General features: G+C 47.8%; 1 protein-coding gene across 1 annotated transcript; it reads left to right on the forward strand.

Moving 5' to 3' along the window:
- Positions 1–29,247: 29,247 nt before the first annotated feature.
- Positions 29,248–31,095, forward strand: LOC141462660 (endonuclease domain-containing 1 protein-like). Its single transcript, XM_074144646.1, has 2 exons — positions 29,248–29,532; positions 30,550–31,095. The coding sequence occupies exons 1-2, from the start codon at positions 29,248–29,250 to the stop codon at positions 31,093–31,095; spliced, it is 831 nt and encodes a 276-aa protein (XP_074000747.1).
- The last annotated feature ends 40,721 nt before the right edge of the window (positions 31,096–71,816 follow it).

Here is a 71,816-nt window from a genome sequence, read left to right on the forward strand (position 1 = left end):
TGAGGCTGACTGGCTGTAGTTTCCTGGATCCTCCTTCTTTCCCTTTTTGAAGACTGGATTGATATTAGCTTTCCTCCAGTCCTCAGGCATCTCCCCTGTTCTCCATGACTTTACAAGACGATGGAGGGTGGCTTTACAATAATATCTGCCAGTTCCCTCAGCACTCACTGGTGCATCCCATCAGGTGCCATGGGTTTGTGGGTGCCAAGTTTCCTTAAATGATCTCTAACCTGATCTTCTGCTATTGAGGAAGAGTCTTCCTTACTTCAGGCTCTCTCCCCTACCTCCAGGGTCTGGTGTTCCTGAGGGACAGCTTTAGCAGTGAAGACCGAACCAAAGAACTCATTCAGTATCTCCGCCTTCTCTGCCTCCTCTGTCACCAGGGTACCCACCTTGTTCAGGAGTGGGCCCACATTTTCCCTAGTCTCATTTTTACAGCTGATATACTTGAAGAAGCCTTCTTCTTGTCCTTGACATCCCTTGCCAGGTTTAATTTCAAGCAGGCCTTAGCCTTCCACATTGCATCCCTGCATACACTGACAGCGCTCCTGTACTTCTTCCACATGGCCAGTGCTTTTTTCCATATTCTGTAAGCTTCTTTCTTCCACCTGAGTCTTTCCAGAAGCTCCCTGCTCATCCATGTACGTTTCCTGCCTCCTTTGCCTGATTTCTTGCTCCTCGAGATCTTGAGCTTGGAGGAAGTGGTGCTTAAACATTAGCCAGCTCTCTTGCACCCTGCTTCCTTCTAGAGCTTTAGCCCATGGGATTACTTGAAGTAAGTAACTTCAGAAGAGGCCAAAGTCAGCTCTCCTGAAGTTCAGGGCTGTAATTCTACTTCTTACCCTGCTTCTTCCATGCAGGATCCTGAGCTCCACCACCTCATGGTCATGCCATGAGATAAAAGTCCCACCTTCCAAGCCCGAAAGCTAATAGGCTTTCAGCAATCTACATCAGCAAACAAACACAAGGCAATCAGGTGTTACTTTCCAAAAAACTCAACTGTTTTTAATAGGTGCATTTCACTCCATCCCATCCAGGGCACTCCGAAGATGTCGCAGGGGGAGAAGGAAATGTGCCGAGACGTCTCACTGGGGCCGGGACTTTTCCCGAGGAACCATCATCACTCTGCCCTGCTTTGCAAAAGGGAAAACCGTCCAGGACATTTTCCAGTGGCTTTTGGAGGCAAAGCTGTCCTGCTCAGTATCAGAAACCTCAATACAGGGAAGGAGTGTGTATACTCAGTAGTGTCCAGCTATTGCACGTAGCAAGTGGTGCAAGCCCCAATACAGGGAAGGGGTTTGTGTGCTCGGTAACGTTCAGCTATCACACGTAAGAAGTGGTGCAAGCCTCAACACAGGGAAAGGGTTTCTGTGCTCAATAGTGGTCATTTATCTCATGTGGGAAGTGGTGCAAGGCTTTAACACAGCAGTTACGGAGACCACAGCACCCGGGTTTTGGCTGGGGAACGGCAAGAGCACAGCAAGCCGGCCGTTTTGGATCCTTACCCCACAGCAGAAAAGCTCTTTATCTTTGAACCCAGCTTACCAAAGTCAGCAAGAGTTGAGTTGCAACTGGGTTTCACTGGCAAAACAGGATGGTGTTTGCTTACCTTGCAAATACAGGGGTAATACTCTCTGACAAATATCACGTCTGATCCTCCTTTGACGTGTCTCTGCTGTTATGAACAACACCTCACGGGCTGCAGGAACAGGAGCCAGGATTTCCTGAGCTCCAATCTCAGCTTTGAGAGGGACTACCCAAAGCACTCTGGCAAACTCCTAAATCCCCTGCCACAGCCTCCCTATCTCGGCAGGACCGACATAAGGCACTTGGGAGCTTCTGAGTGTCCCAAACAGGACAGCAGATGGACACAGAAAGGACATTCAGTTCATCACCTGCCTCCAGAAAGGTTTGATCCATAGTACACCATTCCTGGCACCTGCCTGTCCCGTCTACGCACAAAAAACTTACTTATTTTAGACTCTGCCACATGCCTGGGCAATGCATTGTCTATTGCATTGTCTAACTGCATTGGCTGCCCTTCCTGATGGATTTTTAAGATTTTTTTTTTCATATTATAAATCCTAAATGCATTGGTTACTGAAGTTGCTGAAAGGTTGATTTAACCTTCAGTGGCTCAGCACGTTAAAGAGAAGGAGGTCAGCCTTGCTTTAGGTCTCGAACTCTGCTCTTTCCCTTAGTGAATGATTTTATGACTGACCATTATGTCTGTGCTTTAAAAGCGTCTGTTCTGGAAGAATTTGGAAATTCAGATTTGCACGTGCTTGTAGCTGAACACAAGCGTGCCTTTGTGCTTGACTTGTTTCTCAAGTTAACAGAAACCATGCTGAGATTCGGTCACAACAACCCCAGGCAACGCTACAGGCTTGGGGAAGAGTGGCTGGAAAGCTGCCCAGCAGAAAAGGACCTGGGCGTGTTGGTGGACAGCCGGCTTAACATGAGCCAGCAGTGTGCCCAGGTGGCCAAGAAGGCCAACGGCATCCTGGCCTGTATCAGGAATAGCGTGGTCAGCAGGAGTAGGGCAGTGATGGTGCCTCTGTACTGGGCACTGGTGAGGCCTCACCTCGAGTGCTGTGTTCAGTTCTGGGCCCCTCACTACAGGAAGGACATTGAGCTGCTGGAGCGTGTCCAGAGGAGAGCCACCAAGCTGGTGAGGGGTCTAGAGAACAAGTCATATGAGGAGAGGCTGAGGGAACTGGGCATGTTTAGTTTGGAGAAGAGGAGGCTGAGGGAGGACCTCATTGCCCTCTACAACTCCCTGAGAGGAGGGTGTAGAGAGGTGGGTGTTGGCCTCTTCTCCCAAGGGAATAATGACAGGACCAGAGGATATGGTCTGAAGTTGTGGCAGGGGAGATTTAGACTAGATATTAGGAAGAATTTCTTTACCGAGAAGGTGGGCAGGCACTGGAACAGCCTGCCCAGGGAGGTGGTGGAGTCGCCATCCCTGGAGGTATTTAAGAAACGTGTAGACATGGCACTTCAGGGCATGCTCTAGTGCCTGAGATTGGGTCTGTTGGTGGGTGGCGTGGTGTGTGGTTGTGGGTGTTTGGTTTGGTTTTGGTGTTTGGTGTTTTGGGGTTTTTTTGGGTTTTGGTTTTGGTTTTTTTTTTTTTTTTTTTTTTTTTGGTTGGACTCAATGATCTCAAAGGTCCCTTCCAACCAAAAATTATCACTGTTTCTGTGATTCTGTGATCTCAAGTACAAGGTCCTCTAAAGTGAAGAGAAGAAGCATCATTATAGATATGATAAACCTCGAGCTCTTCATTGACCTTAATGTCAGGAGGTGGCCACAGAAAGTAGAAACTAGGTCAGCTTCAAAAAGATGAGCCTCCTTGTATTGGGCACTCTGGGACTAAATCAGAAAGGCCAAAACATAACACGAAAGTGATCTGGGGCAATGGAAAATCCCTTCTTACATGCTCTGACCATCTTAAAATGACCAGGAGCACTTTGATCTGCTGCTCAGTGCAGAGGTTAGGTTACTGACGTGCCATACCTACAGAGCTGGAAGTACCCAGAAGCAGCAGATACCTTCAGCTTGCCTGGCTCTCAGAGACTCTTCCAAGATACTTAACAAATAGCCTCCAGAAGTTGTCTTGGGGAACTGGAGCAAGGTGAGAAGATTCTTTCAGATTAAGAAAGGGGAGATGTCATGCCTATCTTTAAAAAAAAAAGGATTAGGAGAAAAAGAGGGAACCTGCAGGCTGCAAGGATAAATTTCATTTCTCTTCATTCCAGAAGGACTGCTGAGACCAACTTTCTGCAGGCACCTGGAAAGTATCAGGATGAGGGGTAGGTCAAGACCAGTTTTTTTCAAACCAGTCTGCTTTCCTCGTGTGACCTGGGAAGAGACCTTGTGGGTAAGGGAGAGGCCGATGGCTTCATATCGCTTCTCTTCACAAAGGCTTTGGATCATGTCTCCCGTGGCAGTGTTTGAGAGACCGGAGGCTCATGCAATGCGTTGGGATACATGTGGGAAGTGCTGGAGAGCGCTCCCAGGGAGCTGCCTTTAATGGTCCAGAGCAGAGTGGAAGAACACAGCCACGGGTTTCCACAAAGCCTGTCCGAGGTCCTGTTCAACGTCTTCATTGGTAGCTCAGCTGATGGAGGAGACCATATCCTTATTAAATTCACAGATTGCTCCAAGGAGGAAAGGAGCCCAAGGTCATGGGGGAGTGGGGGTCTTACTCAAAGCAATCAAAAGAAATCAGAGAAACATTTTTGGGGAAAAAACCCAATACCTTGACATTCATTGCATAGTAGGAGAGCCTTCAAGACATATTTTGTAATTGTTACACTTCATTCTGCACTGCTATCCCCAGCCCACTATTAGAGTCATAGAATCATGAAATCATAGACTGGTTTGGAAGGGATCTGAAAGATCACTGAATTCCAGCCCCCCTGCCATGGGTAGGGACACCTCCCACTACATCACCAGGTTGTTTAAAGCCCCATCCAGCCTTGCCTTGAACACCTCCAGGGACGGGGCATCCACAGTTTCTCTGGGCAACCTATTCCACTGCCTCACCACCCTCACAGTAAAGAATTTCTCCCTAATATCTAATCTAAATCTACCCTCTTTCAGTTTAAATCTGTTATCCCTCCTCCTATCTCTTTACTCCCGACAAAGAGTCCCTCCCCATCTGTCCTGTAGGGCCCTTTCATTTACAGGAAGGGCCTCTAAGGTCTTCCCAGAGCCTTCACTTCTCCAGGCTGAACAACCCCAACTCTCTCAGCCTGTCCTTGTATCATAGGTGGTCCAGCCCTCTTACCATCTTTGTGGCCCTCTGCCGGACCCATTCCAACAGGTCCACGTCCTTCCTGTGCTGAGGACTCCAGAGCTGGACACAGTCCTCCAGGTGGGGTCTCACCAGAGAGGACTCGAGGTGTAAAATCACCTGCCTTGCCCTGCTGGCTACGCTGCTTGGGATGCAGCCCAGGATGTGGTTGTCTTTCTGTGCTGCCAGCGCACATTGCTGGCTCATGTTGAGCTTCTCATCCACCAATGCCCCCAAGTGCTTCTCCTTAGGACTCACCTCCATCCATTCTCCACCCAACCTGTATTTGTGGCTGGGATTGCCATGTCCCAGCTGCAGGACCTTGCACTTGACCTGGTTGAACTTCATGAGGTTTATACAGGCCCACTTATCAAGCTTGTCCTGGTCCCTCTGGATGGCATCCCTTCCCTCCAGCGTGATGACTGCGCCACATAGTTTGGTGTCATTGGTAAATTTGCTGAGGGTGCACTACTCATGAAGGAAGGTGTTTTCTTTCAGACACCCAACCTTTTCATTGCTGTACCTTCATCTCCTTTGGTCCAGTACAGACATTCTTCTTTCCCATTCTCTGTCTTCTTCTCCTTGAAGTCCATGTACCACGTGGATGATGGTGATGTTTGTAGAAGCCAAATCACAAAATAAAACCATCACAGAATCACAGAATCACAGAATCACAGAATCTTAGTGGTTGGAAGGGACCTTTGAGATCATCGAGTCCAACCACATTAAAAAAAAAAAAAAAAAAAAAAAAAAGAAAAAAAACCACACACAAACCCACACAAAAACAAAACAAAAAAAACCCCAACAACAACAACAACAAAAAAAACCCACACCAGAAAAAAAAAAAAAAAAAAAAGCACCCACCAACTAAACCCCACACCCATAATCTCACACACAACACCCCACCACAAACCAACAATCCCGGGCACTAGAGCATGCCCTGAAGAGCCATGTCTACACGTTTCTTAAATACCTCCAGGGATGGTGACTCCACCACCTCCCTGGGCAGGCCGTTCCAGTGCTTGACCACTCTTTCAGTAAAGTAATTCTTCCTAATATCTAATCTAAACCTCCCTTGCCGCAGCTTCAGACCATTTCCTCTGGTCCTGTCATTATTCCCTTGGGAGAAGAGGCCAACTCCCGCCTCTCTACAGTTTCCTTTCAGGTAGTTGTAGAGGGCAATGAGGTCCCCCCTCAGCCTCCTCTTCTCCAAACTAAACATGCCCAGTTCCCTCAGCCTCTCCTCATAGGACTTGTTCTCCAGACCCCTCACCAGCTTGGTGGCTCTCCTCTGGACACGCTCCAGCAGCTCAATGTCCTTCCTGTAGTGAGGGGCCCAGAACTGAACACAGTACTCGAGGTGAGGCCTCACCAGTGCCCAGTACAGAGGCATGATGACTTCCCTGCTCCTGCTGACCACGCTATTCCTGATACAGGCCAGGATGCCGTTGGCCTTCTTGGCCACCTGGGCACACTGCTGGCTCATGTTAAGCCGGCTGTCCACTAACACTCCCAGGTCCTTTTCTGCTGGGCAGCTTTCCAGCCACTCTTCCCCAAGCCTGTAGCGTTGCTTGGGGTTGTTGTGACCAAAATGCAGGACCCGGCACTTGGCCTTATTAAACCTCATCCCATTGGCCTTGGCCCATTGATCCAACCTGTCCAGATCCCTCTGTAAAGCCTTCCGACCCTCAAGCAGATCAACACTCCCACCTAGCTTGGTGTCATCTGCAAACTTACTGAGGGTGCATTCAATCCCCTTATCTAGATCATCAATGAAGATATTGAACAAGACTGGCCCCAAAACTGAGCCCTGAGGGACACCACTGATGACCGGCTGCCAACCAGATTTTGCTCCGTTAATCACAACTCGCTGGGCACGGCCATCCAGCCAGTTTTTTATCCAGCAGAGGGTACACTTGTCTATGCCATGATTCTCCAGTTTCTCCAGGAGAATGCCGTGAGGGACGGTGTCGAAGGCCTTACCAAAGTCCAGGTAGACAACATCCACAGCCTTCCCCTCATCGAGAAAGCGGGTCACATGGTCATAGAAAGAGATCAAGTTGGTCAGGCAGGACCTCCCTTTCATAAACCCATGCTGGCTGGCCCTGATCCCTTGGCTGCCCTGCACTTGCTGTGAGAGCTCACTCAGGATGATCCTCTCCATGATCTTTCCCTTGGTTCCCAAAGTAGCTCAATAACTGTGATCCTTCCTCAGGCAGTACTGCAAAAGGGGAGTCGTCTCAGGTGGGGCCAATACCCAGTGAAGTTTCCCTTGTGACAGGTAGAAGGAACCACAGGAGCATTGATCTCCCATGTTAAAGTTGTAGCATGGCATATCATGGCACATCAGGCACCACATATGAAGTTCATGAATTTTGACTAGACAGGGGAAAATCAGTGCCCCAAGCAAAAAAAAAAAACCCAAACCCCAATCAAGCTCCAGCAAAGGAGATGTTTCTGCTGCCTGTGACACCATAAATGGTTAAACCTAACATGTTTGAGGCATGTTCTGCTGATCCCACAAGGAAAGAATATCTTCAGCCCCAAATCTGACGTGAGGTCTGACCCCATGCCTGGCTCTGACCTTCTTTAAAACAGCCAAAATCTGCAAAACAGGCAGCTAGAGGGAGAACTACCCACAAATACACTGAACCACTGGTTATCCAGCACCAGCTCTCCCAGTCCCTCTCACATTCAGCTGGTGGGCAGCGTTTGATCCCAGCAGCAACCCTCCAGCTCATGGAGGTTCTTCTGCATTTATATTCTATGGCCAGAAGAATCATAAACCAACACCACATCATCTTCACCTGTTTTACTCCCAGGTGTGCTCACCCCATGCAGCTTTCTCCAGGCTCTGTGGAGCACATGTTTCAAGAGCTCTGTGGGAAGAGATCAGAACAAGGAATGTATGCCCAGATTTTTTTCCTAAATGCCTGGAAACCCTCACCAGCAGGAGAGCTGAGGTGCAGGCAGGAAGGGAAGGGGAGGAAGATGAGCTGGAGAAGAAACAAACAAGCTTTAAACCAAGGCGTAGGGAGACCAAATCAGTGCTTATGGTCCCTATCAAATCTTGAAGTGCCACACAGTGGAAATGTATGCCACATAGGTGGACCTGCTCTGGCAGGGGGGTTGGACTAGGTGATCTCCAGAGGTCCCTTCCAACTCCATATCATTCTGTGATTCTATGATAATGCCATGACAACAGATGCCTCCTCTATCCCGGCTGGCTTCATGTCTCCCTGTAACTGGAGCTCTTGGTAAAGTTTCAACCAGCTTGCAATTGGTCTTAAAGGCCAGGCAGACCAGGTGCCCTCATTGTACACTGGCCATGCCACTGGCCACCTATTTCTACCAGGGTTATGGACCCTGGTTTGGACCAGCAGAGTTGATAAGGACAGTTTTTCAGTCATGTTAATATGCCCACTGCACGAACAAGCTGTGCCTTGCGACTTGTTCTCTACTTTTATGTTGCCAGTGGAGCTGGTCCCCTGTGGCATTGCCCCAGGAATGATGAACCATCTGAAGACCCAGGCATTGGACCAGATGTCCTTCAGAGGTCCTTTCCATCCCCAACCATTCTGTGAGTCTGAGATGCAGATTCACTAGCTGTCCCCTTCAGTTCCTCCATCAACTCATTTCAGTTTGCCACTCGTCTGCTCATCTTGTTTGGTTGACTGCTTGGGTTTTCTTTCTTTAACAAGGTTTCTGGGCTCCCCTTTCGCAGCAGAACTAAACATCCTGCCTTCACATGTTCAGCTCCACTGTTTTGTTTCATTGCTGGGACTCCAACTTGCAGCAGCAGCTCTGAATTGAAGTGTGAGCAGGCTTTAATCCAAGCAATGAAATGTAGGTGAGGCTCCTTTTACAGACAGCTGTAAGAGCTGGCTGCAGAAATGTGTGGTTTTTTGTCCTCTACTCTTTGTCAGGATGCCTGGGCCTTGTTCCTGTCCCTGTCTCCTGTTAGCCAGGGTTGAGCACGAGGATCTTGCAAGGGTGAGAAGATGTGAATATTCAGCCAGAACTGAACTGAACTACCACTAAGTAGACCTAGTGCTAGATGGCTCCACTTGGACACTCAGACATCATTTTTACATGGGTGGAAAAAGCAAGAAAAATTAGTCCTATGGGTCATTTTTCAGGTGAAGTGCTGCAGTTGATGCTCTTTCATGCACAGTGCTCATTTGTGCTGATAACTGCAGTTAAGGTCCTCTGGATCTAAACACATACCATATAGCCTGGCAGAAGCCTACAGACACTCATTCCCATGGACAATCATGGTCAACTAGACCCAGACCTTTCCCCCCACCACCACCCCCAGGCATCCCTTGGTACCTACAGAGGCCACCGTGGGGACCAGAAGGATTCAGTGATGAGAACACTGCAGCTTGCCTGCAACAAAACTCAAGGGCATCCAACCAGCCCTTCTTCTCTGCCAGGTCCTCATTAAAAGAGGTATTTCTGGCCAGAGAGGTGTTTGGAGGGGAGATCTCTCTTTGGGGTTTGTCAGTGGACCTAGCTGGTGTTGCATGGGTTTGCCTATCACTGGCACTGCTGCAGGACAAAGCTGCTACCAGGGAACAATGGAAAACAGCATTTGGCATGCTGGGTGCTGGGTGTGCTGCAGGGCTAATACATGCCTGACAGTTCATCTTCCATCTCCAGGAAATAAAGCTTTTTATCTGCTCCCCCCAGCCCTCCCCACAGTGCCCGCAGGACTTCATCCGCCCTGATAAAATTGAGCAAGGCTTCTTCCTCCCTGCAATGGTATCTCCTCAGAGGGGCAAGCATTGCACTGAGGTTCCTCCTAAGAGTGATTAGGGATCTGGAGCAACCTGGCAAAGCTCTCACCCCATCCCAGGCAAGGCTCTGCCTCACAGGAGGTGGACGGCCACGATGCCTGGGAGCTGCTCGTTCAGTGCCAGCACTGGGCAGATCAGAAGAACTTACCAAGGCCCCGTGCTACTCCCATCCCCTGGCTGCAGCAGAGCATCTGTTTGAAAGGAGAATTTGCTGTTCTTTCACACTCACGGGTGAAAAATGGTCATGTGGCATTCTCGGCATCTGCTTTTCATTTTGTTGTTGTAAGCATCTGTGCTGACAACTCCACATGCTCCCAGTCAGCAAGTTTCCCATGCATGACTGAAGCTCTTTCTAACTCAGAGAACAGGGGAGGGAAAACTTCCCTCTGCTTCCCATCCATGGCCGATATTTGCTCTTGAGAGTTGGGTTGGCCATTGAACATCAACAAGAGTTGAAGTACTCAGAGTCTGAACCCTTCTGCTGCAAAAACAGCGTCTTTGACAAATAGTGCCTATCAAAAGTCACCCTCTTCCTATGTGCACAAGTGAGCATGCCAAGCAAGCCCAGCTGTCACAGACCTTTGTCAGAGCCTGGAGTGAGCAGCTGCCTGCATGTGGGACGTTAGTCATGTCTTTGTGTTTGGCACAGAAACATATTCCCTCCTTTCATGCTGCTAAAAGCCTCTGAAAATTCCCTTGGGCGCTGAGTTGCAACGTGGTGTCCTGTCAGTCAGTCAGTGACTCCTGTGTCTGCTATCACAGAGTCACAGAATTGTAGGGATTGGAAGGGACCTCTGGAGATTATCTTGTCCAACCCCCTGCCAGAGCAGGATCACCCAGAGCACGTTGCACAGCAATGCATTCAGGTGGGTCTGGAATATCTCCAGAGAAGAAGACTCCACACCTTCTCTGGGCAGAGTGTTCCTGTGCTCTGGCACCCTCAAAGGAAAGAAGATTTTCCTCATGTTGAGATGGAATTTCTCTTGTTCCAGCTTGTGGCAGTTTCCTCTTGTCCTGTCACTGAGCACCACTGAGAAGAGCCTGACCCCATCCTCCTGACACCCGCCCTTTAGATATTGATAAGCATTGATGAGATCCCCTCTCAGTCATCTCTTCTCCAGGCTAAACAGACCAAGGTCTCAGTCTTTTCGCATAAGAGAGGTGCTCCATTCCCGTGATCATCTTCATAGGCCTCTGCTGGACTCTTTCCTGTGGTTTCCTGTCCTTGTTGAACTGGGACCCCAGAACTGGACACAGTATTTCGAAATGGTTGTGGTCCTGTAAAAACTGGAGGTGGTCGACTTTATAGTCTATTTTGGGAATGACTGGAGTAAGAGATTTTTTTTTTAATGGCAAACCCCTTGACAAGCCCTGTTTCCATGGGCTCCCACTGCGAAAAGGCACTTGGGGCTCCTGGTGGAGCTTTGAGGACAATTTCTAGGCACATCTGCAGAAAATGAGTGGCTCCAAGGCCATGCTCTGACCTCCTCCGCCCTGGGCAAGATGTGGGCTGTGTGGAGAGGAGTGCCTTTTCCTCAAAAAGACGTGCACAGGCAGTGTCCGTCTCTTGGAAAGAAGAAGAGAGAATAAGCCCTTCTTCCCCTTTATGCTTTCCAGGAATCAGAAAAGGAACAAGTCCCTTTCTTCCTCTCCCACCCCAAAGGTGAGGGATCAGCAGCCTGAATCCCTGTGGCTGGGGCAGTGGGAAAATCCTCCCAGCTGCAGCAGATTAGCCCCAGTGACAGGAGGAACTCTGTGCCACCCCCTGTGAAGAAGATGACTTACTCCCCTTGCCCAGCAAGTGATCTGCAACCGTACGTTTCCCCCACCTCTGAGTCAGAAACTGCCTAATACAGATGCAGTAGTTTCCCTTTCACACACTCCAGCCCCCACAGAGCTTTGTGTGTTCCCTCCCTTCTGCTCCTCCATGAGGCTTTTGTCTTCAAATCTCAGCATCTTCTGAACCTCACCTCCACCACGCATGTGCTCACCCCTACCTCATGGAGCTTTAATCATCATGGAGTGAGGACACCCAGGACTGGAGGTGTCCAACAAGCACTGCTGTCCAGGAAATGCCATTTTTTGCAACCTTTCTGGGTTTGAAGGCCAAATATTAGCAGGAATGCACAGGTCAGGTTGCACTCAAATGCTGCACAGTGTGTCCTACAACGTTATGTTACCTGTTACCCAATTGGAGTCATGGATAATTTAGGGAATACAGGGGTTGAGTGACATCTTGCCTGGACACCCAAGCTATGAGCTTGCCTTCATTTTAATCCACCTTTTCACCATTGCCATTGTTCAATACTTTCAAGTACAGGAGATAAGTGTTGGCCCACACATATCTCCTGTACCATCCCATCCTGCATTCCGGAGGAAAAATTTCTCTCCCATTGGCTCAGTCTTCAGGACCTGCTTTCATTTACAGCATCCACCCCTGTCTCCTCCTCCTAAACCTTCTTTCTGTAGGTCTTCCCCGTGGTTTTTGCACCACCAGTGTTGCTGCTGTCTTTCCTCAAAATGTTGACAAAGCGCAACCGCTTCCCAATCTTCTTCCTCAATAGTGGTCCAAAACCACAGGCGTCCTTCTTCCCATTCATGCCCTCCCTGAACTTTTGTCCTTTGCCTTTCTCATTGCCCCCTTTCATTTAAATGAATTTAAACTGAAACAAGCACTCAGGAAGGGGTTAGAAATTCTGTTGTGCAGTTTAAAGTCTCTTGACTTTTTGGGACTGGCCTCACTCCAGGAAAGCTGGAGCCTAAACCTGCTTAGGCTGGCCCACCACAAAGAGGGCAACCGTGGTCTGCTAATCCCATAGACCTTCCACCTCTAAAAGAGTTAATGCTGCAACTCAAAGGAGAACAGCATGAATAAATCCTGCAGGCCTATCAAGGTAGCTGTTTTGGATTCACAAACTACTCCTAGATTGGATGTCCCCTGAGGTGCTGTTTTGCTCCCAAGAGGTCTACGTTGAAGGGAGTAATTTCTGTAAGGACAGGCAGCTGGATGGGAAAGGAATAACATCTGGGGTGCTGACATGGGGAGAAGACAAGCCCCAAAACACAGCCCTGAAAGTCAGCTGGGAGATATGTAGTGACTGACCCAGGCTGGAGGCCGAGGATGACCCACAGCATCCATGACCTTGTCTCTGCCCAGTGAGCAATGGGGCCCAGAGAAATGGCCTATGCTGGATGTCCCTTTGATCAAAGTGATCAAAGATCAAGATCAAGATCACTTTGATTGCAGCAGAGATTTTCTTCATAGAGAAGAGCCTTCATTTCCCATCCATCTGACAGTACAAAGCTGTGCCTGGTAGGAAACAGGCGGTATAGTGCTTAAAAAATTGCTGTTAACACAAGGAAAACAGGAACGCAGACAGGACCACAAGTACCGGGAGAATAAATATGCAGGTTTTTGAACCTTCTGAATCTGTGGATGATCTATATGATTAAGTCACAGCGATCTGCCTATCATGTATACAATATACTACATGAATGAATACATAGCATATAAAAGTGTCTCTCTATATATTGTCTGCTATATAGAGATTTCTCATATAAAAATATATTTATATTAATAGCATATTTAATATAGGAGTAAACATATGGTGAACTTAAAGATAGCGAAACTGAAGCCAAGGTTGTAGGGATCTAGGACAGGGACTGAGGAAGGGAGGAGGGCAGCACTATGGGGTCCAGGGGAATCGGGAGAAGAGAAGCAGAAGAGTGAGATTCAAAGGGAAGAAGAGAAGGCTGGATGGGGACCAAGGGGGGATTTAAGGACAGATCAAGGTTTGTGTCTCATGGTGCTCCTCTGGCTCCCAGACCTTATGCAAAACCTCAGCCACAGCTGAAGAGGAAGACGGAGGCTGTCTTCCTGTGCTCCTCTGTAGTGCCACTATGGGCACATCAGTGGGGGATGCTAAGCTGGGTTCAGGTGCAGATCATAGAATCATAGAATGGTTTAGGTTGGAAGGGACCCTAAAGATCCTCTTGTCCAACTCTCCTGCCATGGGCAGGGACATCTGCCATGAGGACAGGTTGCTCAGAGCCCTGTCCAACCTGGTCTTGAAATGATTTCCAGATGACACAAGTGTCCAGATTCCCACATCCTAGGGCCTAAAGTCCCCCACATACTTCTTGCCTTGTGATGGTCAGGAAACTGCTATGAGTTTGGTAATTGGCTCTTGGATTGTGACTCTATTTTCAGGGTGTATTTTGACTGTAAGTGTTGCCCCTTCCGCCCAGAGCTACTGAATTAGGTGATTTGACTGTTGACAGCCACATCAAAATGGCCAGCCCCATTTCACTGGATCCTGTTTATTTTCCTCTTTCCCCTTGCAACAAGAGGAACACATTGGAGGCCTCTGGGGTATAAGGATAGTTTTCCCAGAAATTGTCTCCAGCTGAGACCTCTGTTATCTCCAGTAGCAAAGGTGCATCTTTTTAAGGTGTCCTACTCAAATTTTGATGACACTTGAGTAGATGATTGGAAAGGACGACTTTAACAAGAGGCACCTACCCGCAAATGGGAGTGTCTTCCTAACTTCAGAGTGGACACCAAGGTCCACAGTCTTTGGTGTCTGAAGAAAAGAGATATGAAAGTGCCACAGGGACTGGTGTCTCTGGCAGATCCAGACAGTTTAAAAGATTGGGTAAAATGAAAGAAGAAAGGAGCTCTGACTCAGAACTGTCCTTTGCTGCTGAGCATTCCCCAGATGGCTTAGGGACAGCAAAAAATGTCTTCATCACTGCTGTTGGGAGAGATGCAACTGAGCTGAAGGACTTCGGGGGAGACCTCTTCACTTCCCTCAGCTAAAGACCAAATCTACAGGGATGTGGTGGCAGCTGCAAAGACATTAAACTGAAAGAAGCTGCCCTTTTCAACATTTTGGAAGGATGTTGGTCAGAAGCACATCGGATGTTGTTTAATCAGGCAGTTGTGGAGTCTTTCACGCCTTCAGGGCACGTTTTCACTAGTGGCTACTTTTCAGGGTAACTGAGCAAAATTCAGTTTTATGGCTTACTGGTGGGAGGAAAACGTCTCCAAAAAAACTTAGTCATTTGATCTCAGGCACACAGTAAATCAACAGTGAACTCAAGATGGGTTATAAGGCTGATAGAGACATGCAGCTGACCTCAAAGGTCATCCCATACATTTCCCAACCAAACCCCAGCAGTAATTATGCTTGTGGTTTACTTGAAGGACATCCCGTAACGGAGACCCCACTGTCTCTCCAGAGAGCATATTCCAGTCCCTGGAAAGTTAGAGAAACCTTCCTAATGTCTAATCCAAACTGCACTTAGTCTTGCTTAAAATTTAATCCGTGGCTGACTCATCCAGCGTGGGCAAGGAGAGCAGCAGAAACCATGTGTGTAGCTGAATGCTTCTCCCCAGCCCCCCAAAATCTCCTTATAAAAAGTTAAAAACTTTTCAGTTGTTCATCACGACTTGCATTTTTCAGAACATAGATCTCCCACTCCTGCGTTCCTCCTGGTTGACACCTTCTATTGACATGAGGTGCCCAAAACTCATCTGTCACTCTAGGTGGGGCCTCACAGGTGTTTATGTTGGGGATCCTTGGGGAAGCACATGCCAAAATGCCATATCATGATACCATTGCATACTGCACCATGGTGGACTAGAGGATTCACCATTGTCAGAGCCAACATCACATCACCACCAGATGCCAACAGCTTTAGGCACTGTAACTGTCAGATTAGTGCTGATATCTACAATTCCGGTCTTGTGCTCTGCCCTCCAACAGCTGCCCAGGCTGGTCTGACCACACAAAATTTCTGTCTCCATCTGATCCAATCCCCTTCTCAGAACTTTTTTGACTCTTGGGACACTTTATCAGGTATTGTAGTGATAGGATGAGGGCTAACAGATTTAAACTGAAAGAGGGTAGATTTAGATTAGATATTAGGGAGAAATTCTTTACTGTGAGGGTGGTGAGGCAGTGGAATCGGTTGCCCAGAGAAACTGTGTGTCCTGGGTTGAGAGACACAGGACTAACTTTTCTTCTAATGCTGGGGAATATTACACTTTTAGAAGACTCTAGAGTCTGAATTTGTGAAAATATTTATTTTATAGCCAGCCAGGCTCTGTGGGATTCAAGGTTAGTGTTTTCGAGCCTTGCCAGGTGCAGGGACAAGGAGGAGCAAGGCCTGGGCATTTGACCCAGGCTGGCCAACAGGAGTATTTCATACCATGAACGTCACATCCAATATAAATTAGAAAAGTTTGCTGCGTAGCGGGCTCTCTCCCTGATGCTGGCGGTCCGGACAACTCCTTGCCCCAGTGCCGGAGCCCTGAGGCCTTCCCTTTCCTCCTGAAGCCATTGCGCTCGCAGTGTCTGATACTTGCTATCCACTGCTGGGAGTGCACAGCTTCCTACTGATATAGATGGCTGAGTATAATTTCTGTATATCTTATATCAGTATCGGGATTAATACTGATTTTTTAGTATTATTGTTAATTATTTAGTCTTAGTCTATTAAATCTATTTATACTTCAACCTTTGTGTTTTCTTTGTGTTCCCCGATTCCCCTTTCCGGGTGGGGAGGGGTCATCGGGTGATAGAATAATTGTCTAACGACAATAGATTGTTATGGGCTCTCTCAAACCATAACACTGTGGATGCCCCATCCCTGGAGGTATTCAAGGCAAGGCTGGATGGGGCTTTAAACAACCTGGTGTTGTAGTGGGAGGTGTCCCTACCCATGGCAGGGGGGCTGGAATTCAGTGATCTTTCAGATCCCTTCCAAACCAGTCTATGATTTCATGATTCTATGACTCTAATAGTGGGCTGGGGATAGCAGTGCAGAATGAAGTGTAACAATTACAAAATATGTCTTGAAGGCTCTCCTACTATGCAATGAATGTCAAGGTATTGGGTTTTTTCCCCAAAAATGTTTCTCTGATTTCTTTTGATTGCTTTGAGTAAGACCCCCACTCCCCCATGACCTTGGGCTCCTTTCCTCCTTGGAGCAATCTGTGAATTTAATAAGGATATGGTCTCCTCCATCAGCTGAGCTACCAATGAAGACGTTGAACAGGACCTCGGACAGGCTTTGTGGAAACCCGTGGCTGTGTTCTTCCACTCTGCTCTGGACCATTAAAGGCAGCTCCCTGGGAGCGCTCTCCAGCACTTCCCACATGTATCCCAATGCATTGCATGAGCCTCCGGTCTCTCAAACACTGCCACGGGAGACATGATCCAAAGCCTTTGTGAAGAGAAGCGATATGAAGCCATCGGCCTCTCCCTTACCCACAAGGTCTCTTCCCAGGTCAGACGAGGAAAGCAGACTGGTTTGAAAAAAACTGGTCTTGACCTACCCCTCATCCTGTTACTTTCCAGGTGCCTGCAGAAAGTTGGTCTCAGCAGTCCTTCTGGAATGAAGAGAAATGAAATTTATCCTTGCAGCCTGCAGGTTCCCTCTTTTTCTCCTAATCCTTTTTTTTTTAAAGATAGGCATGACATCTCCCCTTTCTTAATCTGAAAGAATCTTCTCACCTTGCTCCAGTTCCCCAAGACAACTTCTGGAGGCTATTTGTTAAGTATCTTGGAAGAGTCTCTGAGAGCCAGGCAAGCTGAAGGTATCTGCTGCTTCTGGGTACTTCCAGCTCTGTAGGTATGGCATATCAGTAACCTAACCTCTGCACTGAGCAGCAGATCAAAGTGCTCCTGGTCATTTTAAGATGGTCAGAGCATGTAAGAAGGGATTTTTCCATTGCCCCAGATCACTTTCGTGTTATGTTTTGGCCTTTCTGATTTAGTCCCAGAGTGCCCAATACAAGGAGGCTCATCTTTTTGAAGCTGACCTAGTTTCTACTTTCTGTGGCCACCTCCTAACATTAAGGTCAATGAAGAGCTTGAGGTTTACCATGCCTATAATGATGCTTCTTCCCTTCACTTTAGAGGACCTTGTACTTGAGATCATAGAATCAAAGAATCACAGAATCAGTGATAATTTTTGGTTGGAAGGGACCTTTGAGATCATTGAGTCCAACCAAAAAAAAAAACCCCAAAAAACCAAAAACAAAACCAAAAAAAACCCTAGAACACCAAACACCAAAACCAAACCAAACCAAACACCCACAACCACCCACAAACAGACACAAACCAACAATCTCAGGCACTAGAGCATGCCCTGAAGTGCCATGTCTACACGTTTCTTAAATACCTCCAGGGATGGCGACTCCACCACCTCCCTGGGCAGGCTGTTCCAGTGCCTGCCCACCTTCTCGGTAAAGAAATTCTTCCTAATATCTAGTCTAAATCTCCCCTGCCACAACTTCAGACCATTTCCTCTGGTCCTGTCATTATTCCCTTGGGAGAAGAGGCCAACACTCACCTCTCTACACCCTCCTCTCAGGGAGTTGTAGAGGGCAATGAGGTCCCCCCTCAGCCTCCTCTTCTCCAAACTAAACATGCCCAGTTTCCTCAGCCTCTCCTCATAGGACTTGTTCTCTAGACCCCTCACCAGCTTGGTGGCTCTCCTCTGGACACGCTCCAGCAGCTCAATGTCCTTCCTGTAGTGAGGGGCCCAGAACTGAACACAGCACTCGAGGTGAGGCCTCACCAGTGCCCAGTAAAGAGGCATGATGACTTCCCTGCTCCTGCTGACCACGCTATTCCTGATACAGACCAGGATGCCGTTGGCCTTCTTGGCCACCTGGGCACACTGCTGGCTCATGTTAAGCCGGCTGTCCACCAACACCCCCAGGTCCTTTTCTGCTGGGCAGCTTTCCAGCCACTCTTCCCCAAGCCTGTAGCGTTGCCTGGGGTTGTTGTGACCGAATCTCAGCATGGTTTCTGTTAACTTGAGAAACAAGTCAAGCACAAAGGCACGCTTGTGTTCAGCTACAAGCACGTGCAAATCTGAATTTCCAAACCCTTCCAGTACAGACACTTTTAAACACAGACATAATGGTCAGTCATAAAATCATTCACTAAGGGAAAGAGCAGAGTTCGAGACCTAAAGCAAAGAGTGAACTCATGCGTTATTTCCCCCTGCTGCCTCTCTCATATAAAAAACCTTTCCAGTTATGGAACTGTGGAGCTGTCCTGAATCGCAGCTTGTACTTCAGGAAGGCTGACCTCCTTCTCTTTAACGTGCTGAGCCACTGAAGGTTAAGTCAACCTTTCAGCAACTTCAGTAACCAATGCATTTAGGATTTACAATATGAAAAAAAAATCTTAAAAATCCATCAGGAAGGGCAGCCAATGCAGTTAGACAATGCAATAGACAATGCATTGCCCAGGCATGTGGCAAAGTCTACAATAGTAAGTTTTTTGTGCGTAGACGGGACAGGCAGGTGCCAGGAATGGTGTACTATGTATTAAACCTTTCTGGAGGCAGGTGATGAACTGAATGTCCTTTCCGTGTCCATCTGCTGTCCTGTTTGGGACACTCAGAAGCTCCCAAGTGCCTTATGTCGGTCCTGCTGAGATAGGGAGGCTGTGGCAGGGGATTTAGGAGTTTGCCAGAGTGCTTTGGGTAGTCCCTCTCAAAGCTGAGATTGGAGCTCAGGAAATCCTGGCTCCTGTTCCTGCAGCCCGTGAGGTGTTGTTCATAACAGCAGAGACACGTCAAAGGAGGATCAGATGTGATATTTGTCAGAGAGTATTACCCCTGTATTTGCAAGGTAAGCAAACACCATCCTGTTTTGCCAGTGAAACCCAGTTGCAACTCAACTCTTGCTGACTTGGGTAAGCTGGGTTCAAAGATAAAGAGCTTTTCTGCTGTGGGGTAAGGATCCAAAACGGCCGGCTTGCTGTACTCATGCCGTTCCCCAGCCAAAACCCGGGTGCTGTGGTCTCCGTAACTGCTGTGTTAAAGCCTTGCACCACTTCCCACATGAGATAAATGACCACTATCGAGCACAGAAACCCCTTCCCTGTGTTGAGGCTTGCACCACTTCTTACGTGTGATAGCTGAACGTTACTGAGCACACAAACCCCTTCCCTGTATTGGGGCTTGCACTACTTGCTACGTGCAATAGCTGGACATTATTGAGTGCACAAACCCCTTCCCTGTATCGGGGTTTCTGACACTGAGCAGGACAGCTTTACTTCTCTGGCTCCTTGGGAAAGCCCCTTCCTCAATGAGACAGCACCATGCAGAGCTGTTTTCCTTCTCCCCCTGCGACATCTTCAGAGTGCCCTGGATGGGATGGAGCATAATGGACTTATTAAAAACAGCTGGGTGTTTTGGTTTTGGCATTGCCTTGTGCTTGTTTGTAGATGTAGATTGCTGAGACCCTGATAGATTTTGGGCTAGGAAGGTGGGACTTTTATCTCATGGTGTGACCATGAGATGGTGGAGCTCAGGATCCTACATGGAAGAAGCAGGGCAAACAGTAGAATTACAGCCCTGAACTTCAGGAAAGGTGACTTTGGCCTCTTCGGAAGTTACCTACTTCAAGTAATCCCATGGGCTAAAGCTCTAGAAGGAAGGAGGATGCAAGAGAGATGGCTAATATTTAAGCACTACTTCCTCCAAGCTCAAGATCTCCCGTGAGTGCTGAGGGAACTGGCAGATATTATTGCGAAGCTGCTCTCCATCCTCTTAAAAAGTTATGGAGAACAGGGGAGGTGCCTGAGGACTGGAGGAAAGCTAATATCATGCCAGTCTTCAAAAAGGGCAAGAAGGAGGATCCAGGAAACTACAGGCCAGTCAGCCTCACCTCCATCCCTGGAAAGGTGATGGAAAAGTTCACCCTAGATGTTATCTCCAAGCATGTAGAATAAAAAGAGGTCATCAGGAGTGGTCGACATGGATTCATCAAAGGGAAATCACACTTGACTAATCTGATGACCTTCTATGATAGGATGACTGGCTGGGTGGATGAGGGGAGAGCAGTGGATGTTGTCTACCTTGACTTTAGTAATGCTTTTGTCACTGTTTCCCATGACATCTTCATAGGTAATCTCAGGAAGCATGGGTTAGATTAGGGGACAGTGAGGTGGATTGAGAACTGGCTGAGTGGCAGAGCTCAGAGGGTTGTGATCTGTGGTGCAGAGTCCAGTTGAATGCCTGCAACTAGCGGTGTTCCCGAGGTGTCAGTACTGGGTCCAGTCCTGTTCAATCTATTCATCAATGACCTGGGTGAGGAAACAGAGTGTACCCTCAACAAGTTTGCTGATGATACAAAACTGAGAGGGGAGACTGACACACTAGAATGTTGTGCTGCCATTAAACGAGACCTGGACAGGCTGGAGAGTTTGGCAGAGAGGAAACTGATGAAATTCAAGAAGGGCAAGTGTAGGGTGCTGTACCTGGGGAGGAATACCCCCCTGCACCAGTACCGGTTGGGGGCTGACCTGCTGGAGACCAGCTCTGTGGAAGAAGACCTGGGAGTCCTGGTGGACAACAGGATGACCATGAAACTGCAATGTGCCTTTGTGACCAAGAAGGCCAATGGCATCCTGGGGTGCATTGAATGTGGTCAGCAGGTCAAGGGAGGTTAGCCTGCCACTCTACTCTACCATCATGAGGTCACATCTGGAGTCCTGCGTCCAGTTCCAGGCTCCCCAGTTCAAGAAAGACAAGAAACTGCTGGAGAGAGTCTGGTGGAAGCCTACAAAGATGATCAAGGGACTCTCTTATGAGGAAAGTCTGAGAGACTTGGGTCTGTTTAGCCTGGAGAAGACTGAGAGGGAATCTTATGAAAGCTTATCAGTATCTAAAGGGCTGGTTTCAAGAGGATGGGGTCAGGCATTTTGCAGTGGTGCCCAGTGATAGGACAAGGGGCAATGGACACAAAATGGAACACAGAAAGTTCTATCTAAATGTGAGGAGGAACTTCTTCACTTAGAGGGTACCAGAGCCTTGGAACAGGCTGCCCAGAGAGGTGGTGGATTCTCCTTCTCTGGAGATATTCAAAACCCACCTGGATGTGTTCCTGTGCAACCTGCTCTGGGTGACTGCTTTAGCGGGGAGGTTGGACTAGATGGTCTCCAGAGGAAACTTCCAACTCCTACAATTCTGTGATTCTGTGACTTACAGGATGGGGTTTGTTCAAACAACGTATTCAGGAAACAAAAAAGTACAGAGTTTCAATACCTTGTGCCTGTGTGTGTTTTACCCTTCAACATCACTGGGCAGAAGGTAGATAAAGAAATCCTCCATACTGGCTTTTTTTTTTTTTTTAAATCAGTAATGTTATCAATGATGTATCATTAACATTATCTAACCTTATTGCAATTAATTGCAATAATGACACTGAAGAAAATTAATTGCAATGTTTGTAACTTGCACTGTAATTCGTCTTCTAATAGAAAGTCAGTCCATGACTAGTAGAGAAACATAAAAACCTATGAGTTTTTACCAGCCATTAATAAATTTTATTTTCTTATCTCTGGGGACAGATTGTTCCTGCAGGCCAATTTCTCTGGATGACTGAGAATAAACAACATGCAGCCTTTTAATGTCTTGGGACCTCGATTTTACATGAGCAACAACGGCGAGGTGTGAGATACTTTCCAGTTCGACCTACTCCCCTGTGATTTCCATTCCTGTCACTGAGACCAGCAGTCAACTGGCGCAGTGCATCAGCTTGGTGCTGCTGCTTTTCTCCAGATAAAGTTTGCACCTTGCTGGAGGTCAGAGACCCACTGTCCATAAAGGTGTTCAAAGCCCGGAGGAGGGGTAGGGGACATGTTCCCAGGTTGCAAGAAAAGTGCATTTCTTTACCAAATCGCCTTAGCAGGCTGTGCTGAAGGCTGGGGTTGACTATTTTGCATATAGCATCAAAGTTGTTGTGTTGCTGATTTGCACGAGCAAGTCCTTTGAGGGAGAAGTAAATGGAGGGATGGAGAAAAGGAGTCTCATGAGCCCCACAAAATGCACAAGGACAAATCCCACATCTATCTCAACCTCCCCTTTGGTGCTCATCTTTCACGACGCAGGCCATGTGAGGAGGCATTGCTAGGAAGGTCTAGTCAGGAGCAATCCATGTTTACTGACACGAATGTGCGTGGTCCCTCCTTTTCCTCTTGCAAGCATACACCTCCTCCATCCCTGAACCCAGCCCTGGCCTCAATGGCACGATTTCCCCATCAATTCGACACTCGTCCTTTCTTGTGCAGCACCATAAAACATTCAAGAATCCTCCCCACCCTGAGTCATGGCGTTGAGTTTCTTGAACATCGAGCAAACATTTTTTTTCTGTGGGGAAACCCATCCATCTGACAAAACGTCAACTGCATCTGCAACCATTTCTAGTCCACAAAAGGTGTTAGGATGCACCTGTTAAGGTGTTAAGTTTTCTACTCATTTTCATGCCACCATGCAAGAAGCAAGCTCCTTCCTGGGTACGTGGGAAAAAGATGCTTTGAAACCTTGAGCCGTGACCCCAGTGATAGCGTGACTTGGTCTGCATTGCTTTTTCAGATGGAAAAGGGACAGGCAACCTGACAGCTCTCAGCTGGTGAGTATTTGTAGCAGAGTGATGCTTCAGTGACAAGAAGGAGACCCCACTGTCCCCAAGTGTTACCCACTCTACACACACAGGGACAGGCTGGTGGAGTTAATAGAACTCAAGTTACCCAAATCATGTGCCAGCTTTCCCAGCTGAGCTGTAATATGTCAAAGCCACTGCTTGATCCTTATGGGGAAAGGATGGGTTGAATACATTTGTCTCCGCAAGGCAAGGATTGGCATAAGTCAGCATTCTGAAGAATAGCCCATCGTAAATTGGTTAAAACTAATAATATCCACCTGTTCTCCTTGGAGGGATTAGGCAACCTAGTCAATCTTTTGCATCATTAGCTATTTTCCTGAATTTTTTCCCATGAATGTGATACTTTTTCCATGGCCATGGACAAGAGTTGTGTTGTTTGCAGGGGTGGTGGGCCATGTTCCTTAACAGAGAGCTGCTTTGAGACCCCTTCTGGGACACTGAGGAGGGGCAGAAGAAGCAGCTGCTGCCTCTGCTGTGCACCTCCAATCTTTGGTCTGGGTCAGCTTTTCAACCTGCATTTGAAGCTCATGCTCCTTCAAACACCTGGCAAGGGGGAACATACTTGGCATAGCAGTAGGGTGAGACATTTGTGTCTCAGCATCCTGCTTGGTGCAAAAGAGTGCGCTGGCCTTGAGGCTTCAACACTCCTCCTCTGCCCTCTCTCCTATCAGCAGCGTACATCCCAAAAGCAGAGGTGACACAGGGGTCAATGAAGGTGGCCTGTCCAGCATGTGGACTTCTTCATGTCCTGCCTGCGGCCCTGGCATACCAAGATCTTTGCTGCCCTCTAAGGAGAACAGCCCAGAACAGCATAGGTCTCCTCAGTTCAGGTTTCCCTTTCTTGCATTTTGTTTTCACGTGCCCATTTGGCTTCTGCTGCTGGGATTTACTCCTTCCTGAAGGCCTCCACTGCTCAATCTAGTGTCTCTCTGGCTACTCGTTTGCTTCTTCCATGGGGACCGAAGACTCAAGAGAAGGCTCTGCTGGCACCTCTTTCTCTGCAGCAGAAAGAGTGCCCTCCTCTGACGTTGCAGGTTCAAAATCCCCTTTTTCCTGCGCTGCAGTCACGAGAGGTATTTGCATTTCCCTGCACTTGGACAGCTACCTCATAGCTTGCCCTGCTTTGAGCAGGAGGTTGGACTGTTGATTGTGAGCATCTGATAGAAAGAAAGCTGAGGTAGCTATTAGGAGAATAGGAGAAAGCCAGATGTGGACTTCAAAACACTTTCCCTCAAAAAGTGCTGCAAGTCCTGTTTCTTTTCAACTGTGACACAGAAAAAAATTTAAATACTTCATCTAGGAATCTGTCGGCTGCCAAATTGGAGAAGACCTGAGGGTCTAATAAGAAAAAGAAAGACCTGAGAGTCCTGGTGGACAACAGGATGACCATGAGCCAGCAATGTGCCCTTGTGGCCATGAAGGCCAATGGCATCCTGGGGCGCATCAAGAACAGTGTGGCCAGCAGGTCGAGGGAGGTCATCCTCCCTCTCTACTCTGCCCTGGTGAGGACACATCTGGAACACTGTGTCCAGTTCTGGGCTTCTTAGTTCAAGAAGGACAGGGAACTAGGGAGAGGGGAGGGGCAGGAAAGCTGGTTGGTATTCAAGGGTCACCTCCTCCAAGCTCAGGAGAGGTGCATCCCAAAAAAGAAATAGTCAGGCAAAATAACCAGAAGGCCTGTGCGGATGAACAAGGAACTGCTGGACAAGCTCAAAAACAAAATGGAGGCCTATAGAGGGTGGAAGTAGGGACGGGTAGACTGGGCAGAATATAGAGAAACTGTCTGAGTGGCCAGGAACCAGATCAGGCAAGCAAAAGCTCAGATAGAACTGAATCTGGCCAGGGACATCAAAGAGAGTAAGAAAAACTTCTATAAATATGTCAGGGATAAAGACAAGACTAGGGAAGTTGTGGGCCCTCTCCAGAAGGAAACAGAAGACCTGGCCACCCAGGGTATGGATAAGGCTGAGCTACCGAACGGCTTTTTTGCCTCAGTCTTCACCGGTAAGGGCTCTAACCACACTGCCCAAGTCACAGAAGGCAGAAACAGGGACTCTGCAAATGAAGAACTGCTCACAGTAGGAGAAGATCAGGTTCGAGACCACCTAAGGAATCTGAAGGTGCATAAGTCCATGGGACGTGATGAAATCCATCCACGGGTCCTGAGGGAGCTGGCAGACTAAGTTGCTAAGCCACTTTCCATCATATTTGAGAAATCGTGGCAATCTGGCAACGTTCCCACTGACTGGAAAAAGGGGAACATAACCCCAATATTCAAAAAAGGAAAAAAAGAAGACCTAGGGAACTATAGGCCAGTCAGCCTCACCTCTGTGCCTGGCAATATCATGGAGCAGATCCTCCTAGAATGTCTGCTAAGGCATACGGAAAATAAAGAGGTGATTGGAGACAGCCAACATGGCTTCACCAAGGGCAAATCGTGACTGACAAATTTGGTGGCCATTTACAATACTGCCACAGACTTGGTGGACAAGGGCAGAGCAACAGACATCATCTACCTGGACTTATGCAAAACGTTTAACACTGTCCCGCATGACATCCTGGTCTCAAAATTGGAAAATCATGGATTTGATGGATGGACCACTCGGTGTATAAGGAACTGGCTGAATGGCTGCACTCAAAGGGTTGTGGTCAATGGTTCATTGTCTAATTGGCGGTCAGTGGTGAGTGGTGTTCCTCAGGGGTCAGTACTGGGACCAGTGCTGTTCAACATCTTTGTCGGAGACATGGACAGTGGGATAGAGTGCACCCTCAGCAAGTTTGCTGACAACACCAAGTTCGGTGGTGTAGTCGACATGCTGGAGGGAAGGGATGCCATCCAGAGGGACCTGGACAGGCTTGAGAGATGGGCTCGTGCAAATCGCATGAAGTTCTCTCTTCACACTCTCTTCAACTACTTGAAAGGACACTGTAGAGAGGTTGGTGCTGGTCTCTTCGCACAGGTAACTAATGACCGAACAAGAGGGAATGGCTTCAAGCTCCAACAGGGTAGGTTTAGACTGAGCATCAGGAAAGAATTTTTCACAGAAAGAGTGGTTGGGCATTGGAATAGGCTGCCCAGGGAGGTGGTTGAATCACCATCCCTGGATGTGTTTGAGACATTTAGATGTGGTGTTGGGGGATATGATATAGGGAAGAACTTTGTAGTGTAGGGTAGATGGTTGGACTCGATGATCCCAAGGGTCTCTTCCAACCTGGACGATTCTATGATGATTCTATGATTCAACCAAGCCAAGTGCAGGGTCCTGCACCTGGAATGTGGCAATCCCAGGCACAAATACAAGTTGGGTGGAGAATGGCTAGAGAGCAGCCCTGAGGAGAAGGACTTGGGAGTGCTCATGGATGAGAAGCTCAACATGAACTGGCAGTGTGCACTGGCAGCCCAGAAAGTCAACCACATCCTGCGCTGCATCAAGAGAAGTGTGGCCAGCAGGTTGCAGGAGGTGATTCTACCCCTCTACTCTGCGCTCGTGAGACCCCACCTGGAATACTGTGTCCAGCTTTGGAGTCCTCAACACAGGAAGGACATGGACCTGTTGGAACGGGTCCAGCGGAGGGCCACAAAGATGATCAGAGGGATGGAGCACCTGCCCTATGAAGACAGGCTGAAAGAGCTGGGGTTGTTCAGCCTGGAGAAGAGAAGGCTCCGGGGAGACCTCATAGCAGCCTTCCAATATCTGAAGGGAGCCTACAGGAGAGCCGGAGAGGGACTCTTTGTCAGGAGATGTAGTGACAGGACAAGGGGTAATGGTTTTAAATTGGAAGAGGGGAGATTTAGATTAGATATCAGGAAAAAAATTCTTTCCTGTGAGGGTGGTGAGACACTGGAACAGGTTGCCCAGAGAAGCTGTGGATGCCCCATCCCTGGAGATGTTCAAGGCCAGGCCAGATGGGGCTTTGGTCAACCTGCTCTAGTAGGAGGAGTCCCTGCCCATGGCAGGGGGGTTGGAACTGGATGATCTTTAAGGTCCCTTCAAACTCTAACCATTCTATGATGCTATGGATTCTATGATTCTAACTCATGGAGAGGGTACAGCAGAGGACTACAAAGATGATTAGTGAACTAGAACATCCCTCTGATGAAAAAAGGCTGAGGGACTTGGGTCTTTTTAGTCTGGAGAAGAGAAGACTGAAGGAGGAACTTACCAGTGCTTTTAAATACTTAAACGCTGGTTGTCAGGAGGATGGGGCCAGTCTTTTTCCAGTGGTGCCCAGTGACAAGACAAGAGGTAATGGGCACAATCTTGACCACAGGAAGTTCCATCTAAATTTGAGGAGGATCTTCTTTACTGTGAGGGTGCCAGAGCCCTGGAACAGGCTGCCCAGAGATGTGGTGGAGTCTCTGTCTCTGGCTGCCCTTGCTGAGCTCTATCATCCCCCCTCCAAAGAGAACATTTGAGCTTATGTATCCACTGTATTTTGCAGCTCTTTACATTTTATATTAGGGAGGGTGAAGACAGAAGGAATGACTTGGGAGAACATGGGAAACATAGAAAATTAAAGATCTGGAGAGTATCAGAGAGACAATTAGAGGCAGAAGAGACTGGAAGAAGGTGGGAAATTGTCACTACACACCCTAATCTCTGCTCTTTGAAAAAATAACATCAGGTGTGCTCTAGGGAAAAAAAATAATCACTTTTGGTGGTGCTCAGATCAAAACCTCACAAAAGAAATGCTATTCCCAAAAGGGTATAAACTACCTCACTTTGAACTGGCACTCCCAGAAGCTGATCTCCCAGGCCCATTAGATCTGGAGCCCTCGGCAGCTCTGGCAATGTCCCCCCCCACATCTGGGGAAGTCACCAAAGCCTGGTGGGACACTCTGAAGTGGTGGCAATATTCCTGCTGCTCACCTGCTGCCCAGGCCAACTGTTGGACCTCTCCAAGGATGCTTTGGGGAAACAATAAGTATGGGAAGCCTTGGGAACAGATGCACAAGCAGATACCTTGCAAAAGGCCTCTCTGGAAAACCACTGGTCCTGGCTGCACCCCTGCACAAACTTCCCCTAAACCCCATTTGAGAAATCTATCAAAACGGAATTACACAATGCTGCCTTCCTGGAGATCATATATAAACCCTCCAAGGTCACAGCCACTTTCAGGCTGTAGCAGAGGCGTTTGAAACTCCTCTACCACTTTGGGGCTGCCAGCGGAGACCTGTGCATAGAAATACTGTTTGTGTGCTGCTCTTTCAGACGGTAGGTTGGTTTCTACATATCTGATATTAAGTTAGCTAGCTATATTTTCAGCTTGTGGAGGGGCTGGTGCAAAAGAAGAACCTTTCAATAACTTTTCTGCCCGAGCTGGGGCAGATTCTGTCACGCTCGGAAGAGTACCGGAATAAGTCACTTCTTGTGGTTCGCTCTTCTCAGGTTTCAGCTTACAGGTCTCCATATTCCTGCTCCAGCATTAGTAAAGAGATAAGGGACCAGATGTCTTGGGTCAGAGCAAGGGAATCTTTACCCTTTTATATCTCAACCCTATTAATAAATGAGGGTCAGGGAAAAGAATAAGAAAAGGGCAAATATGCAAGGTGAGTTTCCAAATCTCTGCTGTGGAAAGGTCCTCACAACAGAAGGGAGCAAGATGATACACTGAAACAGGGGCTTCCAGCCCCTGGGTGCCTTCAGGCTTGTTTCTCCAGTGCCAATGCAAAAAAAAACCAAACCAAACCAAACCAAACCAAACCAAACCAAACCAAAACCAACGCTGTTGCTGCTGGCATTCAAGCCTCTGCCTTCCCACTGAGCTCTCGGCCAACACAAGTAAGCTGGAAAAGGTGGCCCTTTGCCCAACAGCATGCCTCAGGTGCAAGAAAACTTTGCTGTGTGAGCTGATTAGACATGGGATGAGTTTGGATCACTCCTCAGAGGGGCTGATTTCTCCCACTGCTGCTCCTCCTCTAGGCACCTCAGACCTCTGTTATATTTCACCTTTATTCCCCTATTGATTTTACCGTATCCAGGAGGACTGAAGTTGTCCCCTCCTTGATCTCTCATTGTCCCCTCCTTGATCTCTCATTGTCCCCTCCTCTGCTAGCCTTGTCCCACAAGCACAAAAATGACTCCAGGCCATGATGAGCTTCCTCCAAGCTTAGTGTCTCTCTGCATTTGCCCTCCAGGTGAGCAAGAGCCCTTCACTTGAAATCCTCCCCATGATGCTGTTGCTGCTGCTCCTGCAGGTCTTGGCGAGCTGCCTCTGGCTGGGACGCACCGAGGTGGTGACATCCTTTCAAAGTTGCCCTCAGTTTTTCTTCCAGAAAAAACCTCCAAATGATGCCCTGAAGCCAAACAACCCAGCCTGGATCTGCCAGCGTTACAACAACCAGTATCACTATGCCACCCTGTACAACAGAGACCTGCGTATTCCTGTATACTCCGCTTACCTCTACCAGCCTGGACCTGGCAAGAGACCTGGAAGCATCTGGATGGTTGAGCCCCAGGTGAGTGTCCTCTCTTACAGCACATCACCCTCCAGTCATTAAAAGGTGAACTGCAGCCTTTAACCAAACACTTCCTTTTCCTCTGATTTGTCTCTTCTAACTTCAAACACTTTGAGCTTATGATTCCTCTGTTGTGTTTGAGACATCAGCAGGAGGATGAGATGAGTCATGTCCTAAAAGTGCCCATTTATCCGCATTGAACTTAAAAGAACATCACATTAGAGGAAGGCAAACACTGGTGTCTCAGGAGTGTGATACACATATACTTCTTCCTGAGTGAGGGGTGAAGCAGGAGAAGAATCTGAGTCTGAGATCTCCTCCTGGTAGGGCTCCGTGGGGGTTTTCTGCTCAACATCATCCCATCCCATCCACTTTCAAGGATGCCTTAAGACACCCAAACTTCAAAGACAATATCTGTGTGCTTGTTTTCCCTAAGCTTGGAATACATTAGGGTGTTGACAGATTGGATAAAAAAAAGGAATGAAAACCTGTCATGGAGACAGAGAGAGCTCTTGTGGAAATGGGGCTGAAAAGAGCAAAGGCCAGGGCTGATGAGAGCGTGATTTGATGGAGGTGATGGAGGTTGGATGTGCTCAATGGGGGTGGGAGGAACTGGGGAGAGGCCTGGGCAGTTGTGGGATGTGGAGAAGGGAGGAAAGGGAACGAGATGTGGCAGGAGAGGTGTCTCACCAAAGTCACCTTTCAAACCTGAGCGTGGAAAATGCTCCTTGTCTCATGCATCCACCCACATTCCCACCACAGGCTGCAGGCTGGGTTTCAAAGGTCACAAGTCAAAGGAAGAGCAGGCAGATTCTGAGCTTCTTTTTGTTGTTTGTTTTTTAATCTCTTGTGTTCATTGGGGAGGAGCAGCTTTATGATTTCTCTCTGCTTCATGCATTTTTGTAAACTGAGAGGACAAAAAGTGGGTTCTCGGCACTCAGAGACTTCTGCTCCAGGGAAACCTGCTCCCTTACTCCCATCCCCAATACTAACGCCTTTTCCTCTTTATCTCTCAAGTTGATTGGTTCAGATTATTCCAATACTATGCAAACAGAGACTGACCTCATCAATCAGTCAAATGTTACCTTAGAACAAATCAGCAACAGCCAGGCCATCTCCCAAGACTACACGAACCTGAACGGTTTGAACCGCGGCCATTTGAACCCCAGTGGCCATCAACCCAACAACATCAGCAGGAACGCTACCTTCAGCCTCACCAACATAATCCCACAGAATGCGAAACTCAACGGCGGCGCCTGGAACAAGTACGAGCAGAAAATTATGACCGCTAAGACCAAGGGCTGTAAGACCACCTACGTTGTCGTGGGCGCCGTGCCTGGGAACAACTATATTGCTAATAGGAGGGTTAATATACCCAGCTACATCTGGTCCAGTGCCTGCTGCGACACGGGCAAAAACCGGAAGAGGACTTGGGCGGTCATTGCGGAGAACAACAAGAATGCAGTCAAGACCCTCAGGCTGGGGCAACTGGAAAACATGTTGACCCAGTTCTATGGGAAGGGCCAGGTTTCTCTGTTTCACAGCGACTGTCCCCGGAAATAAGCCCCACTTCACATGCCGGCTGTAAAAGGCTTGTCACCCTTCACCACTAGCAGCATCACCACATGTCCCATGCAGTGTCCGTCCTGCTTCCTCCTCTAGTTCCTTTCCAGCTCTGTCCCTCAGAGCACCTTCTCCTCTGATTAAAGGGAGAAAGACGTCAGCAGAGACTCCTGCTGGTTTGCTTTGCTGCCCACCCTAGAAGGGAGTCCTTGCCCTGGTCACTCTGAGGGGCAGGTTGGAAAACAGCCCATGGGCAAGGAAATCAGAGCTTGTCACTGAGACTAGAGCAGCTTTCCTTTTTTTCCCTTTTCTCCATGCCCATATATAGATTGTAGTTCCTTCCTCTACTCCTTAGCTATCCCTGATATTGTGCTGGTGACTTGTCCCTCACCTCCTCAGGAAGGGGGTTGTTCTAGGGTAGCTCAGGTTGCCCAGAGATGTTGTGGAGTCTCCATCTCCAGAGACAGTCAACACCTGACTGGACACAGTCCTGGACAACGTGCTCTAGCTGACCCTCTTTCAGCAGGGGTCTGCTCCAGAGGACCTCAAGAGGTCCCTCCCAACCTCAGCAACTTGGTGACTCTCTGATTTATCCGGGGACCATGAAAACAAAGGGCCCAAGGATTGCTGAGAGTCTGGTAGTATTATCCTAAAAATACTTTCTGACCAATGCAGCCAGTGACCACAGCAAAGGATAAAGGGAGAGAGGAAGGTGGGAAGGGGGAAGACAACTAAGCACAGGAGGAACATCCCAGCTCTCCTGAACTCTGTAGATAGGTAAAGCAAGGAGAAGGAAGGAAATAACATAGATGAATCACTAGGCTCCCTGTCCCTGAATTTACATGATGGCCGTGCTTATATCATTTTATTAGCTTGTTTTGGTTTGCTTGCTTTTGGACCATGCACCTTGAGAGCAGGAGCTGAGGTATCAGACAACCAGGCTCAGGGATCAGATATACAGCAGGCTTTGACCCCTCAAAGGTAAATTTCTGTGATACACTGGTTGGGTTTCATTCTCTGCTCTACTTCTGAACCTGTTCTGCAGATTTATGTATAACTGATTTTGTGAAAGCTATTCCATGGGTGTGAAAGGTCAATGTATGCCATAGAATTTACTTCCTGAGTAGCAGAAAATAAAAATTATATTTGCTGCAGTGCTGGCTTGTGGGGTCACCTTATGTGTAAACCATAATTTGCTTCCCACTGAAAGTTCCACTACCAGTAATGCCCCAGCACCTACAGCACCCACCCTTGCAGGAGGCAGGCTGTCCACAGCCAATCTGCAGGTGCCATAGCACCGACAAAAGTGTCACCATCAGACTCCAGTGACTTTTCATATGGATGTGCATGAATAAAGTGGACCATGGTGCAAAGAGCTCATAGAAACTCTCTCACAGAGATACCAGCTTGAGCCTGAACTTCTTGGCTCAGGAGCTCTTCATCAGCCTACGGGGTTTCATCGCTCACCCCGAGCGATGAGACCTTAAAATAGGTTTGAGGTGCCTAGAGGAGGTAGCGGTGGGAGAAGTCAGCCCTTCTGAGGAGTGATCCAAACTCATCCCATGTCTAATCAGCTCACACAGCAAAGTTTTCTTGCAACTGAGGCATGCTGTTGGGCAAAGGCCCACCTTTTCCAACTTACTTGTGGCTGCTGAGAGCTCAGCGGGAAGGCAGAGTCTTGAATGCCAGCACCAACCGGGCTGGGTTTGGTTTGGTTTTCGTTTTTTGCATTGGCATTGGAGAAAAAAACCTGAAGGCACCCAGGGGCTGGAAGCCCCTGTTTCAGTGTATCATCTTGCTCCCTTCTGTTGTGATGACCTTTCCACAGCAGAGCACCTGCAGCTGGGCACATTCTTTGCCCAATCGCCTGCAATGTTGAGCTAGGCTTAGGCTTGCAGTGGGTTTGGAATGGAAATAGCAGTGACGCTGTGCTTCCTGCCTATCTCTGTCCCCATCCAAGTTCACGCAGACATGCAGCTCTTCCATAAATCCTCTGTGCTTTCAGCAGTATTAATCTCCCCTTAAGCTAGGTCAGATGTTTAACCCAAAGTTGTCAGCCCTAGGTTCCGGCTCTCAGACCACTGACATTTGGAAATGTGTGCCCTGCTGCTCAGCTTGCATTTTCAAAGTGTCGAACCTCAGACAATGAATTACAGAGCGAGAAGAGGCCAAGCAGACAGTAGCAGCAAGCATGAGGGATGATGTCTCTATATCATAGACTCGAACTATAGAATGGTTAGAGTTGGAAGGGACCTTGAAGGTCATCCAGTTTCAACTTCCCTGCCATGGGCAGGGACACCTCCCACTAGACCAAGTTGCTCAAAGCCCCATCCAGCCTGGCCTTGAACACCTCCAGGGATGGGCATCCACAGATTTTCTGGGCAACCTGGGCCCGTTCCTCATCCACCCTCACAGTAAAGAATTTCTTCCTAATATCTAATCTAAATCTCCCCTCTTTCAGTTTAAAACTGTTACCTTGTCTTATCACTACACTCCCTGTTAAAGAGTCCCTCCCCGTTCCCTCCTGGAGCCCCCTTAAGGTACTGGAAGGGGGTCTAAGGTCTCCTCGGAGCCTTCTCTTCTCCAGGCTGAGCAACCCCAACTCTCTCAGCCTGTCCTCACAGCAGAGGTACTCCAGACCTCTGATCATCTTCATGACCCTTTGCTGGACCTGTTCCTAAAGTCCATGTCCTTCCTCTGCTGAGGACTCCAGAGTTGGACACAGTCCTCCAGGTGGGGTTTCACCAAAACAGAGTAGAGGGGTAGAATCACCTGCCTCACCCTGCTGGCCATGCTGCTGGGGATGCAGCCCAGGATGTGGTTGTCTTTCTGGGCTGCCAGCGCACATTGCCAGCTCATGGTGAGCTTCTCATCCACCAACACCCCCAAGTCCTTCTCCTCAGGACTCACCTCCATCCATTCTCCACCCAACCTGTATTTGTGGCTGGGATTGCCACGTTCCAGGTGCAGGACCTTGCACTTGACCTGGTTGAACTTCATGAGGTTTATACAGGCTGTCCCGGTTTGAAGTAAAACTGAACCAATTTTCTGTTCTGTAACTTTCCATCCTAGCTCGGCCTCCTCTAACTCTCTGAAATTAACGGCATATTGTGGAGAAAACTGCTCGTTCTCAGAATGATAAGCCCAATGTTTGTGCTCCATGCCAAGGAATGGTGTGCAGAGAGGCCCTTGCTTATCCTTATTGCTATAACAACCAAGGGCAGCCAATTTCGTTATTTGCCCCTTAGAGGGTTGGAAACGGAAAAAACATAGAGGGGTCACATCGGTGGGGAGGAGTGGACAGGACAGGTGACCCAAACCTGACCAACTGGGGTATTCCATCCCATCTGCCCCATGCTCAGTATAAAAGCTGAGGGATCAAAGGGTCAGCCCCCTTCCTGCGATGGTCGATGTCCAGAGAGGACTCTGTCTGTTCATCTGCCTTTGATCCTGATCCGTGTGTTCCTGACTCCAGAGCTGGAATCCAGTTCCCATTCATCACTGAGTCCAGTCTGGGACTTCCCCAGTGCCTGCCGGTGACGTGACTGTCATCCTGGGAGCTTGATACGGTTTTGTATATATTGTATCTATTTCATTATTTTCTTCTTTATTTTTATTTTAATATTAATTCTTCATTAAAGTAGTTTAGTTCATTCTAAACTTCTGAATCTCCTTATCTCTTTCTCCTCCTCTCTCCTCTTTTGGGGGGGAGAAGGGGAGGGGAGGGCCATCTGTCGGTCTGGTTTTGGTAAATTCAGCTGAAACCACGACACAGGCCCACCTATCAAGTCTATCCAGGTCCCTCTGGATGGCATCCCTTCCCTCCAGCGTGTCAACCAAGCCACCGAGCTTGGTGTTGTCAGCAAACTTACTGAGGGTGCACTCTATCACACTGTCCATGTCTCCAACAAAGATGTTAAATAGCATGGGCCCCAGTACTGACCCCTGAGGAACACCACTCATCACTGGCTTCCACTTGGACACGCTGGCTTCCACTTGGACACGCTGACCACTACCTTTTGAGTACCATCCAGCCAGTTCCTGATCCACTGAGTGGTCCATCCATCAAATCTGTGTCTTTCCAACTTTGAGACCAGGATGTCATGTGGCATAGTGTCAAACACTTTGCATAGTTCCAGGTAGATGACGGCTGTTGCTCCCCACATCTACCAATGATGTGGCAACATCGTAGAAGCCCACCAGATTTGTCAGGCATGACCTGTTCTTTGTGAAGCCGTGTTGGCTGTCACCAATCACCTCCTTATTTCCCATGTGCCTTAGCAGGGGTTCCAGGAGGATGTGCTCCATGATCTTGCCAGGCACAGAGGTGAGACTGCCTGGCCTGTAGTTCCCCAGGTCTTCCTTTTTGCCCTTTTTGAAAATGGGGGTTATATTTCCCCTTTTCCAGTCAACGGGAACTTCACCAACCTGTCACAACTTCTCAAATATAATGGAAAGTGTCTTAGCAACTTCATCTGCCAGCTCCCTCAGACGTGTGGATGGATTTCATCAGGCCCCATGGACTTATGTACAGGTTCCTGTACAGCTGTGCAGGTCTGGCTGCAGTGAATGCCTAAGCCTGGCACTTGTTCCCAAGGGAGCCAGAGACACCACCTGTGTGCAGTGTGATCAAATAAATTACCTGCTCAGGCAGGTGGTTGAACTGAAGGAAGAGGTAGAAAGACTTAGAAGTGTCAGAGACAGTGAAACTCAAATAGAGTGGTGGAGCCATACCCTGAGGCATAGGCATCGGGTAGAGGCTCTACAGGAAGTAGATGATCTCCTTTCCGCCTGTCACCAGGCAGAAGAGAGAGACTTAAGGGACAACGGGGAATGGAGGCAGGTCCCTCCTCAGAAGGGCAAGCAAAAACCTCTCCTGGTCCCCCTCACCTTCCCAGTTGCACTTGCAAAATAGGTATGGGGCTTTGGAAATTGAGGGCCGGGTAAATGAGGATGGAGAAGAAGATCTATGCAGTGAGCTGCCCAGAGCCAGCCACCACCCCCACGCCTTAAGACTTCCTCAACAAAGGAAAAAAGGAAGGTAATTGTGGTAGGTGACTCCCTTCTGCAGGGAACAGAAGGCCCCATTTGCAGACCGGATCCATCCCACAGAGAAGTCTGCTGCCTCCCTGGGGCCAGGATTAAGGATATACAGAAAAATCTTCCTACCCTGGTCCAGCCCTCAGATTACTCTCTGTTACTAGTATTTCAAGTAGGCAGCAACAAGGTAACTACCAGTAGCACAAGGGCAATGAAGAGAGACTTTAGGGCCCTTGGACGGATGGTTAAGGGATCAGGAGCACAAGTTGTGTTCTCCTCTATCCCACCACTTGCAGGAATTGATGAGGGGATAAACAGGAAGGGCCAACAGATTAACTCCTGACTCCAAGGCTGGTGTAACCGGCAGGACTTTGGTTTCTTTGATCATGGGATGATCTACAGGACACCAGGCCTGCTGGCAAGAGGTGGGGCAAGCCTTACCCAAAGGGGAAGAAGAATACTGGGGCAAGAATTAGCAGTGCTCTTTGAAAGGGCTTTAAACTAGGCTTGATGGGAGACGGGGATGAAACCAGGATTACTAAAAAAGAGCCTGGGAGCAGATTACCAGTGATGGTGGGTAAAAGCACCAGCAAGGTCTTGTGGCCTGTTGTCTCAGTAGAGGTGTGGGATGGTAACCCATGTGCTAGTGATGACATCAGGGATAGTGATAGGTTGGCAACCACAGAAGGGTCTGAGCATGGTCAGGGGGGTACTGGGGCTCAGCCCCCCCCATAAAAGTGGCAGAAAAATTAGCCCAGCTAAAGTGCATCTACACAAATGCACAAAGTATGAGCAACAAACAGGAGGAGCTGGAGGCCATTTCCAGCAGGAAAACTATGATATAGTTGCCATCACAGAAACGTGGTGGGAAGACTTACAAAACTGGAGCACTGCAATCCATGGCTATCAACTCTTCAGAAGGGATAGACAAGGAAGGAGAGGTGGTGAGGTGGCCCCCTATGTTAGAGACATATTTGAATGCCTAGAACTTAATAATGGGAATGACAGTGTAGAGTGTTTATGGGTTAGAATCAAGGGGAAGGCCAAGAAGGCAGATATCATGGTGGGAGTTTATTACAGACCCCCAAACCAGGATGTAGAAATCGATGAAATATTCTATCAGCAACTGGCAGAGCTCTCGCAATCACTCACCCTTGTTCTTGTGGGGGACTTCAACTCCCCAGATATCTCCTGGGAATACAACACGGCAGAGAGGGAACAATCCAGGAGGTTCCTAGAGTGTGTGAAGGATAACTTCCTCACGCAGCTGGTAAGTGAGCCAACCAGGGAAAGTGCCATCCTGGACCTGCTCCTTGTGAACAGGGAAGAACTTGTGGGGGAAGTAAAGGTTGGAGGCCACCTAGTGCACAGTGACCATGAGATGATTGAGTTCTCAATCCTTGGAGAAACAAGGAGAGGGGTTACTAAAACTGTCACCTTAGACTTCCGGAGGGCAAACTTTGACCTGTTCAGAAAACTGCTAGACAAAATCCCTTGGGAGGCTGCCCTGAAGGATATAGGAGACCAGGAAGGCTGGACATACTTCAAGGAAGAAGTCTTAAAGGCACAGGAGCAGGCTGTCCCTGTGTGCTGAAAAACAAGTAGGCGAGGAAGGAGACCAGCCTGGCTAAATAGGGACCTTTTGCTGGATCTCAAAAACAAAAGGAGAGTCTACAACCTTTGGAAGGGGGGGCAGGCCTCTCATAGACTATAAAGAGGTAGTGAAGCTATGCAGGGAGAAAATTAGGAGAGCCAAAGCGCAGCTAGAGCTCAACCTAGCTACAGCTGTTAAGGATAATAAAAAATGTTTCTATGAATTCATTAACAACAAAAGGAGGATTAGGGAAAATCTCCCTCCTTTATTGGATGCAGAGGGAAACATAGTCACCAAGGACGAGGAAAAGGCTGAGGTGCTCAACGCCTACTTTGCGTCAGTCTTTAGCAGTGGAACTAGCTGTTCCCTGGACACCCAGCCTCATGAGCTAGGAGACAGGGAGGGGAAGCAGAACGAGGGCATCACAATTAAAGAGGAAGAGATCAGTGACCTGCTACCCCGTTTGGATGCACACAAGTCTATGGGACCGGATGGGCTACCCCAAGATTGCAGGGGGATGATTCAGGACAGCCAACATGGCTTTACTAGGGGCAAGTCCTGTCTGACTAACCTAGTGGCCTTCTATGATGAAGTGACTAGGTCAGTAGACAAGGGGTCACCTATGGATGTGATCTATCTGGACTTCTGTAAGGCCTTTGACACGGTTCCTCACAACATCCTGCTTGCCAAATTGGAGGGATACGGATTTGATGGGTGGACGGTTCGGTGGATAAGGAATTGGCTGAATGGTCGCACCCAGAGGGTGGTACTCAATGGCTTTAAGTCCAGATGGAGAGCAGTGACAAGTGGTGTCCCTCAAGGGTCCGTCCTGGGACCAGTACTGTTTAACATTTTTATCAAAGACATAGACAGAGGGATTGAGGGCACCATCAGCAAGTTTGCAGATGACACCAAGCTGTGTGGTGTTGTCGATACACCAGAGGGATGTGATGTCATTCAGAGGGACCTGGACAGGCTGGAGAGGTGGGCCCAGATGAACCTCATGAGGTTCAACAAAAGCAAGTGCAGGATTCTGCACCTGGGAAGAAACAATCCTCAGTATAAATACAGACTGGGGGATGAGGTATTAGAAAGCAGCCCTGAGGAAAGGGACTTGGGGGTGCTGATTGACGAGAAGCTGGACATGAGCAGGCAATGTGCTCTCGCAGCCCAAAAGGCCAATCACATCCTGGGCTGCATCAAAAGAAGTGTTGCCAGCAGATCCAGAGAGGGGATTCTGCCACTTTACTCTGCTCTGGTGAGACCTCACCTGGAGTACTGTGTGCAGGTCTGGAGCCCTCAATATAGAAAGGACATGGACCTGATGGAGCGGGTCCAGAGGAGGGTCACCAAAATGATCAGGGGGTTGGAGCACCTCTCCTATGAGGACAGACTGAGGGAGCTGGGGTTGTTCAGCTTGGAGAAAAGGAGGCTCCGGGGAGACCTCATAGCGGCCTTCCAGTACCTGAGGGGGGCCTACAGGAAGGCTGGGGAGGGTCTGTTTACAAAGGCCTGCAGTGACAGGACGAGGGGCAATGGTTTTAAGTTGGAGAAGGGGAGATTTAGATTGGATATTAGGAAAAAGTTCTTTACCATGAGGGTGGTGGAACACTGGAATAGGTTGCCCAGGGAGGTGGTTGAGGCCCCTTCCCTTGAGATATTCAAGGTGAAGCTCGACGAAGCCCTGGACAACCTGGTCTAGTTAGAGGTGTCCCTGCTGACTGTGGGGAGGTCGGACTAGATGACCTTTGGAGGTCCCTTCCGGCCTGGACCAATCTATGAATCTATGAATCTATGAATCTATGAAAGAGTTGGCAGACGTGCTCGCCAAACCGCTTTCCATTATTTACATGAAGTCATGACTAACTGGGGAGGTCCCAATGGACTGGACGGTGGCAAATGTAACACCCATCTACAAGAAAGGCAAAAAGGAGGATCCAGGAAACTATAGACCTGCCAGCCTGACCTCGATACGAGGGAAGGTCATGGAGCAGGTCATCTTGAGTCCCATCACAAACCATATAATGGGCAACCAGGGGATCAGGCCTATTCAGCATGGGTTTATGGAAGGCAGGTCCTGCCAGACGAACCTGATCTTCTATGACAAGATGACCTGATTATTGGATGAGGGAAAGGCTGTGGATATTATCTACCTGGACTTTCAAAAAGCATTTGACACTGTTCCCCATAGAATTCTAGTGGAAAAACTAGATGCACATGGCCTGGATGAGCATATGATCTGCTGGATCAAGCACTGGCTGTCTGGACGGTCCCAAACAGTGGTGCTCAATGGAGTTAAATCCAGCTGGCGGCCGGTCACAAGTGGTGTTCCCCAGGGCTCAGTGTTGGGACCATTTCTGTTTAACATCTTCATTGATGATCTTGATAAGGACACAGAGTCTATCATCAGTAAGTTCGCAGATGACACCAAGTTAAGCAGGAGTGTTGATCTGCATGAGGATAGGGGGACTCTACAGAGAGACTTAGATAGATCGGATCATTGGGCCAACATTAACGGTATGAGCTTCAACAAGGCCAAGTGCCAGGTCCTGCACTTGGGCCACAACAACCCCATACATCAGTACAGGCTTGGGGAAGTGTGGCTGGAAAGCTGCCTGGCGGAAGAGGACTTGGGGGTTCTAATTGACAAGCGGCTGAATATGAGCCGGCAGTGTGCCCAGGTGGCCAAGAAAGCCAACGGCATCCTGGCTTGTATTAGAAATAGTGTGACCAGCAGAAGTAGGGAGGTGATTGTCCCCCTGTACTCAGCACTGGTGAGGCCACACCTGGAGTATTGTGTCCAGTTTTGGGTACCTCAATACAAGGGAGATATCAAGGTGCTGGGGTGGGTACAGAGGAGGGCAACGAAGCTGGTGAAGGGCCTGGAGAACAAATCGTACAAAGAGCGGTTGAAGGAGCTGGGACTGTTTAGTTTGAGGAAGAGGAAACTGAGGGGAGACCTCATCACTCTCTACAACTACTTGAAAGGACACTGTAGAGAGGTTGGTGCTGGTCTCTTCGCACAGGTAATTAGTGATAGAACAAGAGGGAATGGCTTCAAGCTACAACAGGGTAGGTTTAAACTGAACATTAGGAAAGAGTTTTTCACAGAAAGAGTAGTCAGGCATTGTGTTGAGTCACCATCCCTGGATGTGTTTAAGAATCGTTTAGATGTGGTGTTGGGGGATATGGTATAGGGCAGAACTTTGTAGAGTAGGGTAGATGGTTGGACTCGATGATCCCAAGGGTCTTTTCCAACATAAATGATTCTATGATTCTATTCTACGATTCTCCACTGGCAGATGGAGACCAGAGGCATCTAAAATGGCATGAGACATCTGTATACAGGCAGTTAAATCACACCCATGTGGACTTTCCTGAATTTAGCAAGGCAAGGAGCTGCCTGCTTTGCAGGTCTTTGTCCCTCCTGTTACCTGGAGCCAACCCTTCCCATACTGAGGTGGACCAACAGGCCTCTTATGTTGTAGAAAGCAAGGGCATTCTCTGACAGACATTTGTCTCCTTAAATCTTCTCTGGTAGCAACCAGAAGAGCAAGAGTCTTTCCAACAGCAGTCCTGCCTGCTGTTCCAGGCCCCATGGGTTACTCAGCATGGGGACCAAGAGACTTCAAGGCTTCGGTTTGGCTGGTAACTTGGGTCTGTTAGCCCCGGGCGACGCAGCCCTTGTGATGTGCCCTTCCTACAGCAGTCTGTAGGTACAGCATGGAACCGCAGAACCAGTTTTCTACTGCTCATCCTCAAAGAGCAAAAGTGTTCAGACACCTCTGTCTGAAAAGAAAAAAAAAAAAAAAAAAAAAGAAAGAAAAAAAAGCAGCTGCACTTGTTTTTGCTGCAGGAAGTTCTCACTAATGGGGAGAAAAGAAAGTTCCTGTTAAAAACAAGGCATTCATTAGCACTTCTTGTTCTTTGCTTTGCAGTCACCGCTGGAACCATCACAATATCACATCCTTTTTTGTGCCTGGAATCTCGCCTGCTGCTGCTCCTGCGGACAATAATACCATCCAGAGTTACAGGGACCTCCGCTTCTCAGAAACAGAATTACAACGCTATTTTTTTTCTTGCAGTCATTTTCTTGCCTCTCCTTTGTCCTCCTGGGTGCGTCATTTTGCCTAGATGTCTCTCCTTCCTCACCCGAATTACTACTGCTGGCAGTAATTTTTAGCTGTTGAGCTAAATATCTAACAACAGCTAATATTTTATCTCCTGTTTCCAAAACAGCATTTAATAGCAGACAAACAAACCCATTTCCTTATTGTAATGATGGTTTATGTATCATGAACCTGCTATCACACCTCCTTTGCTGGTGATATTCCTTACCCTCCATGCTTAGCTGCTCTCCCAACTACCTCTACTTTGGTCACACGTTTGAAAGTGCCAGTTTGGGTGTCTCTGATGAAAATTCATCACCTTGGGCTTCCAGCTCTCCCCACTCATGCCATCACCACCTTCAGCCTAAAAAATAACCACCAAGCCCCCGACCGCAGTGCTGCACGGCTCCACTTCCTTCTTTCACCCAATAACGAGCTGAGCAAACACTAGCAGTGAGGCTCTGATGCTAACCAGCAAGAGAAAGATTGGCAGGTATAAAACCCCAAACCACAATTATTTATTTCACAGCATGACAGAATTAAGGTTTCTGTCGTTAAAAACGTTTTCCTTTGAGTATTTAACCCAACAGCATGGGAACGGTACATGGAAATAATCTTGCTGGTGGCTCCCCATGGAGATGTCCTCAGATGCATCCACGACTTGTGCCTGCCCCATGGCTTACACAGCCCTGGGCAGTGGCTGCTGTGTGATGTGCTGGCACCAGAGGAAGTGCATTCCTTCCGCTATCTGAAAAACATAATTTCTGACCATCCAAGCTGATGTTGAGGGTCGTCTTATGTCTTCTGCCAATGTCCTGCCTTCCCCCAGAACCCCAGAGGCACCACCTGCATCCTTCTGCCCTGTCCCTCCAAAGGGGGGGGACCCCAAACCCTCTCGCAGTTTCCACGACCGAGATCCTCCGGCACGATCTAGCTAACAAAATGCCCTGAATTTTCTCCACAGGAATTCAAGCAAACCAGCAAATTCACGTCTATTCTGACAGGTTGGCAGAGAGCTGTAGTCTCATGCTGGCCAAAGCGGCAAGCCTTGGCATCTCCTGGCTGCATGACCTACCACGGGAGAACTGCAATGATTGAGGCTTGTACTGACACGGGCAGAGCTCCGGCGGCAAGATTTGTTATTGAACTAAACTCCTGGCAGCTGCTGGTGAATAGGTTGCCTTTGTGTCAAAAACCTCTCAGAAGCAGTAGGCACCGGGAGAAATTTGCAGGAAGCATGTATTTCTAAAAATGCCAGGAAATTATCCTGATCTGCAGCTGACGAACACCTGGGGGGAGCCTTCCCCAGAGATGTGGATGGGCTTGAAGGTGGGCTGTGGCCAAGCCAGCCCCATGGGAGAGCTCAGGATGTAAGTGGAGACAAGCCCAGTAGAGAGGGAGAGGAGGGGAATCCCCCACATCTCCAGGGCCAAAGGGGGAAATGAATTTTTTGGTTGCTTATCTTCATAGAGAAGAATGTCTCCAGGTCCCAGAGCAGCTGGTTTGGAGACCAGCCTCCTCCGTGGGTGGTGTGGTTTCCGTGAGCATGTTCTGCATGTTCCCTGGGGTGCATGGACCGGCAGCACCACCAACGCTGAGCAGAGACACCTCAGCCATACCTCAAAGGGTGATTTGGGACCCTGACCCCTTCCTGCCTCCCCTGACCCTTCCTGTGTCCTCACACACCCAGTCCTGCCAATTAACACACCCCAGAAGGGTTATGCTCCAGGCAGGGTCATGGCAGAGTGATGCTCTGCCTAATGTCCCCACTGTCACCACGCTCTCCTCTGCAGCTGCCCAAAGTCCTCAGTCAACCCTCTTGGCCAGGATCCTGCACCACGGGGTGTCCTTGAACCCTGCTTCAGCCCCCAATGCCAATGCCAGCTCACCACTGGTGAGAGACGCTGCAGAGAGGGGACATGGGATGTCCCTGAAGGGTAATAACTGGTCAACATGGCCCAGCATCACTTTAGCCACTCCCTTTCCCTGTGGCTTTCATCCACCACCTTTTGCTGGAGCTCTGCCCAGCCCAAGGTGAGGAAGGTGTCCCCTTTCTCCAGCAGTCAAAGATGCCGTTGCTGGGTGGTTCTCTCCACTGTCCCCACTCCAGCTCAGAGCAGCTCTGGTGATGCCAGCCACGCCAGACCAGCCCCATGCACATGGTTCTGCTTCCCTCTAGTGACAAGGTGGCCTCACATCAGCAGAAGAAAAGGCTGAGGCACAGCTCCATCGGCAGCGAGGACTGCTCTTCTGCTTGGCCTGCAGAGATCACAGAATCACAGAATCTTCATGGTTGGAAGGGACATTTGAGATCATCAAGTCCAACCGTACACACACAAAAAAAACCCCAAAAAACAACAACAAAAATAAAACCAAATCCAACCAACAAACACCAAAAAAATCACAAAACAAAACACCCAACCCAACAATCTTGGGCACTAGAGCATGCCCTGAAGTGCCATGTCTACACGTTTGTTAAATACCTCCAGGGATGGCGACTCCACCACCTCCCTGGGCAGGCTGTTCCAGTGCCTGCCCACCTTCTCAGTAAAGAAATTCTTCCTAATATCTAGTCTAAACCTCCCCTGCCGCAACTTCAGACCATTTCCTCTGGTCCTGTCATTATTCCCTTGGGAGAAGAGGCCAACACCCACCTCTCTACAACCTCCTTTCAGGGAGTTGTAGAGGGCAATGAAGTCTCCCCTCAGCCTCCTCCAAACTAAACATGCCCAGTTTCCTCAGCCTCTCCTCATAGGACTTGTTCTCTAGACCCCTCACCAGCTTGGTGGCTCTCCTCTGGACACGCTCCAGCAGCTCAATGTCCTTCCTGTAGTGAGGGGCCCAGAACTGAACACAGCACTCGAGGTGAGGCCTCACCAGTGCCCAGTACAGAGGCACCATCACTGCCCTACTCCTGCTGGCCATGCCACTCCTGATACAAGCCAGGATGCTGTTGGCCTTCTTGGCCGCCTGGGCACACTGCTGGCTCATGTTAAGCTGGCTGTCCACCAACACCCCCAGGTCCTTTTCTTCTGGGCAGCTTTCCAAGATGTGGCCCTTGGGACTGATGTTGCAGCCCCCAAGGATGTGGGATGGGAGCACCTCTGTCTCCACTGAGTTGTGTAGAGCTTGACATGAAGGATTCCAAATCCACATGAATAATCTTCATTTCTCTGTCCATGCCCTGCCCACGCCTGCTCGTGGGCAGTGTCTTCCCCAGCACAGTGCTGGGATGCTTGTGTCCCTCGGTGAGGTGAACTGGGAAATATTGATTTTGAGAGAAGCTGGACAAGGGACAGTTGGTGGGAGATGTGACCCCTTCACACAGACATATGAGCCCACCTCCAAACAAAGGCCTTCAACCATTTTTGCCTGTAGTCCTTTTCCTAAAAGGGCATCATTGAGCAGCTATGAGGAGATGGGTTGGGATGAAGCAGGGTCAGAGCTGGATTCCAGTCAAGTGGCTGGAGCATTCAGCTGGGAAGGAGGATTCCCAAATTCCTTCTTTTTTGATAAAACACCCAAAACTCATTTCCAAATCATGGGCCATTGCTCTTTTGGCTCCTCTACGCAGGGTCTCTCCTATGGTAGCCAAAAGCAGCCATGGCCTCATGACAAACAGGTCCCCTTGTGCTTTCCAGAAGACACAGTCTCTGCAATGTCTCTCTATAGATTTCTTTTACCCCAAAGCTTCTGCACATCTTCCTCAAGATACCTCTTTCTCTCCACACTTATTCTAGGCTGTCCCCATTGTTTTACATTACGTATTCACAGCCGTAACATCAAGACTGCTCCTCAAGGAGCTTTGAATGTACTTTCCACTAAATTTTAGCCATCCTTTAAGGTTGTTTCATGATCCAAACCGTGATCCCAATGTCAATTGGCTCTGTGATGCTCCCAGCATGCCTCATCCCATCCCCCAAAAATGCTTTTTGGAGCTTAAGGGGCTTTGTATCCTGGTCCCTGGGATCCACCACCCATCACATGGCAGTGCTCAACACCAGCTCCTCTGCCCAGGGTAGCTCAACATTTGCAGCCTGCTTTTCCTTGTCTGAAATTCCTTGCCCTCCCATCACTCGGGACAGGCACCCAGATCTGAAGGGAGCATCTCCAGATGCTCCATGTCCCCATGGCAGCCCTGCAGCACCTTTCCTTGGTGGATAGGTGAATCACTGCTCCTGGTGGCTCTTGTAGCTGGGCCCCACCATCATAGCTTGCTCACCGGTGATTTATCTGCTTGCTCAGATTGACTTCTTGCCTTTTGGTTGGCCACTTCTGCATATTTGTTCAGCAGGAAACAACTTCCCTTTGCCCCATAATTGATTGTTTCTGTCTCAATTTACTGCTTCATCATTGCCTTGTTTCGGGAAAAGGGGGTTTTCAGGGAGGTGATTCATCGCTCTGTGGACTTTCCTGCATATTCAGTTCATTGTCTGCCCTGTCCTCTCCCTCCCCTTTATTGCTGCTTCCCCCAATTTACCCATTCCTCAGAACAAATTGATTTCACCATTGAGGTTTATTTTCGACTTCCAGCTGTCGGGCTTCTCACAGCTGCCTGGAGCTGGTATGCTCCCCCAGCACCACGTCTCTCCTCCTCATTTGTCTCCTGCTGCTACTCCTGACTGTGCTCCTTCATCCTCCGTCTCTGCTTTCTCCTCTGTGTGATGCTCGGCTATCTTTTAAAGACCTAAGTGTGCCCCACCAATGCTAAATACAAGCCAGAGGACAGCAGCAAAGTCAGGGAGGTTTTGCACTGCCAAAATCTAGAGGGGGAACAAGTAGGAGGAACAGGGATTTTGAGGCCAGATGCTGCTGGCCTCTGGGGACCAGGTTTAAGGGCTGCCACTGGTTCCCTGATCCAAGCTGAGGACATGGGACAGTGGCTTCAAGCCCATCTGCAAGTATTCACCCGTGGGTTAGCACTTAATAACCTCCTTTTCCATTTTTATTCTCTCTCTTGTCTTCTCTGTGTTCATCTTAAGTTCAGAAAGGATGAAAGTCAGTAGCTGTCATTTAACAGACCTGTCATTGCATGCAGAAGGTCTCCTGGGTGCCAGGGTGGCTTTGACCATTGGACTCAGGGAAGGACCCCACTATATCCAAAGTCTTTGAATCAGTGAAACCAGTACAGTCACGTGGATGTGGAGGGGGGAGGATTTAGGCAGCTTGATGCCAACTGCAGTGCCTAAAGCCAAAACGTGGGTCTGTAAATCCCCAACTCAGCTGTTATTTAATCCCAGAGGCATCTCAGTTCTGCAGATGCCCTCAATGTGCTGGCCAGGCAGAAAGCCATGACCCAGGCAGTGCTGGGGAGCTCCTCAAGCCTTGTTTGCCCTTGAGTCAAACCTTCCCGGATGTGCAACTTCATGCAGGGTCTGAGCAGAGGGGTTTAGTTGCTGGGTGCTCTCCAGGCCACCCACCCACAGGAACCAAGTCCAGTATGGAGGTCCCTTGAACATGGGACTCAGTGGTGGTGGGTAGAGGTGGACCCTCCTTACTTGGGTAACACACTGAGCTCAGGTTTACCCCTCCGAGAGTTGTTTTTCCACCTTTTCCTCATTCTTGGACCTCTCCTTTGAAATCCTCTCCATTTTCCAGCCTCCTTTTTGCAGTGTGGACCCCAAACCTGGGCACAGCATCCCTGTGCCTCTCACAATACGCTCTCCCTACTCTGGCTGGCACTCGCTCACACACGCCATCAGCTTGTGTGGTGCTTGGGTCTCCTGTTTTGGATGATTATTGACCCAAACTCTTATGTGTTTGGGGCATTTTCCATTTTCCAGGTGCTCCAATCTTAGAGCCAGTCCTAGTCTATGCCACCGCGTCAATTCTGCAGCCCTGCAAAGCGCAGGGTTACACAGCTGGAGGCACCAGGCAATACATCTCACCCGCACTGATGCCTTGTTTTTTTTTCCCCATTCCACTCAGGCAACAGGCTCTTTTGTGATTTCTGTTCCTTCTGGGGCTGTATAAAATACCTGGGAGCACAGACCCAATCCCAAGGGATCACTGCTGGCAGCATCGCCTTTTGCAGTCGTCTTTGTGCTGTGCTAAGTTTAACGTGAGCCACAGGGATGTTCACAGCCTTTTCACGAGAATATCACTTAGGGCTCAGCCAGGCACCTTCTAGAAACCTGAATATGTTACAGAACGTGCTCTCAGGTTTGGGGGCTCATAAAAATAAGCTACCCCACCCTCGGCTCTCTGAGGTCGGGTCACCACCAGCCCGTGCTATGAGGCACAAATTGCATCACCTCCCACTTTCCCCAAGCCTGAGTTATATCTCCACCGTAAATCTGCACGGCTGGTTTTTCTCCACTAGGTTGCAGCATTAACTTTTATTTTTCTATCCTTGCCCAACCAAGAAACTGGGGCCTTTTTTTTTTTTAATAGGCATCTCTGTCTTGTTCACCCCTCAGTGCCCTCCTGGCCCCCGCACCGGGCTCCTGGGGGCTGATGGTGACTCAGTGCTGGCGGTGGGGTGGCCGGAGAGACTCCCCTGGGGGTCCCTGCAGAAGTGTCTCGGTTCCTATTTGCATCTGGGCTCGCCTTGTTCATATTCATTGTGAAATTAAAAGTGAAAAAAGTAATAAGCAATAATTACATCGCTGGCATGAATCATGAAGGAAGGGGTCAGGCAAAGGACAGCCAACGAACTCCCTGCCACCTCCCCTTTGGTGTCCTTCGGTGTCGATGGCGATGGGTGAGGCCCCATCTGGAGCACTGTGTCCAGTTCTGGGCTCCCCAGTTCAAGAAAAACAGGGAACTACTGGAGAGGGTACAGCAGAGGGCTACAAAGATGATGAGGGGCCTGGAGCATCTCTCTTAGGAGGAAAGGCTGAGGGACTTGGGTCTTTTTAGCCTGGAGAAAAGAAGACTGAGGGGGGATCTGATCAATGCTTATAAATACTTAAAGGGTGGGTGTCAGGAGGATGGGGCCAGTCTTTTTTCAGTGGTGCCCAGTGACAGGACAAGAGGCAATGGGCACAAACTTGAATGTAAGAAGTTCCACCTAAACATGAGGAGGAACTTCTTTCCTGTGAAGGTGGCAGAGCACCGGAACAGGCTGCCCAGAGAGGTGGTGGAGTCTCCTTCTCTGGAGACATTCAAAACCCACCCGGACACATTCCTGTGCAAGCTGCTCTGGGTGGACCTGCTCTGGCAGGGGAGTTGGACTAGAAGATCTCCAGAGGTCCCTTCCAACCCCGTATCATTCTGTGAGTGTGAAGTTGTTGATGCCGATTTACAGCTTCAGACCCGTTTTTCATTTTTACAGATCTTATTAAGGTTGCGCCAAACTTGGTCAAAAAGAAAAAAAAAAGGCAGGCCACAATGGTACTGGGGATTTTATGCTACATTCGGTGTCACCACTGGGACATCGGTGGGAAGTTACTTGTGGTCTGTTGCTGCTTGGCCACGAACCTGCTGGTGGGTTGAACAAGGGCTGGAGACTGCCCATATCAGATGTACCTCGGCAAAACTGCGTGTGAGTGAACCGGGACGTGGGATGGTTTCTAGAAAGAGGAACAACATGAGTGGTATTTCCAACTCCTTCCCCTGGCCCAGCCCTGGTGCCCTCCCCTGGCCCCAGGCCCAGCTGTGAGGGACAGAATGTGATGCTCTGGCTGCTCTCTCCTGGATGGGGCTGGGTCAACCAGGGCACCTGGGCTACAGCTGCCGGGTCTGGGGCTTCATCTCACCCCAGTTCAGGAGGTGTCTGGTCTGGAGAGCGGTGGAAGCTGCTGTTTGGGCTCCTCCACGTGTACAGAGTCACCAGGGCAGGAGATGGTGCTGAGTCCCATGGGAGATGCTTGCGGTGGGGTGACTCATCCCCCGCAGGTGTCCCACGGATGCTGTGGCTGCTGCCCTGGTGTTGGGAGAGAGCAGGGTTTGAAAGGAGGAAGCTGCTGTGGTGGGTTTCCATGCTTTTGTGATGACCAAGAGGTGCAAATAGCGAGGAGAAAGCCCTGAGCAGTCCCGAGGAGGCTGACGGGTGAGCTAAGAGCTGGCTGTAAATACGTGGAAGGTCATTGCAGAGACATGGCCAAACTCCTCTCCATCCTGCCAGACTGTAACAAAAGGCACCAGCAGCAAACTGGAGCTTGGGAGGCTCAGGCTGGATGGAGGAAAAGGTCTCGCTGCGAGAAACTGCTGCCCTTGGGAGCCCTGAAGACCACCCCCTCCCACCCCGAGCTGGTGCACCCTCCATCCTTGGAGGATTTAGGACTTGGCTAGACCGTGTCATGGGTGACAGCCTGGTTACAGGCCTGCTCTGAGTGGGAGGCTGGATTCGAGACCTCCGTTTGTTACGGTTTGAGGAACCCACAACAGTTTATCGTCGTTTAGACAATTGTTCTTTCACCCGATGACCCCTCCCCACCTGGGAAGGGGAATTGGGGAAAACCCTAGGAAACCCGAGGGTTGAGACACAAACAGATTTACTAGATTAGGATTAAATAATTACCATTAATAATACTAAAGAATTAATATTGATCCTGATACCAACATAAAATATATGAGGACTATCCCCAGCCCATTCCATCAGAAGGAAGCCGTGCACTCCCCGCAGGGACAGCCCACGTGGGACACTGCGAGCGCTGCGGCTTCGGGAGGAAGGAAAGGGCTCAGGGGTCCAGCACCGAGGGAAGAAGCTCTCAGGATGGCAGCCACCAAAGGGGAGGGGAAGGGGGAGGAGAGAGAGAGAGAACTCCTCAGCAAACTTTCTAATTTATATTGAATGTGACGTTCATGGTATGAAATAATCCTGTTGGCAGCCCGGGTTTCGCTCCTCCTCGTCCCTGCACCTGGCAAGACTTGAAAACACCGAGACCTTGAATACCACATAGCATGGCTGGCTATAACGTAAATATTTTCACAAATTCAGACACTAGAGTCTTCTAAAAAGTGCAGTTTTCCCAAGCATTAGAAGAGACTTTACTGAAAAATAAAATTACTGAAAAACAAATTAGTCCTGACCCAATATTTCTATGTGAGTTTGATTAAACATCTCTGGTTTTCCTGCTTCAGAGTGTCCTCAAGCTGCTTTCCTGTTGTCTCAGCAGAAACAGAGCTCTCCTGCTTTTCTGCTTATGAAATGATGATGTTTCCAACAGCAACAGCGAGACAGAGCTCCAGAGGTGAAGGACACAGCAAGGAGGAGCGCAGGAATCCCCTCTGGCAGCAGGAAAAGCCTGCACAGATGTGTGTGAGGTCCCCTTCGGAGCCATCCAGGCATTACTCCATGGTGACTCACCATCCCTATTGCCCCCAGGTCCTTCTCAGCTCCCTCCTACTCAAACCCACAGCCCAGGGGCCTTCCAAGGTCCCAGCTCACTGGTGCTGTGATCATCTCTTCTGCTCCTGTCCTACATGTGGGATACGTCCTTCTCATCTTCACAAGCCACTGGCTAATGCAGCCAAACAAAATCTCCCCAGTGCCAGCCTGGGACATCACTGTCCCATAGCTTTCTGCTGCCAAAGCCAAACGCGAAGTCCTGAGGCTAGATGGTATTTCCAGATGTGGGACACAGGACGTGGTGACCCAAAGCCTGCCTGGAGCGAGGACTCTGCGGACAGAACGCGCTGAGAGCTCCTGCTTGGAGGCAGCCCAGGATATGTCATGTCCTTTTGTGGATGGGTACGGCCGTGTTGGGGAGAGCTGGGAGCATAGAGTGTTCTGATCCACCACGACTCCAGGGGCTTGGTAGCATCTCCTGAGGAGCATTGTAGACTCACCCTCACGGTTTTCCTGGCACTTAACCAAGTCCCACAAGTACAAGCTGTTCCCAACGCAATAAATACTTGCTTGGTACAGCTGGCACCAGTCACCCCTGCTTCCCTCTGCCTTCCCATCCCTCCCCGGGGTCTGCTCTCTCCTTCTCTACATGCAATTCTTCCACAGCTGCCTCTGCCAAAGCAACGACGGACCCAAGCCCCGAGCACCGAGTCCTCTGTGGAGGTAAAAAGCAGGTATTTTTCTATTAGAGATGCAGCTTCTTTGTGCTGTCCTCGCTCTGTGATGGGGTCTGTGGAAGTCACGGAGGGCAGGAGAGGTGAAGAGATCTCCACATCGCTCACGTGTACTTTGGCTTTAATGATGTCCTATTATTTCCTCCCAGACCTGTGGCTTTTTACCTGCAGTGACCTCCCCTGACTCCTTGTTTACCTTGCAGAAAAAGGGAACACTTACTGCGCTGCCGAGTTCAGCTACAGCTTTTCAGCCAGCGATCAAAACACTTGAAACCTAAGAGCAGCATCTGAATTTAAAAATCATAATTAGAGTGCCCAACAGGCAGGAGTTGGAAGCGGGCAATAAACGAAGCAGGGGGTTGGAAGAAAACAAAGAAAGGCACGAGAGGAATCCACGCTTTGAACAGAGAGTCCTGAATATCTTGTACTGGCGACTTCAAATCGGGCACCCAAAATTAATAGATTCTTTGACCTTCCTTTCTCTGTGCTGCGGTTCATTATTTGCAAAGCAGAAACACCAACAGAACCTCACCTCAAGAAAAGCAGATGTTCCCACAGCAATTGCTTCGGCCAAAGCTCTTGGATGCTGCAGAGATGAGCACGAAGAAGGATAACAAAACCCCTCTCTATGGCTGTTCACCAAGTGAGTACCACCATCGCGTGCCTGGAGAGGGTTAGTGTCCTGTGGAAAAAAATAACTTCCAATCATGTAATTAAGGACTGCACTACAGCGCATCCCCCCGCAGAGGTTACGTGGGCAGCCTGAAGACAGGAGTCTCCCAACTTTTAACCGCTTTTTCAACCTTGTCACTTCTGATGTTATTTTGAAGTGTTTTATGCATAGTACATATTAAGAGTGTCTTTATGTATCTTGCAAATAATTCTCCCAGCAGATGAAACCCTGGCACACACAGAGCAGCGAGGCTGTCACCCTCTGGTATAAGGAGCTTCAGATTGTGGTGATCATCACCGACCGGATCATCACGGTACATGGACCTCTCTGCTGATGCGCTGTTGGATTTATTCTACCGTGGTCTCCGCGATAGCTGGCCTTGCTGCTCCACCAGGGTGTAAGAGGAAGGTTAAAACCCGCACGAGAGCCATGCGCCCTGTTTGTGGAGCCTCGCTCCTTTAAACACATGTGGGAGGGAGGACTGGTAAATCCTTGGACAGCTTTTGCCTGGACTGGGCTGGGCTTCAGGCTCAGTCTGTTGTCTGGTCCCTTGTCATAGCTGCTGTTATAATGATTCATCCATCTGGTTTTCTGGGAAAAGAAAATGAAGTAGAGAAATGTTTTTTCTTTTTTTTTTTTTTTCTTTTTTTTGACTGGAGCTGGAGCTGATGGAGGGGAAGGAGTTTTGCACATCGTTTTTCGCTTGCTGAAGCAGAAAGAGGAGCTCCAAGAAGCCCGTTCCTCAAAGTCAGGCCATGACGGTGATGTCCTTAACTGTGTTTCCAAGAGCAAAAAAGGACCTAACAAAACCCACCGGAAGGTTCAGGGTGTCTTCAGCGGCTGCACTGGCCAAAACCTCACACTGATGCACTCCAGGGACCACGTCCGCTCCTTCAGTTGGCGCTCAGCCTGCCCCAAGCTCTCCAGAAATAATGCAGGAGGAACTGCAGCGAGAAGGCTTGGAAAGAAATCCAGGTGGAAAACGTTGACACGGGAGGTCTTCTAATTGGGATTAAACAGCTGCTCTCATGAGCGATGCATTTTATCGTAAATGAGGTAATAATAAGGGGAAAAAAAATGCTATGAGTTCACACTGGGTGATGTTTAGTCTCAGAGCAGAGTGCTAGAAGCCACGCTGGAGGTTTTCCTTGTTGGTTTGTACAGTAAGGACCAGTACTCCTCTGGTGGAGACAATGTGCCCATCCAGCTGGTAACAGCAAGGGAACCCACTTCTCAGGTAAGAAAAGTGGCTTTGCCACCTGCCCTTAAAAACACTGTTTTAAAGAAGGCAGCTGCAGAGGAGATCTTTTCTACGTATGTCTCCTTGCTCCAGGAATACATCTCCCTTGGTCCAAGAGGTTCGACTGGGAAAGCAGCAGCTTGTCTGGGAGCAATCATTCCTCCGTTCAGACACATATTAATAAAATTCCATCAAACGGGTCATGTATCAAAGTTCTACTTTTCTACGCTGCTAAAGCAAACCTTCCTGTGACAAATTCCTCCCTTTATACCAGCTTTGTATCCGCTACAAGCCCAGTGCACGCCTGTGAAAACCTGATCCTCCTTGAAGCCACCAGCACAGGAACTGCCCTCCTCGCTGGTCCAGCATCCTTCCTCTCTCATCCCCTTCCCTTCCTCCTCCCCCCGCCTTTTTTTTTTTTTTTTTTTTTTTTTTAAACCTAACACCTTCTTCACCCCACCAGCCTTCCCTCGGATTTGCCCGTTCCATGATTTCATCCCAAGTGGGTGGCGAGTTCGCTCTCTCCCGCGAGCAGCCTCTTCGCAAACGGCTCCCGGGATCCCTGCCAGCTCCTCTCCACCCACGGCCTCCTCCCGTCGAAGGAGCAAACCACGCAGCTCCTGCTGCTTCCCCCGGCCAAAGGCGGCATCTCACATCTGGGGGGGGGTTGGCTGGGGGAGAGAAAAGGCAGCCAAGGAGCAACTCGCTGGGGGTAGGAGCCCCCCTCCCACCTACCCCTTCATCCTCACACTTTCCAGGGTGGGCATCTCCAGCCCCTCAACCCACCAGCTTTCCTCCCAGGAGACAGCGATGGGTTATTGACATGACTTGGAAGGCTCAAAAGATACTGCAACACACAACCTTAGTTTAGAAAACAGCTTCGCAGATTCAGCACAAATAAAAACTGTTGTTTTTTGGTTTTTTTTTTAATTCCTCCTATTCAAAAAACGTTTGCATGGATTTAGATATTCCCAGCCCTTGCTAATGCAAGAGCATCAGACTGAAGCCAACTGCTCCCAGGGCTTCAGAGACTGTGGAGCCAAATGTCACAGCGAAAAGTGGATTTGATTCACAGAATGGAGTTGGAAGGGACCTCTGGAGATCATGAAGTCCAACCCCCTGCCAGAGCAGGTCCACCCAGAGCAGGTTGCACAGGAACGTGTCCAGGCGGGTTTTGAATGTCTCCAGAGAAGGAGACTCCACCACCTCTCTGGGCAGCCTGTTCCAGGGCTCTGCCACCCTCAAAGGAAAGAAGTTCCTCCTCATGTTTAGGTGGAACTTCTTATAATTCGGATTTTGAAATTGTATGTGTTAAAACAGAGTATTAAAATTGAAAACACAGCGTTCTCAAATCTCTTGGGTTCTCCCCTCCGCTCTTTCCGATTTGCCACAGGTTTAGAAATTAATCTTTTCTGTCTATTCCTCCTGGTGCCGCTTCTGGGCTGGCAGCCTAGTTCCGATGCCGGTGATTTATACGCTTTGCTCAGAACGCAGCACACAAGTGCTTCGCTTTTTCACCCGGCCTTTCCAAACGCTTTTAACGATCTGCTTCCTCAGATCTGTTTACATTCGGGAAATTAAAAGCTTAGCAACAACTCCATTATGAACGAGAACTCCATAAAAATCCCACGATCGCCAGCAAACATCTCAATGCAGTGACAAATGTAGCCGTGCTCTGGTTCGGCCGCTCATCCGTGGGTAGGCTGGTTTATAAATTATTCATGAGCGTCTTAAATTTTCCAGGCTAATCTCAACTAAAAAGCGATTTGTTGGTTTTTTTTTTTTTTCCTTTACACCATCGTTTCACTCAAAAGTTCTCTGACTGGCATTTTGATTTGCACAGCGAAATCTGCAGATTTACTTGCACCGAAGGTAATTTCTCTTTCCTTCATCAACGCTTCAGCTGCGATTTCAGTTCTCACACTGGATACACAATGGGAAAGTTTTTACACGACAGCTTACTTGGGAGCCTGGGAATCTGTGATAATTTCCATGAATTTCCTGAGAAATTTAATTTTTCCCTGCTGTGATTCTGAGCAGGTTCTGATCTGTAAGGATTTGGGCACCTTTCAGCAGGTGATCCCAGCAGCCCAAGCTATTTCGAGTGATGAAACATGATTTGGGAGACTATCAAGCCATCCTTCTCCCAATTTGTTCCACAGAAAGGGCAGGCAAGACTGAAGATTAAATAATGGCCAAATCTAGTTGAGGAAAAATCACTTTGTGGTCCTCTGGAGGCTATTAAAAGATGGGCTAACTCACCTGTGCTTCTGGCTTTTACAACTGCCAATCTGTTTTAGAATTTTATCCAGCACAGTGGCACTTGAGTATCTTCCAAGTAAAATCATTAATTATAATGAAATCCTACTGGGTTTTACATTAACACCCCCACATGCAGAAATGCTACGGTAGTACAAAAAGGAATGGTTTCTGAAGAAACGAGGAATTCAAGAGATACCTTACGTTGCCCGGGGATGGCTATGCTCTACGCTGCGACGCACTGCTTGGAGAACTGGACCATAGTTGGCTCCTCCCAATCGTGCTGGGAAACCCCTTCCCTGCACTTCATCTCAGGCCATGATGCTCCAAAGCGGTGCAAGTGTCAGGGGCTGGCACCCATATGGCTTGATATATTAATTGCTTTGGAAAGTAGAGCCCAAGAAAGCCTCTCCTCTGGAGCAATCACATGTACGCCGCTAGCACCAAAATCACAGAATGTTAGGTGTTGGAAGGGACCTCTGGAGATCTTCCAGTCCAACCCCCTGCCAGAGCAGGTCCACCCAGAGCAGGTTGCACAGGAACGCGTCCAGGTGGGTTTGAATGTCTCCAGAGACGGAGACTCCACCACCTCTCTGGGCAGCCTCTTCCAGGGCTCTGCCACCCCCACAGTAAAGAAGTTCCTCCTCAGGTTTAGATGGAACTTCCTATGGTCAAGTTTGTGCCCGTCACCTCTTGTCCTGTCACTGGGCCCCACCGAAAAAAGACTGGCCCCATCCTCCTGACACTCACCCTTTAAGTATTTATAAGCATTGATAAGATCCCCCCTCAGTCTTCTCTTCTCCAGACTAAAAAGACCCAAGTCCCTCAGCCTTTCCTCGTAAAAGAGATGTTCTAGACGTTCTAAAAAGCTGAACTCAAATCCTTGTGATTCCAAGACTCACTTCTCCTTTTTTATGACAACTGGCCATTAAAAAAATGTCATTTGATGCAAGGAAAAACTGGTTTTATGGACCCCCCCCAAGACTGAAGCCAAGTCACCTCCTGCTGTAGTAGGTTTTCCAGAGAGGAAACCTTGAGGAAAGACAGACCATGATGCTGAGAAGGCACACACACATCTTGCCACAGACTGTTGCAGGAAAGCAAGTGGAGAAAGGTGAGAAAGACACAGGGAAAGAATTTCTTGCCTCTAATTTCAAGGGGAATATCTTCTGAGCAAAGGTTTGTAACCACCACGCTGACTCGTATGAATATCTACAGCATCCTCTTGCCTGTTCAGCAGCAGAGGTGGGAACACATTACTGGTCTAGGCTTTATCCCTGGAAACCAGAAGCTCTGGACACTTCAATGGAAGGTACAAAGCAGCATCTGACGGCTACTGCTGGGGGACAGAAGCCACCAGTTTGATGAACCATCATCAGAAAAGAGGACAGGTCTCTGCAAAGATAACACATGAAAAAAAAATTAGTTGCTGAAAATTAGTTCTGACCCTCAGTTTATTTGCTGTGAAGACAAAGCATCTCCACCATCATCCCAAGCTCCTCTCCAACGTTATCAGGGTATTTGGCCCCCAGATTCCCAATGTACGACGGATTTAATGTAACTCTTTTAGGTAGAGGTCAGACATTTCGAGATTACGATGCAATAGTTTCAGTCAAATTAATATGATAATTGAAATTTAGGCTCAGTGCAGTAAAATTAATTTGGTTTAATGGCTCATTAACAAAAAAAGGGGCACACCGCAAGACATTTCCAAAATATTTTCGTATTCAAATTTTCCCAATATACATCATCCTTCTCCCCCTCTCAGCCCACCATCAAGCACCTTCTGTGTTAGTCCAAAAGTGAGTTTGGGGGAAAGAGCAGCTTTTGGCTTAGTCCAAGTGTTTATTTCATTTTAACACAGTTCCAGAGGACCAGTAACTAGACAAACTTTGCTGACCACAAAGCAATCTCCTCGCACACGACATTCTGCAGTCGCTGCAGGGATGGAGCAGACTTGGAAATTAATAGGTGAAGTTACATTCTGCGGTACCTGATCAGTGCTTTGAGACTGGTACAGTTTCCCTAAGCCCTGTTTCGCATCTAAACCTGGCTGTGACAGGGAAGACTGTCTTCTGGTTGCTTCACTATTTAAGTAAGACCAAGACCTGAGAGCAAATAGGATCAAAAAGAAAGGAAACCCATTCCACATACTATTATGGTGCAATGTTTCTGTTTTCACCATGCATTTTTCCTCCTTCTTTCCTCCTTTCTTGCTGCATGAAAGATCCTACGAGGAAGAGGACACAATCCTGTTGGCACACGGGGACACCAGTGACAGCGCTCACGTCCGAAAAGCCTTTCACGAACTCAAGCACATGGCAGCTGTTTTTTTCTCCTTGTATTTCTCACTTTATATATATGCAAGAGAAAATTACTTTAGCTTAGAAACCTCTTACCTTTCAACAGAAATAATTAAAACTTTAATAATCATAGAATGAATAACAGAGTGGTTAGAGTTGGAAGGAACCTCAAAGATCATCGAGTTCCAACCCCCCTGCCATGGGCAGGGACACCTCCACTAGACCAGGTTGCTCAAAGCCCCATCCAGCCTGGCCTTGAACACTTCCAGGGATGGGACATCCACAACTTCTCTGGGCAACCTGTTCCAGTGTCTCACCACCCTCACAGTAAATAATCTTCCTTCAGCTCTTTTTGTGTGATCACTGCTATCACTTTGTAATCCATTCTTACCTTAAGATTAGATTTTGGGCTAACAAGTTTCCGTTCTCTGCAAAAGCAGTCTCGCCATTTAGATCCCACCTTGACGAGCAGAGTCCAAGCAGCTGAACTCCACACAGATCCATCTGCTCATTCGAGGACTTCCCAGTCTGGATGGGAGCAGTGGATTTACTTAAAACACACCCATGACTTGTAAACCACATTTCCAGAGTGCAGTATTTTATTCTGTATAGCTTTTAACCTCGATAAGAACAGAACATGTCAGCCCCCTTAAAATACATATGTGGGCAGGTGTCAGCTCTCTGCATCATGTCGCAAAAAATACCCTGCTAGCCATTCTACATTTTCAATATTTTAATGCTTTTTATATTAATTTAAGGGCTAACGTAGAGTTTTTTGTACTAAACACAGTACCGCCCACTTCTGAGAGTTTAATCTAAAAGAAGACAGACAAACCACGAGGGTGGATTTCACAAAGGGATGCAAGTGAGAGACTAGAAAGAAGCCCTGTATTTTTCATATAAAATCTCTTTTGGTTTGTGACTATCCAATCCCTTCATAATTAAACAAAAAGAAATAAAAGCGACAGGAGCACATACTGATGCAAATACAGAGAAGGGGGGGGGGGGGGGGGCAGAGGGAGGAGAAAGATAAATTGGCTGCCAAGAACCTTAGAAATGCCTCTGAATATGCAACAGCTGCTCCAGTTGTTAACAGGCTGAAGCTGGATTTTTAGTTTCCCCATACAGAAAAGCGGAGAAAAGCAGTATATTCCTGTTTTCACCAATATCCTTAGGAAAATATCCCCTGCTACAGGGATACGCTGCTGTAGGTTGGTCTGTGTTACCAGCTCCAAAAATTAGATCCAAAAAGCTGGATGTCGTATGACGAGCTGGTTGAAGAATGATCTTCAGAAATTATCTTTCATGGCTAATAAGATCCTGCTGCAACTGGGGACACGACCCACGCTTCCACCCTCCGTCTCCGTCCCGCTCTGCTCCTCTGAAGAGCTGAATTTTCAGAGAAAAACTTCTTCCATATTATAACGTCCTTGGGAAGGTGACTCGGTTTCACGGCTTAGACTGTTAACAGCGTAAGAGAGGAGAAGGCAGCAAGCTCTCAGGCTGGCAATGAAACCTTTCACAAAATCTCGTTTCCAGCATGTCCAGAGCACAGGAACTGGAGATGGGAAGGCCTCCTGCTGCTGGCTTTTGATTTCCTCATACCTCGCAGCCAGGTCATTCAGCCAACAGGGTGGGTGTTTTATCTTCAGTCCATACTGATTATTCGCACTGCAGAAACCATCTCCCTTTATCTCCAGTCTCGTTACTGTACGGTTTTCCAAACCATTCTGAGTATCCATAGACGACCTAAATCAAGACCTCGTGTTAAGTATTTTACATAGTCCATCTACTACAGATTATATTTTCTCCTAAGAAAGATCTCCCCAGCCATATAAAAGCACACTAGAGTTTAAACATGTAGCATTTCTGCATTCGGCAATTCCATTCGTTAAAATAATACCATTTTCCCAATTTCGGTCCCAGATAATACCATCAAAGATTCTCTTTGGAGCCTCTTGTATCAAATTCACAAGGAGCAATTCCCCAATCACTATAACCGATTTCAAATGGTGCTAGAAAATATTATTGACTCTGAACACCAAAAGAAATCAGTCATCCTCTAAAGGGGTTACTGAGATCTGCAAGGACGAGGAGTTAAATGCTGGATAGTATTTTGCATTGGAGGATCCCTAAATATTTGATAAGTGTTAATTACCTGTGACATCATTCACTAAAAATAATGTTATAAATAATATTAGAACACCGATGAGAAGGCAAAGACTTAGAAGGCGGCAACTTTCAAAATCCAACATTAGCTACACACATCTTTTAATATTGCAAAGCCAGTTTTAAAACGCTTTCAGTTCTCCAAATTCCAGCAGCCTCGGAGAACGTGACCTACCACGCGTGGTCCAGTTCTCACAGACGCCAGTGCTGGCCATTTCCAGTAACAACAACTGGTGTGTATCAGGCTATCGACTTGCAACCAGAACACTGGGAAGTCAAGTCACACAAAATAAATCGACATATTCAGCTCCGCCGAACATGCCATGACGAAGCAGCAAACACACAGCAGGGATGCAAAGAACATCTAGAATTTCTAGTGTTTCAATTTAATATTATCTCCTTTAAATTCTGTTGTCTGCCTTATATGATACATGTACAAGGTATTTATACGAGGACAGTAAAGAACTAACAAAGATTTATCTAAATAAGGCTGAAAGGCTTAGAGCTGAAAAGGAAGAGGAGCAAATCAAGTTCACACAATGATACAGGGTTGGAAGAGACCTCTGGAGATCATCAAGTCCAACCCCCCTGCCAAAGCAGGTCCCCCTAGAGCAGCTTGCACAAAAACGTGTCCAGGAGGGTTTTGAATGTCTCCAGAGAAGGAGACTCCACCACCTCTCTGGGCAGCCTATTCCAGTGCTCTGACACCCTCACAGGAAAGAAGTTCCTCCTCATGTTTAGGTGGAACTTCTTACATTCAAGTTTGTGCCCATTCCCTCTTGTCCTGTCACTGGGCACCACTGAAAAAAGACTGGCCCCATCCTCCTGACACCCTCCCTTTGAGTATTTATAAGCATTGATCAGATCCCCCCTCAGTCTTCTCTTCTCCAGACTAAAAAGACCCAAGTCCCTCAACCTCTCCTTGTAAGAGAGATGCTCCAGGCCCCTAATCATTTTTGCAGCCCTCTGCTGTACCTTCTCCAGCAGTTCCCTGTCCTTCTTGAACTGGGGAGCCCAGAACTGGACACAGTATTCCAGACGGGGCTTCACCAGGGCAGAGTAGAGGGGCAGGATAACCTCCCTCGACCTGCTGGCCACACTCTTCCTGACGCACCCCAGGATGCCACTGATTGTACAAACTGGTTGTTTATACCAGATTTACTACTTGGTGCATCAACATCAACGTCTTCAATATTGCGTTGCGATTCTGTATTACACTTTTTGGCCTTGCTTATTGTCTCGCAAGCCCTTCTCCGTTTCCACAGTTCTGGTTCACCACCTACAAACACTACAAACATACTGTTGCCCAGCAGGATTCCAGCAGAATTTCAGCCTTTGGAATCACACCATTGCATTGCTCTCCCAGGGGTCACCCGGGCCACAGCCTCTGCAGTCCTAGCCCAGTGAGGGACTTCATTTGGTGGTGGAGCTAATTGCATCATCAGAAGCGCACAAAGAAGATCCTGACCTTCTCTTCTTTTCCATCGAGGTTTCCGAGGATCCGTTTCATGGATCCAGGCAGGCATTCTTCCTCCAAGAACACTGATTTCAAATGGTGCTAGACAATGAATAGTTAAATCTAAACCACCATATGAAACCAGCTTCCTGAGGGAGCTTGTTTCTAACCAGGATGATATTCCTGTAACAATAAAATGGAAATGCCACAGAAGAACACCTACCCATGCTGGGGTTTTATCTTTTTTCTTCTCCTATTAAATAGTTGATGCTTTCTTCTTATTCTTACCCTTGATTTTGGTTTGACTCACCAAATGTTCATTTCTGTTTTCTGTTACAGTGCTACCAACAGAAAGAGAATTGCTGCCAGCAGCTTCACTCTGAAGAATCTTCTTAGGCACACTTGGACACCACCTATGAGGGTTTAACCAGGAAAGAAGGACCTCCATCCTACTTTTGTTGCTCTATCAACACACTGCGTGTGCTGAGGTCTGCCCTCAGCGCAGCTCCCACCAAACAAATCACTGCTGCAAACTCCCTCTAGTGACAGCAAAACAACGTGCAAAAGGTCTCCTCCAAGATGTTAATATATCTTACTTTTAACGGCGGCAACAGAGGTGCCGGCGTGTGACAGAAGCTACACGTTAATGCCAAAACGTTGAATATTCATTCAAAAGGTCACGCAGAGAGTCTGAAAATCAGCCCTCCTGTCTGCCAGCTCTCGCTGAGGTGGCATTTGCAGCGTTAAGAGAAAAGGTGTGTGCCCAAACCTAAACGTTAAGGATTGCATTAATTACGGGCTATTCAGATCTGGCACTTACCACCTGGTCCCAGCGCTACTTCTAAGAAGTCTGACACTGGGTTTTTTCCTGGAAGTCTGCTACTGAAGTGTGTTCTAGACAATTTATTCCCTTCGAACAGATGTATTTTTTTTTTTTTATAACCTGGCTGCAGCTTCTCATCTCAGCTGGCAGGGCAAACACAGCCGAATCGCATCTGCAGAATCGTGTCAAGCAAGTCGGAGTCTTTGCACGGATTAAAAGGCTCAGTCGTGCTCACGGTGAATATTCCGGGGAATATCTGATAGGTAGAACGCAGCCTCGCAGCAAAAAAAACCCCAAATTACCTGAAGCGTTAACACCGTCACAACAGGCACAGTGTGTCTCGATGGCAGGGCAGAGGGGAGGCACAATGAGACAGCGTCCCCCGTGCGGGTGTAAAACAACATTTTTTTTAAAGAAAACAACCAAACGGAGTAGGCTGGGCAGTTGCTTCAGTTACTGGAAGAGCTCTAACTATGCCAGGCCACATCAGCTTTGGATTTATTACACAGCTTTTCTGTCCAGAAAGCGTCTGAGTGGAGCAGAGCCGTCGGGAAGCAGCTTGGCCAGGAGCAGCAGGACTGTGGCCCGGCTCTGCCCCGAGCACACAGCTGCCTGGGAACCTTCCATGCAGGAGCAAGAAAGGGCAAGGCATTAATACGGTTAAAATAAAGCAGTTTTGAAGTGTGGGCAGGACCGAACTTGTTCCTTCAAGGCATGAAAAAGCCTCACACTTCGCCTTGATGGAGTGTAATTCAAGAAGAGTGAAGCATCTTATTCTCTCCTGCAACGTAACAGACCTGGTGGGCACCGTACCTGCCTCTGGAAAGTCCTGAGAAAGCCCATTGCAGCTGATTACAACCATCACCCAAGATGAACCCATCTGTGGTCTCCTGAGGACAGCCAAATATCCTCAAACTCCTTCTCTTCAGGGGGCAGGAAACCATGTCAAAAACTTAACTAATTACATCTGGTTCTAAGGTTTAATCACCTCCAGGGATGCATCCCTCTCTTCATTTACCAGAATGACAACCAAAACGACTTAGCTCAGACTAGAAACCCAACTTCTCGATGGTTGAAGATAGAGGAGAGAAATCCCAAATTAGTGCGGACAGTTCCCACGAGGGTGTCTGTCAACAGCGTCGCTAACACGCTCCTCTCCAAGAAAATCTTCATGAGAAAGTCCATCTGGGAAACAAAATAAGCAGTAACACTTCACAACTGTGGTCTTCCCTGGACAAGGCAAGGCTAAATTGTGCTGTAGCATCTTTTCCCGTAGTTGCATTGGTGACATACATGGGATTTGAAGCCGAGGTCCAGCTGCCTGGCTCTGCCTTTACCAGTAGCCCTCGAATGGGCGCAGACCCCAGCATCTCCCCATCTGAGTATCCGGAGAGCGAATTCTTCCTTTTAATATCATTTGCACTTTGGAGAAAAGCATCTTTCAAAACTTGTAATAACTCCGCGTGTTTCTAGAACATCGGTAATGAGAAACACTCCCGCATTAGGGCTGTAAACTGTCATTTCTAAATTGGAAATACAAATGAGCTGCAGATAGAGAGCTATTGCACTTCTCCAAGATGCCTCCTTCTAATTAGGTCCTGTGAGTTTTAAAACATGTTCCGATTTTGGGACTATTCTGTCCTTCCCAGATTTAATGATGAGAAAAGCTGAGGGCAACTGTCTCGTTGAACTGGAAAGGAAGAGGGGGAGCAGAGGAGATAACGTCTTTACGTTTATGCATCTACTTAGCAGAAGAGCAAGAGCTTGGGAAATAGGAAGAGCAAACCCAGAATTCATAGACTGAGACAGAAATTTTAGATGGAAGAGTTTCTGATTACGTTTTGTTCCCGTAGTTACAAACTAACACTGTTCTGTAACCTTCCAGAGAAAATTACGAGAATGACATGGAATCGCGGAATCACAAAATCATGGAATCGTTGGGAGTTGGAAGGGACCTTCTAGAGACCATCTAGTCCAACTCCCCTGCCAAAGCGGGATCGCCTATAGCACATTACTCAGGACTGCATCCAGGCAGGTCACGTCGGCAACTTAAGCCCTGACCTTAAATACTTCATAATTCACCTCTTTTTATTTAACATCGATGGGATTATTTACAGGAGTAAAGTTTTGTCTGCGATTAAACCACTGCGGGATTAGAGCACGATGGCTCGGTTTTGCTGTTGATTAAATTCTAGTGATTTGCAGGTGGTTTAGGTGCATTCACACACCTCTCAGGTAACCCCCTCTCTCCCAGTGATGAATCCCCATGGTTAAGCACTCAGAATAACGTGTAAACCACGATGCCAGCTTTGACTGCAAGTGACAACTGCGGGCGCTTCACCACATGAATCCAGGGATAATCACAGAGAACATCTACTGGGAGCGCCTTGGAAAGAATTCCAGCTGGACTAATGATACTGTACAGGAAAGCTGTAGAAAAAAAATAAGTCTTCTTGCTTCCTTTCCGTGCTCTGCCATAACAGGAACCGTGTAAATGGATTTAGGTGGAGCTTTGCTTCTGACAGCTTTACGATCCATCTCTGACAGCCTGAAAGCCCGAGTCAGCCTGTAATTCGCAGACAATGGCCTTTGAGTACGTTCCGTCTGACAAACCGCTCAACTTATTGTAACTTTTTAAATTCCTTTTTTGGAGCCCAGGAGAGATGACAGATTGACAAAGCCTCTGCTCACGGCAGGGCTATAGCACGGGAAGCGATTGTGCGAACTTCCTACTTAACGCTTGGCCATGTATCTCATTTATGAGCCGCTGCAGACACCCCACGGCACGGGGAGGATCGAGGAACCAGTAAGAAATTGGCTGTCAGCTGAAAAACCAATTAATACTAACTGCAGCGAGGAAGAACTGCCTACCAAGACAGAAATTGAGACTGTGAAGTCAGTTACAGACGTCTTTAAGGGATTTTTTTTTGGGGGGTGGGGGAGCATTTTCAGCTTGAACTTAAACCACAGCTATTGGGGAAAAGCTGCTTCATCTTTTCTTTTTCTGCGCCATCAATCCCCCAGCGTTTTCACCACCAGCTTAATGAATTCCAACTATCGAGGGAGCTCATCCGCTATGTAATTTGTCTTTTTTTTTGTTCCCTTCACTAAACAAGCAGGAAAAATGTTTTTAATTTGCAAGGCTGAATAAATACCTACTGTGTTTGCCAAGACTTTATTGACATTCATGGCTGTCCACAAAGCTGACTGACTTCTCACAGACAGGGTTTATCTCCGCAAGAAAAAAAAAGAACAACCTGCCCAAGCAAGAAGATGTGAAGTCTTTCTTAATAAAATAAAATGAAAAGCAGCAGTTCAGTAAATAATACTGTGGCTAGCGAAATTCCCTTCATCCAGGATATGGTCCCAGAGCAGATTTTTTTGTTGACAGCAAGATCATTTAACGTTGGGACACCCTCCAGCACTCGCCGGCTGCCTCTGACGCTGCAGTTCGTGTCACCTCCAGTAGCATCCATACAGCTGCCCGCGGGCCATGCTATAAACAAGTTCACTCAAATGATTCTAATTCAAAGAAAAAAAAACAAACAAAAAACCAACCCTGTTTCTTGACTTGAGATATTTTCAGTCATCTGGTTTTCCACCCGGTCAGGGGAGAGATGGCACCACGTTGCTGCTGAGCTGGAAATGAAGGGCAGGGGGTTGGCAGAAACTTATTAAGCTGGCACTAGCAAAAGACATGAACTGTGGAATTACACCTCGGATAGCATCAAATCTCATCTCCCTCGCTCAGCCGGTCGTGAGGAGTTGAGACGAGTTTCAGCCTGCAATGAAACACAGTTCTTGAACTTTCACAAGAAAATCAATACACCAAACTTTGAGATTCTTACTCAAGTTTTAGGTTTTTATAAAAGGTCCAGCTTTCCCTGCTGGTTTGAATTTTTCCATTTAATTTTTTCTCGCTGAACAATTCTGTTATCTTAAAATTGGCAATGTACAAGAAACTAAGGCTCTGCAGTTGGAACTGAATATGAACAGAAGGTCTGCGCTGGCCTTGACATAAACAGGTAAGAAGGAAAAGCATTTTGGTCATCTGGAGAAAGAAATTCATGACATGACAGAATCACAGCATCACATGGGGTTGGAAGGGACCTCTGGAGATCATCTAGTCCAACCCCCCTGCCAGAGCAGGTCCACCCAGAGCAGGTTGCACAGGAACGTGTCCAGGCGGGTTTTTAATGTCTCCAGGGAAGGAGACTCCACCACCTGCCTGGGCAGCCTGTTCCAGGGCTCTGCCACAAACCACTACTGTCAAAATTCCCTACACTGATGACAGCACTTCACGTATCTCACTTTCCTCCCTGTGCTTCGGTGAGCTGTACAGAAAAGAGCTACCAAGGAAGCGACATGGGGAACATTCCTCTGGAACAAGCAAAGAGCCCTCAACTAAAGACCATTATTTCCCACTGGACAAACATCCGTACCTGTTACGTACGCATTTTCATTTCAGGAGCTTCTCAAAGCTTCTAACAGGTAAGGTCTGCTGACACCGAGGAGGGATACAGATGTGCTATACCTCACAAAAACCAGCCTCCACCACGTACCATTTCTCCGTGCATTTCTGGAACAATTCATTATTGACAGGTTTGGCCTCAGAATCTGGAAGAAAAGAAATACCAGAAGCTGTTTGAATTAGTCCTCTCTTTTGTGTTGTTCCTCAAAGAGATAAATGAAAATACAACCTCATAATCGTTCTTCTCTTCCTCCAGCCTCGTATAGAGGCTTTTAGCCAAGTCACTGCTCCTCAAAATCTGAACTTGAGTGTATTTACAGTCAAAACAAGCAATCAAGGTTTACCACTAACCCCACCGCTGGAATAGAGGTACCGTGTTCCCTTTCAGAAGAAGGACTTTTCTATCAGAGCTTCAAAATTCATCAAAAGAAATTGCCGTCTCTGTTTCATACAGAAGGATGCCTGTAGACGCTCCTTGTAAGATACCTCTAAATTGGTCTACAAACCTCTCGACAGATTACCTTGAGCCCCAACCCACCCACACGCTGACCCCACAGCAGCGGTGTGTCCCCCACGCCATGGGGAAATAATTCTTTGTGGAGGAAGGATCCGTAAATAGCAGGTGCCAGAGAATCACCCACCACGTAGAGCAGTATCCTTGATGCCTCAGTTGTCTCGGATTTACTCCAAGCTCTGTTTTAAAACCTTTTCAGGCTGATTTGGGGAATTATTAGGAAACAGAAATCCTAAAAATACAAACGCAGGCTTATCAAGCCGAGGGAAAAACAGTGAGATGTTTTTGTGACAAAGGCTTTAGCGTATGAATTATGCATTACCGAAAACTGACTTCGATTCGTATGGGAGGAGGGAGATTTCTGTGCATCCAAATTCAAGCACAACGGGCACAAGCTGCACTGCAGCGAATTCTACACAGTCCTGTACAAACACCGGCAATTTGAGCATCTCACTCTCTTTTTATCTCCTGAGGATTATTTTGCGTTATTTTGCGAGAATTTGAGGCAGAAAACAAAATAACCTGTTAATCCCTTGAAATCCGTCACCGCCGAATTCAGAGAGGGCTACTGAAACGGTGAGGAAGCAGGAATAGTCTGGCTCCAGCCTCGCCACTCTATTTCTGTCCGTGTTCCCATCTCCTCCCCATCACCATAGCAGCTGACTGCTCTCCTGTCAAACAGCGAACTTTGGGGCAACAGAGGCAGGAATATCGCTTGTTTTTTTTTTTTTTTGTTTTTCCAAGGGTATGACGATTTGCCGGATAAAAGCGGCAGATTCTGTACTTCAGGAATCGTACAGGACAACCATAAGGAACAACGTAACTCCCTGTTGTTTTCCAAGTTATGTTAACAAAGATATGTTAACAAAGTAGCCACCCACAACAAAACTCACCGGAGTTTGTCCACATCTCTACATTATAAAACCATTTTTTTCATACCCACCGTCTTACATACACAGAAATATCTCATCAGGATCTGGGAGAAAACTGATGATCATTAGGGGAAAAAAAAAAAAAAAGAAAAAGATTTCTTCAGCTTAATATATTTCTTCTGATTTAAAGCTTTTGGAATATGAAGAGCGATGAGCATCATTTTTAGAAACCACCCTGGCACCGTTGCCGTTATATAAAAGTTTCAATAGAAGTGCTAATCCCAGCGCTCAACAGAAATGCCCCTGTCATGAAGCACTCAAAAACTACACCTACTGTTGATATTCTCGTGCCGCGCATTGTATCGCAGCCACTTACGTCTCTACAAAGTGAGCTCTTAAAACCAGGCGCCTGTAACTCTTTTGCCCCCTCTGCTTATCTTCACTTCGGCTGCTACATAAACGATGGCGTGTTTGTCTGTTAAAAGGATGAAAGGTCACCTGGAAAGAATTGCTCTTATGTATCTTTTAAAAATAACAATAAACGCACATGAGAATGTTTATTTTTCTCGTTTTTTTCTGTTAGAATACAAAGTCAAATTCTGACTACTTTGAAAGACTCCGCCATTACTGCGGAGGAAGTGAAATTAAAATCATCACATAGGGAAAAAAAAAAAAAGACAGCAATTAAGAGGGATAGGAAATTCAATCAGCTCCACGTGTGATTGTTTTTAACCCCCACTGAATTCCCACGCCTGACAAACAGACTGCAGAGGCTCTTTTAGCTGAAGTCAAATATTCTTTACTCCTCCCATCACGTGTAACGCTGCAAAAAAAACCCCAAACCCAAGCCAAAAATATTTTCAGAGAAAAACACACCACCTTTGAACCCTTCTTTGTTATGGTGAAGAAGCAGAGAATCAGAAATGGAATTTTAAAAAGATATCCGCTCCCTACCTAAGTGGTGTTGCACAGCGACAAACGTGATACATGCCAGGTGTATTTACACTGCGTACTTCACATCGGGAAACATAACCAACGCAGAGAGCGTATTTCACCAACCAATTTACAGAAATGATTTACCTTTCAGTTTGCACTGTATTCAGTATTTATAAATAGGTTTTCCCCTCAAACAACATGTTCTTCCTTTGGCACAGGCACGGCACTCTCAGCAGATCAGCACCTGGAATTTATAGAATGGTTTATTTAAATGCATGTTTGTGTTTCCCCTTTAGCTTCACCTTATAAAAGCAGAAAAAAGGTCACACGCCTCCGGTACGTTTTTACCACTTTGGTATCATTTCAGATCACCTCGTTTTATTACAGAATGGAAGAGCGTTACTGGAATGCAGCCGATCGACACTTGTCACCGCTGCACGGGAGGCCACGGCCACAGCTCCCCCGGGATTGTGTCCCCCTCCATTTCTCCATCTTTTTGGCCGGGCCAGGAGATGTCACCTCATTAAAGACCTTGTTTCTCCTGGCTGTGAATAGAGAGGGATGACAGATTTACCTCAAGATTTTAGGGACTGACCAATGGCCAGTAAGTCGTGGGAGAGACTGGAAGAGCCAGGAGATGAGAGGGATCTTCACTGCATGGTGAAGATGACCATGGACAAGGATGGTTCTCCATCATCGGGATCCACCAGTCAGCGCTGGAATCGATTACATCCACCCAACGATGCCCAGTGGTGAACAATTACTGATCCTTATTCTTGAACCCCCTTTACTGCTCACTTCATGTATTTGACGACTGTTACAGGACAAAACGCATCATCAGGATAAAACCAGACATTGTGCTTCAATAATAAACACCGATGCTGGCATACAACATGGCAATTACAGAATTAGAGGACCACAACATCGTGCTCCACATATTAAACACAGCCAAGCAAAAGATGGGGAAAAGCGGCTGTTGGATTTTGAACATCATTTTGCAGAGCAGTTTTTACTTTAATCTACTACAGCTATTGAACAACTCTAGTTGCATTAGAAAAATATGTTCCTATCTATCAGAAAAAAGCCATTTTGCTACAACTTACTTCTGATCTTATTAGTCTCCTCCCCATAATTGGCTCCATCTTTTGAAGCTATACATGAGGTCTGCATCTCATAATTTGAACATTAAAACAAGGAAGGGGTGAGTTCTGTTTCTAGCCTGATTTTCTCTGGGACCTGAGAAACTGTATAGAATTTAAAGCTATATAGATATTCACCTTCCCAGTGATTTCCAAGGGAGGGACTGTAAACCTACTGCAGCAGGGCAGAGTCCCTGTCATGGACCAAAGACACACCAATCTAGGAGCTTCATATAAAAAAAAGAATAAAAAGTATAAAAAAGAATAAAAGAAAAAAGAACAAAAGAGAGATTTGGTTTCTACTTTACTGCCCAAGGCAAGGAAGAGTGGAGAGACATAAAGAAAGAGGAAGCGTAAGGAATAAAGAGACCATAAAACCTGATACAAAGGCTTATCTACTCCAGGCATCGTAGGAAGGTATAGCTTTAAAATAGAGGCTTAAATAAAAAGGTATTTTTGTGGTATTTATAGAGGGTTGGCATGGGAGAAAGCTCCTTTTCTGTTGAAACCGCGCTGGGCTGCGGTGATTGCTGTCAATTCACACATGCACAAGGCAGGCAAACGTCTCAGGAGAGAAAGAAAATGATGCACAGAGGTGCAGATCTGGGACTTGACTGCACGGAGGCAGCAGTCATAGACACGTTCACAGAGGAAATCTGGAAAAACCAAGACGCAGAAAGCACTAAGAAAGGATGTGGTTGCGTAAAAGACCTTTTGACAAGCGCATTAAAAAGTACAATTAAAAGAGATCACAAAAAAACCTCAAACAGAATTACGGACACCCAATCAGAATGAAAACTAGAGCTTGACAACGTTGACTGACGACAGTTTGCCCAGTGGAAAAAAAGCTAAGGATGAAGCCACGGTGCTAATATTTGGCTAAGAAAAAGCAACTAAAAACTTTTCAAGATTTCAAACGAATTAAAGAGGCAGAAGTCAGCCTGGAAGTGGTGCAGGACGGAATTGCAGGGGAGAACCCCAAATTGCGAATGAATGGTGTAACTTCCCACTGTTAAAAATGTGGCCATTGCTAGACTAAGGAAAATTAAAAGCGAAGAAACCCTAGTGACTTAGCGAAGAAGAGAGTTTGCTCTTTATTCCACCAGCATTCGAGTTCCCCTATTTGTAACAGACATGACTAAATTAATTCCTCA

The sequence above is a fragment of the Numenius arquata genome, chromosome 2, assembly GCF_964106895.1.
Source record: "Numenius arquata chromosome 2, bNumArq3.hap1.1, whole genome shotgun sequence".
Taxonomy (NCBI): domain Eukaryota; kingdom Metazoa; phylum Chordata; class Aves; order Charadriiformes; family Scolopacidae; genus Numenius; species Numenius arquata.

Excerpts from the sequence above, each read along its gene's own strand:
- LOC141462660 (XM_074144646.1), top strand. The coding sequence starts at position 29,248 with ATGCTGTTGCTGCTGCTCCTGCAGGTCTTGGCGAGCTGCCTCTGGCTG. Across the intron at positions 29,533-30,549 it reads TCTGGATGGTTGAGCCCCAG|TTGATTGGTTCAGATTATTC; the intron begins GTGAGTGTCCTC and ends TTATCTCTCAAG.